At 38.1% G+C, this 72,089-nt stretch overlaps 2 protein-coding genes and 2 pseudogenes across 3 annotated transcripts; 2 read left to right on the top strand and 2 right to left on the bottom strand.

Moving 5' to 3' along the window:
• The first annotated feature begins 458 nt into the window (after positions 1–458).
• On the top strand, positions 459–3,002 carry LOC149842320 (transmembrane 9 superfamily member 11 pseudogene; annotated as a pseudogene). The gene has a single exon (XR_016431060.1). The product of XR_016431060.1 is annotated as a transmembrane 9 superfamily member 11 pseudogene (transcript).
• Positions 3,003–4,200: 1,198 nt separating this feature from the next.
• Positions 4,201–5,308, top strand: LOC149842321 (uncharacterized). The gene is made up of 3 exons (XM_090000634.1): positions 4,201–4,506; positions 4,625–4,767; positions 4,834–5,308. The coding sequence occupies exons 1-3, from the start codon at positions 4,201–4,203 to the stop codon at positions 5,306–5,308; spliced, it is 924 nt and encodes a 307-aa protein (XP_089856760.1).
• Positions 5,309–31,132: 25,824 nt separating this feature from the next.
• On the bottom strand, positions 31,133–31,944 carry LOC149842322 (protein DMP2 pseudogene; annotated as a pseudogene).
• Positions 31,945–66,720: 34,776 nt separating this feature from the next.
• Positions 66,721–69,109, bottom strand: RKF3 (receptor-like kinase in in flowers 3). The gene has a single exon (XM_090001384.1). It carries the CDS (start codon positions 68,956–68,958, stop codon positions 67,054–67,056), a length of 1,905 nt encoding a protein of 634 aa, XP_089857510.1. The 5' UTR covers positions 68,959–69,109; the 3' UTR covers positions 66,721–67,053.
• Between the last annotated feature and the right edge of the window lie 2,980 nt (positions 69,110–72,089).

The following is a 72,089-nucleotide window of genomic DNA, read 5'->3' on the forward strand; positions in this document are numbered from 1 at the left end:
TTGTACGGTACAAATATTTTTTTGTTAATTTAATATCTTTTAAAAGAGTTAAAATTTATTTTTTAATAACACGTGTTATATGATAAAAGTCAATTCAAGATCTATTCCATTAGATTTTTTATTTTTATTAAAAAACCAATTCACTTAATGAACCTATTTATTTTTCTGATATTTACATGACGATTGAAGAAAACGTCCCTAAGATCAGGGGACCTAATAGCGCTTGCTCAGCCCAACGGTCGCTGTCCTGACTGTAAAGGCCCTTAACTTTGCTTTATCCAAACGGTGAAACGGGCCCGTCACTACTTACTAGAGCTGCTTAGTTCCTTCTTACCATGTCGGTGTGAGAGAGAAAAAAGTCAACTCGATAAATTTTGGTTCTTGGGAGCCTTAGCTATTTCCACACTTGGTAAGAAAAAGGAAATATTGGGGAAGTTGAAAATTCCTTCCTTCGAACAAGGGCCATCCCTCCCACCCTCACCCCTCGTTCCTTTCTCGTGGCTTTCTTTTTCCTTTGCGAATTCCTCTCTCATGCTTTTGTTTCATGGAGATGTGCTGCCCTTCAGATCTGTAGGGCACTGTTTCCTCTTCACCTGGTCTAGTTGATTCTTGTAGAGAGAGAGAGAGAGAGAGAGAGAGAGAGAGAGAGAGAGAGAGAGAGAGATGGTTGCAGTATATCCCAAGTTTGGGATATGGGTTTTGTGTCTCAGCTTGATATCTTGGTCTGGGAAGAGTTTCTACCTTCCTGGGAGTTATCCTCAAAAGTACTTGATCGGAGATCTGCTATGGGTGAAGGTGAATTCGCTCACCTCTGTGGAGACGGAGATGCCCTTCGGCCACTACAGCCTCCCTTTCTGCAAGCCCGTTGATGGGGTGAAGGACAGCCGAGAGAATCTTGGGGAGCTGCTGATGGGCGACAGGATCGAGAATTCCCCTTACAGGTTTAGGATGAACCGCAACGAGACGGCGATCTTTCTCTGCAGCACGGGGCCGCTCAAGGTGGAGCAGGTGAAGATCTTGAAGCGCAGAATCAACGAGCTCTACCAGGTAAATCTCATCCTCGAAAACCTTCCTGCTATTAGGTACGCCAAGAAGGGTGGTGCCACCACCTTCAGATGGACCGGTTACCCAGTGGGATACAAACTCAAGGGCAACTATTACGTCTTCAATCATCTCAAGTTCAAGGTTTTGATTCACAAGTATGAAGACCCGAGCGTGGCTCGCGTTATGGGCACCGGGGATGCAACCGAGATGCTGCCCACTACTACCAATTCAGAAAGGGATGCTAAAAATTCTGTGTCTTTTGGGTACATGGTTGTTGGGTTTGAGGTAGTCCCCTGTAGCTACCAGCATAACGCAAAAGCAGCCAAGAAAGCGAAAGCTTATTACGACAAGCTCCCTTACTCTGTAAAGTGCGATCCCTCCGTACTCGCCATGACTCTGAAGAAAGGCCAGCCCATCTTGTTCTCTTATGAGGTTGCTTTCGTTGAGAGTGATATCAAGTGGCCGTCCAGATGGGATGCCTATCTCAAGATGGAAGGAGCCAGAGTCCATTGGTTCTCCATCCTCAATTCCTTGATGGTGGTCACCTTCCTCGCTGGGATCGTGTTCGTGATCTTCCTGAGGACGGTTCGCCGCGATCTGACGAGATACGAGGAGCTCGACAAGGAAGAACAGGCGCAGATGAACGAGGAGCTCTCCGGTTGGAAGCTCGTAGTCGGGGATGTCTTCCGGGCGCCATCGCACCCGCAGCTCTTGTGCGTCTTGGTGGGAGATGGTGTGCAGATACTCGGAATGGGCGTCGTAACCATCTTTTTCGCCGCGTTCGGATTCATGTCGCCTGCTTCTCGCGGGACTTTGATCACAGGCATGCTGTTCTTCTACCTTGTTCTTGGAGCTGCTGGTGGTTATGTAGCAGTGATGCTGTGGCGAACCATCAATGTGGGGAACCACAAAGGCTGGATGTCTATTTCCTGGCGTGTTGCTTGCTTCTTTCCTGGCATTTCTTTTCTGATCTTCACTGTGTTGAATTTCCTCCTGTGGGGAAGCCAGAGCACTGGAGCCATTCCTTTCTCATTGTTTGTGATTCTGCTGCTAATGTGGTTCTGCATTTCTGTTCCACTGACATTTGTTGGTGGGTATTTTGGAGCAAAGGCATCTCCAATTGAGTACCCAGTTAGGACCAATCAGATCCCCCGGGAGATCCCTCCTCAAAAGTACCCCTCTTGGCTCCTGGTCTTGGGAGCTGGGACTCTTCCTTTTGGAACTCTCTTCATTGAGCTCTTCTTCATCATGTCCAGTCTATGGCTCGGGCGAGTCTACTACGTTTTCGGATTCCTTCTCATTGTATTGGTGCTTCTTGTAGTGGTGTGTGCGGAGGTCTCCCTGGTTCTGACTTACATGCAACTTTGTGTAGAGGATTGGAAATGGTGGTGGAAATCCTTCTTTGCATCCGGTTGTGTTGCAGTCTATATATTCCTCTACTCCGTCAACTACCTTGTGTTTGAGCTCCGCAGTTTGAGCGGCCCGGTTTCCGCAGTTCTTTACCTGGGCTACTCGCTTTTCATGGTTCTAGCTATCATGCTTGCTACAGGAACTGTTGGCTTCCTTTCATCGTTTTGGTTCGTCCATTTCCTTTTCTCCTCCGTCAAACTCGACTGAGCTCAAATTTGGTCCAAACACCAACCTACCTGCTATTGTTATGCTTGAAAAGAGATTAAGAATTCCTCTCAGCTTTTGTTTGTTGTGTTTTGTTGCATTTAGAGTTCTGTTGTTCGTTGGCAAATTAGCAAGTCATATGTTTCTGCTTCTGGTAGGTTATAGAACAAGAATGGTCATTGGAGATTCCCTTTTTATATAGTTGTAATCATGATTCTTCTGTTTTCTTTTTTCCTCTCCCTCTGTGTATGGTGTAGGGGTGGTTTTGCTGAATGGCATACTTTTGAATCAATTTGTTGTTGGAGAGAATCATAGACCATTCAGTAACTTAAATCAATTTTTCAGTATAACATTGTTCCTTTCATGGTTCCTATGAATTAGAAGCCAATTGCAAATTTTTTTCTTGTCCTTTTCTTTTTTAGTTATTTGTTGATATGCTTTTTAATTTGTGAAAAGCATGAGGTTTTGGACTGTGGAAAAGATTACCTGTATTCAAGTGTAGTTCTGAAGGATGGAGAAGATAATTACCCTTTTCTGATCGATAAGTCAATTCTTCCGACAGCATCTATTCTGTTATATTTGCGTGGATTTCATAATCAGTTGTGTGGATTATGTTACACAAAATTTTAGAAAATTTGCAGTTGGCATAATTTTAGAGCAGCACATTTTATTGTATTGATCCAACCAGAAAAGTCGGTGTAAAAGTCAGAGATGCAATTTGAAAGTGAAAGCTCTAGAAAATTACAGTTTCCGTGCTGATTTATTCCGTTCGACTTTTAACCATTAAGCCCAATAGTTTCTCTGTCTTGACAAGGGAGCAGGGAAACTTACGGGGTTTACAAATTTTCAATTACAAAAGTATGGTATAAGAGGATTCTGCCCCGGGGCCAGACGGTTTTCCTAACTCCTTCCGAACTCATTGGCCCATTGTTGGGAGAGAGGTTTCTAAAGCCCTCAAAAAAAATTTCGAGAAAGGAAGGCTGGTTACGGGCATTAATAAAACTTTCCTTATTTTGATCCCTAAGATTGAAAGAGCAGAGCATATCACTCAATTCAAGCCGATCGCACTATGCAACAGCTTAGTTAAGTTTATATGTAGGATTATGGTGGGACGCATGCAACCCATCCTCAAGAGAGTCATCTCTGATTGTCAGGGGCCCTTTCTTCATGGTAGAAATATCCAGCATTGTATCCTCCTTGCTCATGAACTTGTTCACTCCCTCAAGTCTCACATGAGTCCCTCGTGTTGTGTGAAGATTGATATCCAGAAAGCTTATGATTCAATTAATTGGGATTTTCTGGCCGGTAGCTTGAATGTTCTTGGATTCAGTGGGGAATGGATCAAAAGAATAATGGCAGTGGTTGGTGACCTCTGTATCTTACTCTGTGCTATTAGATGGAAAGTCGGGTCATTTCTTTGAAAGCAAAAGGGGTCTCAGACAGGGGGACCCTCTCTCCCCCTACCTCTTCCTTGTCAATATGGAAATTTTCACAAGAAGATTACAATTTGGAGTAGACTCTGGAGAATTTTACCTTCCGTTAATGGGAGCTAACCGTATGCTTCAGCCAGCTCTCCTATATGCGGACGATGTCCTTCTCTTTGTCAAAGGTATGACCAAATCCTTGAAAGGTCTCACTGGTATCCTTGATGAGTGGGCTAGCTATTTTGAGCTCAGAATTTCTAAGAAGAAATCCAAGGCAATCGGCTTCAACATCAAAGACAGGGAGAGGAACAGAATTAAATCAGAGTTGGGATGGGACCTTGGTGTCCTTCCCATGAGGTATTTAGGGTTGCCGCTCACTCATGAGAAGATCACTCCTCTTGACTGTGCAGAACTCTTGATCAAGGTAGAAAGCAAACTTGTCAGTCAGCTGAAAAGGCAGAATGCTCTCATATGGAGGAAAAATATGCTTAATCAAACATGTGTTGATGGCCCTTCCCCAATATTGGATGTTAGTGTTCCAGCTTCCAAAATCAGTGATTAAGAAGATTGAGGCACCGGCGGCTGGTTTCCTATGGGGAGATAGAGACAACTCTAAAAAGCTTCTTCTGATGGCATGGGATAGGCTTTGTTTGCCCATTGATGAGGGAGGCATAGGCATAAGACGGTTGGCAGATGCTAATATAGCTTACCTTGCCTACTGAGGGTGTATTGCATTGGTTTCTACCAATAGCTGGTCTAACTATGTTAAAGAGAAATACCTTCGATTAAGCAGTCTTTGGATCAGAAGGGAGAAGAAAAAAGATTCTCCTGTTTGGCGTACCATAGTCAAGGCCTGGTCGAAGATTAAAAACTGTGTCAAGTGGTGGATTAGAGATGGTTCCCAGACCAAGTTTTGGACCGACAACTGGAGTGAAGGGCTTCTTATTGCCAGAATCAATGGGGAGACTTATGCCCAAATAGAGATGGACTTGCACATTTCAGTGGATATGGCGATTGCTAAATACTCTAGTCCCGATTGGGCTGGGTTCTTTCCTCAATTTATCCAACAGATTATTCAGAATGGATGCTCTCAGGGGGAAGATGTGCTGGGCTGGCTGAACAAGCCATACGGTTACCCAATCACCAAGAAGGAAATTTGGGAGGGGAGATTAGGCAGAGGTCTGCTAAGGAGTATTGGAGAAATCACATATGGCAGAAAGACGTAGGGGCACGCTCGAGTTGGTTCATTTTCCTGGGTTGTGCTAATCGTCTTCTCTCACGGAAAAAAGATTGCAAAGACTGAGAATCCAAATGGCCACGCAATGTGCCTTATGCAAAAAGGATTTGGATTCAGCTGATCACCTTTTTTCAGATGCAAATTTGCTGTCAATGTTTGGAATTCGGTTCAAAGGCATTTTGATTCGAAGATTCGCCTCCATGGAAATTTTAAAGACAATTTTTTACGTTGGAGACAAAAGAAATTTAAAAACAGTCAAATCGGCAAATGGTAAAATTTAATTTTCCACACTGTTATTCATGTTTGGAAAGCTAGGAACTTTGCCTTGCACGAGGGGACTGTGTGGACCATCAAAAGTTTCCACAACGAAGGAACACAAATGGAAAAGAATACAAATTAGAAAATGCTAATGAAGATATTTCCATTGAAGCCCATTCAGAAAATTGTAGGCCAAATTAATTGCCCTGAACTTCTAAAGATGGCCGGCATGCACTAGCAGTCTAGCACCATTAGTGGCGTGATCTAGAATCAACTCAGTTACCTAATTTAAGATTTGGCCACACAAAGTCACAAACTTAGTAAGGTTCTGTCTGGGCGCACCGTTTCCATGTGTTCCCAAAATATGGTTTTATCAAAATGTGGTGTTGAGAATGGAGTTGCAAACAATATCCTCGTGAATGTTGTTGAAATGTCCATTTTGCAGAGAGCATGGAGCAATGAGGGAAACCACAACACCCCTCTGAATGAGGGCTCCCCAAAAGAGCCTGAGGGCTCTGTTTGGAAACTAAGAGCTGGAATGGAGTTAATGCATTTTGGTAAAAACTTGGTCAAACTATACTTCTAGCATTAATATTAAAACAGCAATAATGTGCATGTGTGAAAGTCTTGGATTAACCAAATGGAGATTGAGGTGGAGAAAAAAAAAATGTCTAAACCTTTATAGGTGGCACCACAAAGGGTGTCAAGTTTTCTTCAGTATGACTTGTGGTCGGAGAATCACCCCCACACTTCCTCTCTCTCAAAAACAGCGTCTCCTGCTCAAATCAATCCTAAATCAACATCAATTGAAATTGCAAAGACTACGCTAGAAGCTGTGCTCTCATTATGAAGTTGACAACTTGTTGAGGAGGGTATTGAAAAAACCAAGTGTTACGGATCAAGTGTGTAGGTTGAAGTGGCGATGTCAACACTTGCCATGACTTGCTTCAAGGTTTAAGCACAACAGCTAAGCATGTTGATGTTTGTTACATCTCTGATTGACAAGCTTTGCAGAACTGGAGTGGAACATGAAGATGCTTGTTGGTAATGATTTCGTAATTTTCTCTAAAATTTCACAAAAAGATAAATATGCCTTTGAATTCAAGTCAGAGTTGTTGATATGAGATCTCTTTACCCGTCTTGTCTTGTAAGAAACAAAGTGGGAAATGCTTTGGGATTTGATATTAGAGGAGAGGCTCGTATGACAATAACAATATCCAGTGAGCAGATCTGAAAACCCCCTTTTGGCTGCAATGCGTTGCCACTTGGGATTCACAATTAGGAGGTTGGCTGCCAGATGGCTCTTGTTTTACATCCATCCGAGGGCTTTAGAAATTTTAACACATAACCAATATAAATGCATTTAATTGTTTTGGGATTTGACTTGGATCTACTTTTAAACAAAGCAGGTTATATGTTCCCCCCCGGATGATTCACTGAATCCCACGTCTGTGTTCGGGGCTTTGAATGAGCACCACGTATACAAGCACATGGGGCTCGTATTCCCGTGTATGTTGACATAACTTTGCATCGGACTCTGGTGTTGTTGCAAAGACTTAAGTACCCTTTATTGCTATTCTTCTCATAAAGTGATGGTTTGAGAAAATGACAAAAATGCCTTTCATTCAAAAAAGAAAAAATAAATAGTTCAAAAAAAGGACAAACATGTCCTCCATCCAGAAAGTCGAGGATGCTGTTGACTCTTCAAAGTCTTCTTCTTTTTCTGTTCAAAAAAAGGACAAACATGTTTTCTTCTTCTTTCTCCGTAAAACACTATAAAACCCTTTCTCTCTCTAGAGAAGAAATCAAGGGAAACAAAGAGTTCTTCCTGAAGAAGGCCATGAACATCAACCCTCTCACTCTCTCTCCCTTCTCTCTCTACTTCTGTGCACATCCAACAGACGATCCTACATTGCTGCATCGTCATCTTCTTCTTCTTCCTTCTTCGTAAAACACTGTAAAACCCTCTTTCTCTGTAGAGAAGAAATCAAGAGAGGTAAAGGGTTCATCCTGGAGAAGGCCATGAACACCAACCCTCTCACTCTCTCTCCCTTCTCTCTCTACTTGTGTGCCTGATTTAGAGTTTTTGCCCTTACAGGAGGGGGGTCCGGGGGCTCCCCCCCGGCGCGGATCCCGCTGCGCGGTCAGCGGGCGGGGGTCCAGGGGAGCCGCCCCTGGCGGGGGGCTCGGGGGGCAGCGCCCTCCGGACCAAATTTTTTTTGGGCCTTCCAACAATGATTTGTAGTATTATCGGGCTTTCCTACAGCAATTTGTAGCATTTGTAGTGTCTTCCGTAAATCGCGAAACGCTATAGCGATTTGTAGTGTCTTCCGCAAATCGCTATAGCGATTTGTAGTGTCTTCCGCAAATCGCTATAGCGATTCACAAATCGCTATAGCGATTCACAAATCGCTATAGCGATTTGTAGTGTCTTCCACAAATCGCTATAGCGATTCACAAATCGCTATAGCGATTTGTAGTGTCTTCCGTAAATCGCTATAGCGATTTGTAGTGTCTTCCGCAAATTAGGACCAACTTGTCAGAGTCATATCTCCCTAACCGGAGGTCATATTCCAAATCCGCGATTTGTAGTGTCTTCCGCAAATCGCTATAGAGATTTGTAGTGTCTTCCGCAAATCGCTATAGCGATTTGTAGTGTCTTCCGCAAATTAGGATCAACTTGTCAGAGTCATATCTCCCTAACCGGAGGTCATATTCCAAATCCGTAAAAAGTGGTGTCTTCGTTATTGAGTCTAGTTTATTTCTGTAAATTTTCAGCAATTTCTATTGTCATTTCATTCCCCATTTTAACTTCAACGATACATTACAACCACAATCATAAAAAAAAATATTGCCCAAGCTAAGAGTCACCGTTCTCGCCCTCCTCCTCGACAGCAACCCAGTCGGTGCAGTCGCGCTGAGGATGGCCAGCAGAAGCTCCACCACGTCGTCTTCTTCTCCCTAGCGAGGAGGTCTCAGCGGAGCCGTCGTTCCGGTGACGGGTGTTCATCTCGTTCCCTGGAGTTGAAGAGTTGTGGAGTCTGATTTAGAGTTTTTACCCTTACAGAAAGGGGGGTCTGAGAGCTCCTCCCAGTGTGGGTAGCATCATTTAACTTGAAGAGTTATGGAGTCTGATTCAGAGCTTTTACCCTTACAAGTAGGGGGGTCTGAGGGCTCCTCCCAACGTGTTCATGGCCTTTTGCCCTTACAGAAGGGGGGATTTACATTTCGTAGAACACCCGTCACCGGAACGAGATGAACATGTTTCTTCTCTAGAGAGAGAAAGGGTTTTACAGTGTTTTACGGAGAAAGAAGAAGAAAACATATTTGTCCTTTTTTTGAACAGAAAAAGAAGAAGACTTTGAAGAGTCAACATCATCCTCGACTTTCTGGATGGAGGACATGTTTGTCCTTTTTTTGAACTATTTGTTTTTTCTTTTTTGAATGAAAGGCATTTTTGTCATTTTCTCAAACCATCACTTTATGAGAAGAATAGCAATAAAGGGTACTTAAGTCTTTGCAACAACACCAGAGTCCGATGCAAAGTTATGTCAACATACACGGGAATACGAGCCCCATGTGCTTGTATACATGGTGCTCATTCAAAGCCCCGAACACAGACGTGGGATTCAGTGAATCATCGGGGGCGAACATACACAACCCTCTCACTTTTAAAAGATAAGAAGCATACACGACGCATTTAATTGTCTTGGTCTAACTTAAATCCATATTTTGGTTGGACAAAAGACTTGACCATACATGTTCTAATTCCAACCACACAACCAGGGTTTGAGTTGCCTGCGTTCGAAGAAATGGTCCAGATCGGCTTTGAACTCCGAACCATTTGCACCATGAGTTGGGCAGGACAAGGCAAAAGCAAGAGGGGTTTTATTTACGGAAATTGATCGTAGTCTTTAAAAAAATAACACGTTTTTCAAAATACCCACAATTTTATAAAATTCGCCCAATGTCCACAATCACAAATGCTTGACTTTTTACTACTTTTTTACCCTTCGCATGAACAAACTTCTTGATATTCATGCAATATATCGATAAGCTGTCTGGATCTCGTAACTGCTCACTAAAATGTAGATTCACATGATGATGTCACGAATTCACAAATTTCACATAACTAAATTTGTGAACTTCCTTTAATTGAAACCAGCATAACTTCGCAAATACCATACAAAATTCACATATATAGTATGACATTCATGAGATAATGTGTGAATCTTCTTTTAAGTAACTAATCCTCGACGAGGTCTGAAAATAGGTGACGACATTCACATATTAATGTTGTGAATGTCCTCGACCTTCGCACTCTAGGAGAGCTCCACATATAAAGTATTACTGCCACATATATAGTATGACATTTGCGATCCTCAAGGATGTTCGCAAATGTGTGGCGACATTCACATATTAGTGTTTGTGAATGTCCTCGACCTATACACTCTGGTCAGTATTCACAAACAAGGTACTAAGTACCTTCACATATATAGTACGACATTTGCGAGTTACCATGCAAATCTCCTTTAAGTAAATGATTCTGAAGGAGGTCCACAATTGTGTGAAGACATTCACATATTATTGTCACAAATATCCTTGACCTTTGCACTGGTTGTTTTCTTCGCAAATAAGGTACTACCTTCGCAAATTTGAGGAATGACTTGTGAAGATCATTTTCTTCACATGTTAACTTTCTAGGACTATTTTTGCATAAACTAAGGTTTTTTGTGATCTCCAATGTTCTTCGCTCGACAATTTTTTTGGCGACTATTGGCAAATATTTTTTGGCTATTCATCGATGATGTTATCAGCAACGACACTTCATCAACAACTTTTAGAATCATCAATAATGAGTTTTTCTGATAAGCACATCTTTAAAGGTTGAATTAGTTTTTTTTTGAAACAATGACATGAATAAATTATTTTGTAGAAGAATTACATGGTTTTCAAGTTGTCTTGGCATGTTCAATAGTGTATTCCATTTTTCTTTATTTAAATAATTTGTCAATGAGTATTTATTTGTCGCTTTGTTTCCTTAACAATAGACATGCCACTATGCTTAAATTTAGTTGTTTATCTGTTAAGTATCATGTATTATAAACATGAATAGGGAACACTTGACAAAAAAAGTCAAAGAAGAAAAATTATACACTCGGTGATACTTCTTACTATGTAGTTCAGAGTAAACTTGACAAGTGGGTAGAGAGGGACCGTTCTTTGCGGAGTTCCGCATCCTCGCACCATCCTTGTTGTGAAATACTTAGGTTAAAATTACATATCTTGTATTGAAATCATATATGAAAAAAAACTTATTGTGTGTTGCGAATGTCTCAAATTTCTTTTACATCGTATATATTCGTTATTGTTTGCAATAATTTGTTAAAAAGTTTCACATGATCAGAATAATTTGTTGCAGAGTTCTGCATGATCTCAAAGTCACAAATCCAACATTTTCTATTATCACTACAAGGATGAGGGTTAATAGTGGCGACTCTTTTTCAACAAGAAAAAATCTTGTTGCTATTGATAAAGCAATAACAACGAGATTTTTGTCTCCTCTATTAGCTTCATCAATAATGGCAAACCATGAATCTCTCTGCTATTACTCTACTATGACCATGAATCTCACTGCTATTAGCTTCATCAATAATGGCGAGCTGGATATCCCCTGTAATGTCTTGCCTCTGCACATATCTTGTTGTTAAAAACTTATGTATAACAACCAGATTCTCTGACGATTAGATATTGCTGTTAAAATACTTTAATGACTATATTTAATGGCCAGAAGATTCTGCTGTTAATGACGAGATTTGGCTCTTGCATTATAGGGTTTTACTCTATAACGACGACAGTTATGTCAACAACAAAATGATCATAATAGAGAGTCATCAATGAGGTCCAATTAGTGATCCAATGTGAGGAAAAAAGGGTATACGAGTTAAAAAAAACCCTCCTTTTTTTATAAGAAACCCTCTTCCTCTCTCGCTCATCCTCTTGTAAATATGCACCTGTTGCGACTCCCCATCCCTTAGATCCATGGAGTTTTCTGACATCGTTGATGGCTTCTTCGATCACTCGACGTAATGACACAATGACTATACTCTCTATCCATTATCAAAACGATTCATCTTCTGCGTAACTCATCTCTTTCTCTTCCTTTGTGAGATCTAGGGTTTTTCTCTAGAGGGCTGCTCTGCCATGGCGTTAAAGCGGATCCTGAAGTAGCTCAAAGACATGCAGAAGGACCCTCCCACCTCTTGCAACGCAAGTAATCTCCCTTGCTCAAGGTCCCTAGATCTCTTGAGATGCGTCACTCCGATGATAGCTCTGTCGATGTTTCTACGATTTGAACATCATATTAATGCCTTTCGAACCCTTATTAATGTTTGTAGGAGAAATCAAGTTTGATTTAGTTGATTTTTCTGTTGATTAGGGTTCTGAGAGAGCATGCGCATCGATTATTTTTGATCTTTTGGCATATATTATTTGTTGATTTTAAAGGTGAAACAATTTTACGCAGATCCCTCCTCCTCCTCTTCTTCTTTTTTTTCTTCTTTTGTGATAAAGAGGGAAGAGAGTGAGAGATGAGAGAGGAAGGAGCTAGAATGAAACCCTAGATTGAAAGGAGGAGATATAATTTTCTCTTTTCATCTCCATCTTTACTCTGTCCTCTGTCCCAGTGAATCAATAGATCATACGATCCATTGTGGTGCTCCTATGCAGATTGTTTGTCGACAATTGCTAGAGTTTAAGGTTGTCGAACTCTATCAGATGGAAGAACTCTCGTTGGACTATCTAGTTTTTCGACCAGACATAGTTGTGCATCTTTTTGTGTGATGTTCAACTTCATCATTAGTTTGATCATCATCATCTTCATCGTCCCCTTTATGAGGTTATTTTGAAGGTCTACTTTTGCCAAAAAAGTTTGAAATCACACTCTATTTCATCTCATGATCTTCACTTCTTTTCTATCGGAATGCAACTTCAATTTTGAGTGACTTTTTTTGGGTTTTGGTTCATTTTTCTTTTTCTTTTTTGGATTAGCTTATAAGAAGTGAAAAGTAGGGAGAGATCTGAGTCAGAGTCAAAGCTAACCTATTGGCAAATTTTTCAGCCAAGAGTTGTCTACAAAATGGGAGTTTCTTCTGGATTTTTTTCCTGTGGGTTAGTAGAGTATGCTTCCTCATTAAAGTTGGATACATCATGATTTCCTATTTTGAGTGTTTTTAAACATTTTGGAACTTTAAGTTTTTTCATATTCTTGAGGTCATTTCTAATGATATTTTCTTCTGTGTTTTGGTCTATATGTCTTCCCTTTCTTTGTTTTTAATTTCTTCTATCATGCTATGAAAGAATTAATACTTAAGTTATTTTGCATTTTGTGCCTTAGTGTGGTGTCTTAGTAAAAATAGCCTTGGTTTCTGTTCAAGATGGGCTTCCTTCTTTGGAGTACTCAAATCAACTTTGAGAAAATTTGGTTGCTTTCTTGCCATGTCTTAATGCAAGAATGCACTTGCTGTTACATTTTTTGTTTCTTTAGTCCTTCTCTTTCCTTCTAATCTTCAAGTAGCTGTGGTGCATTAGATGCTTCACATATATAAGTTTTGTGATTGAGATTGTTGCTGAAAATATTTTTATTTGTTTACCAAATACTATAATATTTCATACTTGTTTATAAGTAATGCAATATAAGACTAACAATAAATGAATGTTCGTTATGTAGGTAAAGTAGTGCCCCTATGAAGATGCAGAGCAACATGAGGAGAATTCAGATGTAGGTCAAATGAATTTTCATCATGTAAGTCATGTAATATAAGACTAACCATAAATGAATGTTCATTATGTATGTAAAATAGTATCCCACGAAGATGCAGAGCAACATGAGGAGAATTTGGATGTGGTTATATAAGCAAAGGCCATAGCGAGGATAGACATTTGGTTGCACAACATGAATGAAGTTGAGTGCCAAATGGTTAGCTGAGTGGTTCGACAATTTAGACAGCCAAGTGGCCGCCCTGGCGCAATTAGCAAAATCGTCTCGCTGATAAAGTATAGGACAAAGGATTACCCCATCCTATTCTTCTATGAACTTGAAGACTAGTGCAACAACAACGAAGACATCTGGTTGTCCTCCATAGTACTTACAATGATGATGAGTGTAGCTGCTCAATCCCAACATTTTATAGGAAATTTCTCTGAAAAGAGGGCCATTGAAGAGGAGGAGGAACGTGGGTCGATGAGTCAAAAGCAAAGGACTGCAAGCTGAGTAGATGCAGGGCGGGTCCTTGCATAGGATGAAATTTGTGTGCTAAAGGATGTATTTGTTGCAAATGAGTTCATTATATGACATCAAGCTGAGCTTATCGATAACTATGCTAATGTTATCAAGAAGCAATAAGTGAGTCTATCACTAACTTATTGCAAATGAATGAATGCATATATAAGTAGATTTATTTTTCAATGAATATATGTATAAGCATATTCATTTGATGGTGAATGAAAGAATGAATGTCAGAGTTGGTTCATATTGAATGCAAAAAATGAATGTATGTAAAAGTAGATTCATTTTAGAATAAATGAAATGACTGAGTATGTTCATTTCAAATGCATGTATGAACTAGTTCATTTTTAAACGAATAAATAAATAATATACATATGAGTATATTCAATTTAAAATTAATGTTTGAATGTATGTATGAGCGAGTTTATTTTTTAATAAACAAATGAATGTATGTATGAGCAGGTTCATTTTTGAATGAATATATGTATAAGTATGTTATTTGGTGATGAATGAATGAATAAATAAATGAATGTCAGCGTTGATTCATATTGAATGCAAAAAATGAACGTATGAAAGAGCAAGTTCATTTTAGAATGAATGTCAAAATAAATGAACATGTTTACTTTGAATGAATGAAATAAATGAATGTATGAATTGGTTCATTTTTAAACGAATGAATGAATAAATGTACGTATGAACATGTTCATTTTTAAATTAATAATTGAATATATGTATGAGCATGTTTATTTTTATAACAGGTAAATTATACACTCTAAAGATGCAGGTCGATAGCAACAATATATCTTGTCGCTATTGCCTTATTTTTCACCGCTATAGGACTATAATAGTGAAAATTCTCACTGACAAGTCACCAAAAAAATTGGTCTTTGTTGAGTAATAATGGTAACATTTATAGCTCGTTGTTAAAGGGTGAACCAACACCAGTGACGAATCTCATAAAAAATGAGAACACCAATAGCGGCGTGACAATCTTTAACGGTGAAATCCCTGGCTCAACACTATAACGGTGAGATCTCTATCTTGCCTTTATAGGCTATAACAGGGAAAATTGTCTGACCATTATAGGTTATAACAACAAGACATGGATCTCGCTTATAATGGCGAGACATGGATCTCATTGTTATAGAGTATAAATTTGCAAAAAAAACAAACAAAAAATTAACTAATGTTGCTCTATTTTTTCTAGGCCTATTTGCGTATTTCTTGTCTCGAATGTAATAAAAATACTACTCGAGATCTCTACTTTGAAGACAAGATTTCCCTGCACCATTTGTAAAAATACATCAATTAAAAAGAAGCACACAATTATAGCTACAACCTATCAACAACAAAATCAGAGAGTTATCAATGACAAACATAAGATGTAGGAAAAAAAAACATTATGGATGGAGCTTTTAATCTAGATAGGAATAAGATTTAAACCACAGACCCTTTATTAAGATTTTCATTACTCAACCATCTGACCATAACAGTTCATGACTACAAATAACTCGAGCTCATAAGAGCCTATTTGAAAACAAACATAGGAGAGCCAATTAAAAAGCAAGAAGAAACAAATTCAAGCTTATTTATGCATGATGGATGTACTATATTATACAACACAATATGCAAAGTGAGTATCTATGGGAGTGTGCATGTATATCTAATAGGCACGTGTGTACCCCACCCCACACACGCAGACATAGGAAAACACAATATCAAGAGGAAAAAATCACACAATGTGAAAAGTACTAAACTGGTATGCTGAAGATACAACAATCCACCTTCACTTCTATGTTTCTTTATTCCTTCTAAAGTAAAGAGAACCTTCCCTCGTACTAAGGTAACCCAATCCAAAGAAGAAAAACTAGAATTGAAAATAAACAAAATAGGCATTAAAAATGCTGACATAATGAACACATCAAACTAATATATCATGTCCCCTTAAGGATTGAATACTGGGCCATCATGTCCACTTAAAGGCCATTTATTGGTCTCTTGTGTTGTATCCGGTTAATGACCATATTTTACACCAGCCTATTTATAGGATAAGCCTAAGCAAAAAAATCAAGGACATGCAACCTAGATTTGAAAGTGTCTTTGCAATGTCTAACTTATCTAAACAAAGGGAAGGTATACCAGGTGTCTAAGCACATTAAACTGCAACCATTTTTTATCTTGAAATTTTTGTCTTTGAAACTTCATATAGACAACAACACTAGATTCATCCTTGATCTCATAGAAGTCTGAAATGAACCCAAAATCAAGCCAAATTCAACGTCCAAAATCAGAAAATAGCTACCAGATCCATCAAACTTAAGGGGACAACAATATGAATATTGAGTTATAAGAAAGAAAATCTAAAAGAAGCAATCTAATAAAAAAGAATAAGTAAACCAAATTCAATTCGATGTACAGGAGGAAACCAAAGAATTTAAAAGGTAGGACACCAAAATAAAAGGTAAGTAAAGCAATACATACTCCATTGAAAAGCCAAATGAGTTCAAGCAAGCAAACCTAGGTATGCATAACTCACCCTAATAACTACAAGTGGCATTATCTAAATCAAGTGCAAATAAAAAAAGGGGATATCCCCAATTCGGTAATCAAATTAAAAATCTCAAATTTGTTTTCACATGTTGAAGTATGAAATGTCTAGAAAGACTACTTACCAAGCATATTAGTTTTTTCTGGTTTTCTCTCGCTGCATATTAGCTTTTCCTGATGCTTATTAGTGATAACAGAAGTCATGAACAACCCAGTGTTTTCATATGAAATCCAGGAAGATGATTCCATATTACAACCATGAGCACACCACTGGGTATGATTGCAACTAAAATAGCTTTTGTGTGTGTGCATGCATACATGCATGAACTACTCAAATGATGTTCGTACAAACATATAAGAGACATAGACAAATTGAATTCAAAACCTAAACTCTCATGAATCTTAAAACATGCAACAACTACTTAGTCTCTAAAAGAATTAACTTCTTCTGGTCATTATGTGAGCATGCAAAGCACTAAAGTACAACAATATCATTAATACAATTTCACTGAACCTGCACTTGGTAAGATCCATGTGTTCGTCATGGCTTACCTTATTGCTAGAATTAACTAACTCATACAAGTACCAGCCTTCCCTCTAATACATGGTAGTTTCTCCTTTACTTTCCTCACCTTGCTAGGGTCAAAGTGACTTTTCAACCATGATAACTTTAACCATTCTCTTAGAAATATATCATCCTTAGTTCTTAAATAAATATCACACATGTACTTCAAATCTCCTCATCGATGTTCACTCATTAACTCCCCATGACACTTAAATTCGATGATTCGTGCTACGTCCTCCAACGTGATGGTCATCTCAATATTTCCGAATTGGAATATGTTGGTTGCCACATTTCAGAATTGCACAATGACCTCTATGATGGGGTGACTGATGTTTCATGATGTGATCTCCAAGAATTTTTAAAATTGAATACGATCAAGCATGTCCTTCGCATTATCCGATAGATATAAGAACCACTGCCACACTTGGAACCAGTAGAACCGATGCATGTGGCATGCAAGATCACTCTCCTTGCCTTGCGGCTCATACAATATACATATATATATATATATATATATGACAATTTAATACATGATGGAATTTAAAATAGAAAATTTTTGCAAACAACTTAGAAATATTTACATACAAAATAACAAATGACCAAAGTACCTGTCCAAGAGCACCAAACATTTCCCTGCTTCGATCTCTTTCTCGAAGCTTGCACTTTCTTCTCTGCATCCTCCTCTTGCTGAGGTGCCTCTTCCCATTTTCTTTGTTGAGGCCTCTTCTGCCTCTCTATCATCAACGTTCTCCATGACCATGTCTTCAACTTCATCTATTCGATCATTGATATTAACAACCTTGAGTGAGTGCATGGGTCAAACTTCTTATTTGCTTAGTCTCCCTCCACTTCTCTCTCCTTAGATACTTTTGGGATGGGAGACATGATTGTAGCAACAAACTCTTCATCTTTTTTTTTGCACATTCTCCTTCAATTTTGTGCTTAACTGTAATTTGGCCAATATTTCAGGTGTTTTGTGCCTTTACTTTGAGAGTGACTCATAATTGGGTTTGCATTTTTTTTTGGTAAATAACAGACAAGTAATTTGGCCACACAGTAGGCTTTTTCTCTATTCATGTGTCAAGTTGATTACATACATCATAGTACATAGGATGACCCAATACATAATTTTTATTTTTTGGCATTTTTTTTGTTGTGCTTCAACAATAACAAATGATATGAGTGTGCACCCCTCAGACATAGACTTCTCAGCTGCCATATTGTGTCGAACTCTACAAACTCAACACTAAGAAGCATAAAATTTAACCTTTTAGATTAAAGTGTACACAATACTAAGAAACATAAAATTTATTCATCAATGAGAATAAATTATTAGTTGTAACTACCATTACTACACCAGTAGCAACACCACTGCATACAAACCAACTTAAAGAAAATTAAGCAGTGAACTAAACTCAAAACATGATCCTCAAACCTCTAGGATTTAGAAGATAAAAGTGATCATAGCCATCAAACAATGTTTGTATGTAGTTCAAAAAAGCTAAACTAAAAAATATGCTTAAAAAAACATAAAATAATGTTTAATTGTATCAAATAAGAAAAAAATGCAATACATCTAAGCATTAGAAGATGAAAGTGCTCATAGCCATCACCAAAGTGTGGTTAACTCGTTATCGCACTGTAGAAGCAAGTGCCTCAAGCCATTAAATCAAGTAGTTGAACCACTATTAGTTGTGTCAATAAAACCCAACATTTAGGAAGGTAAATTAATGCTACTATGGTTTCTTATATTTTTCATTGCATTGATTGTATGAATATTTTCTGTATAAAAGACATTGAGAGGAACACGAGAGAAAATGCAACAGCTTAAGAAAAAGGGTTACCAAAAAACTCATTAGAAATATTGTGCTCAATAGAAAAACTCATTGTTAAGAATGTGCTTACTGAAAAACTCATCGTCGATGAATATGAAAAATTCAACGATGAAGTGCCATCGATGAATCATTAGAACAATGGTCGAAAATAGTTGATGAAAAAGTTGACATTTTTTTTGCAAAAGATCAAGAAAGTGACCACAAAGAAACTCTAGAATATGCAAAAATAGCTTTAGAGTGTGGACAATTACTTTTTATACCCTCAAAGAGTCATATTTATTCTATGTCAGTTCACAGAGTTTTCAATGATATAGGTACTCGATACATGCAATTTTACAAAGTTACTATCATAAGGAGGTTCATAAAACTTATTTTTGTGTGCTTCGTGAAGACTAAAAAAAAAAATGTGCGAACATACATTTAAGTGAGGGTTAAAGAAAAGAGGTTCTTATAATTTTCTATGACTTTGGTCATCGGGCAAATTTTAACAAATTATAGGTTTTTTAAGAAAATACACCATTTTTATCGTATAGTACAATCATTTTTTCATAAATATTCGGTGTAAGTTAACAAGACGTTGGCAAGCCTAATATGCCTCAATGAGAGGAAGCCACAAATTATGAATGACATTAAGATTATGTTTGGAAGCCTTGAATCAGAGGAGTGCCCTGGTCTCTGCTAGTGCTCTTATGCTCTGTTGTTTGTGGACATTGGTGTCGTAAAAAATGCTCCGTTCAGAATAGAGCAGGCAACTCCTGTAATACCCAAAAATTTCCAATGTTAAATAAATTCTGAAAACCAAGCCTTTACAAATCCTGAACTAGTCTGGACATGATTCAAAGTCTTAAAATCCTGATTTGAATAATTATTGGATCCAAACACTGATCTAAACATGTATGCAAACTTTTGATAGATCTGGATATTATCCAAACAAATATTTTCAATAGATCTAGATAATTATCTGGATCGACATTCGAGGAACATATTAGTAAATAATTAAATTATCAGAGGCAAAATACTGATTTTCCACCCAATGATATATTCAGCTAAATTCCCTGACCATAAAGGGGTAAAACGGTATTTTTTATGTTACAAGTATTTTTAGGAAATTAAAAAAATTGTCAAGAGTAAAATAGCAATTTGCCATCCCAATGGCATGTTCAGGTAAATTCCTGAACTATAAAAGGGGGAAAAACTAATTTTCACAACACAAGTAACAATCTAGTTATGTGAAACCGGACCGAGGCTAGCTTAGTAAAAATAAATAGGATTAAAAAGATTTAATAAATAAAATAAAAACAAATAATATTAAAATAATCTAAAACCATCAAATTCAATGGTTTTGGCCAATGATTTTAAAACTGGGCCCATTAAAACCATCAAATTTAATGGTTTTTTGCCCATAGTTTTTGGAGGAAAGAGATAAGTTTCACTCTCCCTTTCTATTTAGTTGACATCGAGGGTGTGTGTGGGCCCCACTGTAAAACCTCTAAATTTTTAAGAGAAAATAAATAAAAAAATCACTTTAATTTGAGTTAAAAATATATTTTTTATCTTTTATTGTAAATTTGAAGTGTTTTATATGCTTAATTTTATCTTTCCGATAAAGAAGGGTAAAATGGTCATTTCAATAATTTATGTAAATAATATATTATTAAAATATTTAATTTAATCATTTTAATAAATCACCAACTCACTTAAGCGTGTTTGAGGTGTTTTGAACTTAACAAGACACATTGTAATGATTTTTGGAATAATTTTATAAAAAGGGTATTTTATTCATAAAACTAACTACGGGAAATGTTTTAATTAAATATTTTTTTGTTTAGAACCAAACTTCCTTCTAAAATAAGATTGTTATTCGCTAAATAGACTTAATTTTAGTTTATCTTTTTTTTTGAATTTTATTTTTGCTTTAATTTTTATATAGATTCTTTTTGCTTTATTATTACTATATTTTTTTTAAAGTTCTTTTTTGTTCCTTGGGTCGGGCCAAAATGGACCCAAACCAGATCCGATCTGGACCCGATATCCCCCCCTCACCCGTAAAACCCTAACCAATTTTTTTACCCCCTTCTCATTTTCCTCCTTTCATTGCTCGCAACTGCCCTTCCCGAGCCTTCTGCTGCTCCTCCTCCTCCTTCCTTCTCCACGTGCCAATCGGTTGGAGCTGCGCCGCCACCGTGACCACCGCTGCCTTTTCCTCTATTTCCTTTCCTCTTTTATTCTCCTCCCCTTCTCCTCTTTCCTTCCCCGTTCGGAGACCACCAGAGTTGCACCATCGTCGTGAACCCCATCTCCTCTGCGTGATCAACCTCGAGGCTGAGAGGTCCTCTCTTGTCTGCAGACCTTCAATGTAGGGTTGTTGCCGACCCACGCTGACCGACGGCCCCTTCCTCACCTTCTTTTTCTTCTTCCCCTTCTTTCTTCTTCTCTCCTCTCTGGTCTGTCGCTGCATTCCCCTTTTCGTCCGAGCACTGACCGGAAATGGTGCCATGTCTCATCGTCGGCACCTGGGTCTGCCATCGCCACCTTCATTCCTCCCTTGTTCAGGCATCTATTGTCGGAGGACAACGACAAATTGCCGTCATCTGCTAACCCAGCTAAGCCCCACCCTTCGCCGTAAATTTTTTTTCGGTGAGTCACTAAACCTCATCCAATTTTTTTTTGCTCTCTATTCAGCCATGCACTCTGTAATCATGTTTTTTTTTTATTTGGTGTTCAATTTCCTCCATCTACGGAGAATTCGAGCCACAGTAGGCTGCCAGATTCACGTTTGTGTCGAAAAATGATCTCCAACAAAGGGGGGGGGCGGGACTTCACTGGTTAGTAAAATGCTATTTAGGTTCTTGCTGTTTCTTGTCGCCTAACTCTAATCAGGGTTTTCTAGAATTTCTGCATGTTTCCTCGCTTAGAAACTGAGCCCCTAACCGATAGGGATTAGCTTTCTTGTCACCCTTTTTACTGCTTTATGCCTAAATTCGTGAATGCATGATTCGTTTGCTGAGTTTTCTTTTTGTGATTAGCCGATTACCTTCTTGCTTCACTGTGTAGTCTGCGCACCATGATTCCCAATTGGGAATCATGCAGAGCTGTTGTGCTAGATAGCAGGGGTATCCCTTACCTTGTCGGTTCCCATTTTGTTCTCTTGGTTTGGTTTTGATTCTAATGAGTATATATATATATATATATATATATATATATATATATATATATATATATATATATATATATATATATATATTTTGTTGGAATCTGGTACCTCGATGTGTGTGCCATCATTGGGTTGATGCGCGAGCAGTGTGCAACCTCAGGGTGCTCTCCAACTTACTTTGGGACTTATTAGGGTATCGCTTTGAGGTTTTCACAAATTGGGATTACTGAAGTTCATTTTTATTTTATCGCTCATATGGGAGATCGTGTTTAGATAAGTTGGTCATTATGTGTGTGCAGCTATAGCATTCTCTCCTTATGAGAGGAACGAGTAGATCATGTTGTGTAGCACTTGCACTGGACTTTCGGACACTCAAGTTTCATTTTACCTTTCGTTGCATCGAAAAGGTAGGATTCCTAAACTAAAGTTTTGGAATGCTATTCATGTTGTATGATAGAAATCTAAATGTTAGAATTATATTTTTTGCCTATATAAATGTGCATTGCAGGTGCGTAGCTGAGCTAATTGTGCAATGCTTAGTGCTAAATATCATATGCAACTAAAAATGCCATGCAAAAAGAAATAAAAAAGATACAAATGCAAAAGCATGCAAATCAGGTAAATACCCGTGGTGAGTCAGTGATGCAAGTGCATTATATGTTGTTTACTTTCTTGGATGCAATACTTTCCTGCTCACACACTCACTTAGTTGTGGATATCTAAGACTGTTTTACTAGAGTTTGGAGGTCAGCTGAGCATGATTTGAATGTATGAGAATAGAAGTGATCTTATTTTTGTAGTTCAGAGACCTTGCTAGTCATGGTTGTAGTTAGTGAGATATTGAAGTGTGTTTGTTGTAGATACATGTTTGATATTGTTGTGATATGAATGATCGAATGTATTGCCATGTTTGACATGACTATCCATGCTTTCATGAAGTTATTTTCGATGTGATTATGCCTTCCTTGTGAAATTGTATCATGAAAATATGCTTAAAATGAATGTATCTTGTTTGTGAATATGATTTCATCTTTTTAAATATCCTTGTAATGGGCGTAAATATGATGTGATGGTTTTACAGATGAAAATATTGAGTTATCAATGTATGTATAATAGTTTTTGTGATTCCATTTTATGTTAAACATGGTTGAGATAAAACCATGTATGCAATCATATTAAAAATTGAATACATGACATGATAGGGTCATGCATGAAAATGAATACAAATTTGTTATGAACATTCATGAAAGCATGTAAATTTGAATTATGCAAGTGACATAGATTTTGATATCATGCATGGGATCATATGAATTTGAATTATGCAAGTAACATACATTTTTTATATCATGCATGAGTATATAAATTTGAATTATACAAGTGGCATAGACTTTGATATCATGCATGAGAGCATGCAAGTTTAAGTTATGCAAGTGACATGGACTTTTGAATTCATGCATGAGGGCATGAGAGGGTTATCTTGTGAGAATATAATGCTTGGCTCTAACCTATGACTTAATAGTAAAGATAACCCTGGACCATGGATCAATTTGAGGCACTGGCAAGGCTGAGCTCTCTCAGATGGTTGGATTCATTCCGATCTCGTGCCCTCCCAAAAGAGGGAAGGGCGGTACAAGTCTCGTGGGGCATGTGTTTTGAGGGTTGAAGGTGCCTCTTATCATCATCCCACGGAAGTTAGGGGACAAGTCTACCAGTGAGTCCTAAGTCGTAGTACCACCGCTCTGCAGAATTAGGGATGCATGCCCGATTTTTTGTCGATGATTTTGCTTTAGTGTAGGTAAATATCTGGGACCATGGGTCCGTTCTTTGAACCGCTGCACTGCAGGATTGAATCGCTTAGGAAAGACCCAGTTAAGCCATAGGAGGGTGATAAAAAATACATAGATAATAGATACTCCTATGATTGTTTCTTAATGTCTATACCCTCTTTTATATCAGACGAGTTTGAATAACAAGAGAAACAATTAATTAGATTTTTACGATAACTGTTTTCATATGCATAATCATATATTGTGAATATGTAAAGATTTTTAAGTTTGCATGATTATTGCATATGAATTTTTTTACATGTGAATAAAAAAGATATGTTTATGCTTGGTCATATGATTTGACCTGTTGTGACAAGCCAAGAACTTGGTTGATGCACGTGAGGTGCTTGTGTATGCGAGGTACACAAGTAGGGCCAAAATAAGACCTATTCCATTATGATATTTGAATTGCAAAGTAAATAAATATTTTGATAAATGACATGTGAAAATGTATTTGAAATAATGCATGCCTTAGTTATAAGTTGGACATAAGCACATTTCTTTTGAGCATAAAGAAAGTGAATAATGGTATTGCATAATAAATTGCACTTTTACTTTACTTTGAAATATGCTATAAACTGTTAGTTTCATTCATTTATGCAAATGATTATCATGTATATGAATTGTTATAAAATTGAATACCATGAATTAAAATGAGAATGATTTTGAGTTTTCATGCATACAAGTGATGTAAGTATGAATACCATGAAATGAATGATAGTTTATGTAACTGAATATCATGTTCTTTTTATGTTGTGGATTCCCTTGACTCTCATTTCTAAAATGATGAGAATTACACTTGCTTGCATCATTTCAACTTGAATTGCATTCTTCAAGTTAAATTATGGTTTCCTACGAGTATATGGTTGATTCCCTACAATATTTACAGATAACATCGTGGAAGATTGAAGCGAAGCACGAGTTGCTACGTGCTTGAAGGCTCCACTCTTACCTAGTTCGAGTCTTGGAGGGATCACGCAAAATTTTGAGAGAGTTAAAAATATGTCTAAAATTTATTTTTTATCCGAATCCTTACATTTAAAGAAGTGTAATATTTTTGGAATGAGAATATTTTTAAATTCTGTCATTTTATTCTAATTAAGTCTTGCATATGGTTTAGAACTTTAAATTTTGATGTAACTCCTCAATTGTCTTAAATCTTGATACATTTTGTCTTTCGTGTATTTTTTTTTACATGTGAGAAGCTCTTAGAGTAATAGTCCCAATCAAGTTGTTTCTATGCTGATACTGGGGGGCTAATATACACTCATGCTTGCGCTCATGTGGGTCGTCTAGTATTTGAAACGCTTGAAATGTGGCCATAGATAAACTTGTAGGCATATTACTTTTGGGAACCATGTGAATTGTTTATATAAATAAAAACTTTTAAATTTTTCTCAAAATTTAGGGTTCGGAAAAGTTTTAAAAGATTGGATTTTTTAGGGACGTTACACCCATGCAAAGGGTTGGGGGGAGGGGGAGAGGGTGCCACCTCCTCTGAGGACTATAAATAGCGCCCACCTGCTTCTCTCTCTAACCTAACCCATCTCTCCTTTCTCTCTCTAGCTCCTCTCTCGCTTCTCTCTCTTATTCTTTCTTTCTCTCTCTAACCCCAACCTCTTCTTTCTAGATTTCTAACCCAAACCCTCATCGATTTTATGATTCGTTTTGATAAAAATTTTCGCACCCCTTGTCTCTATCTAACTACGGTCTTCGATTTCTCGAAGAAGTGCTGGCGGTTCAAAATCAACTTTTTGAGTTCGGTTAGCAGAGGTTCTACTCAATTCGGTAGAAATTCTGAAACGCTATCTTAGAAGTTTTGCCCAAATTTCTATAAATAAGAAAGTGCTCATATTTCTCATCTAGACCTTAGTATGCGCTCGTAGGACTTTCTATCTCCTTCCTACACACTTAGAATTTCTCTTATGGACTAAAATGCGATGATTTTGTCAAAATCTCATTACATTTATGCTGTCGTATAGGGGAGGTTCTTGCAAAATTTCGAAAAGTATTCCTGAGATTTTCATACTAAAATGGCAAAAGTTTTATCAAAATTTTTAAAAGAATCCTCAAATTTTTTATTTTAAAATAGGATAAATTCTGTCAAAACTTCTGAAATATTTTTTGGGTTTTTACAAAAGAAATAGAGTAAGTGCTGCTTAAAATTTCAGAAAAACCTATAGACATTATTTTGTAAAAATAGAACGGATGTTGTTTAAACCTTTAAAAAATTTCGAAGTATTGTAGTAGTGGTTATGTCAAAAATTTTATAAATATCTTAGAAAATTTGAATTTTTATAAAGGGGATTTTGTCAAAAGTTTTTGAAACCATTTTCAGACATTCGAGCAAATTTTCATAAAAACATTTATTAAAATTTTTATGATGAAAAGTCATACCAAAATTTTTATAACTTGAAATCGAATCCAGGACCCTTTTCGAATATTTGAGTCATTATAGAGAAAACTCTGTAAATTTGTTTTATAACAATACAGTTATTTTAAAACAAGTGTTAGATTTTTTATATAAATATAATAGATTATCTTAACATGTTTTTTTTTTAAATTTATATAGGGCAAGTGCTGCCTTGAAATATATAGGCAAACATAATCTAATATAATAAAAATTTTACCAGAATAAATTGAAGTACTACCAATAGTGATCGTTTTGCCCTACCTCAATATACCAGTTACTACATAAAAATCAAAGTAAATTATTATACCAAAAACTTATAATTTCAAATGTAAGATATATTCTAGATACTTGCATCAGAATTGTAGATGAGGATTTATAGTTGCATAACCTAATCCATGTTTACATACTTTAAACCACGTTTACATGCTTCTTCATCACCTTTAATTTTGTCACTATTTTAAGGAAAAGTTGTCCATTGTTTTTCATTTATATCCAAAAGATAGTGCATCCATGACCAAAGACATAATTGATTCGTGGACAGTGTTGAACAAGGACACCATGTACTGTTTAGTCTTATCTTGACCCTATATGTGGCAGTTACATGGGGTTCTTGTCTAGCATTTCCATTGACCACGTTAGAACACAATTGTCCATGTGTTATCCATTTGATTCATCATCTCCAACTCAGACACAAATGTTTCATTGATTTTTGTTTGCATGTATCGATTCAAATTATTATGCTTGAATGTTTGTTATAAAGATTGTTGTTCAATAATGAGATTAGGGTTTAATCAAACCCCACAGTCTTTGAATTAAAATGCTTAAAATTATTGTTTATAAAATGAATTATTATGGCTAGGCTATGGCCATGGTTCGAGCAACCTTTGTTGCTATGAAGCATGTTGATGAATATATAACATGTGATTATTATTGAAAAATATCATTGTACTGAATTTTTTATATATATCAGTTATTAAATGAATCATGCTTACACATAAACTTAAAATATTTTTCCGCCTTCATAGGTGAAGTACTTGTATATACATAGCAATATTGAATGAGTTGCGTATGTATGACTATAATTGTTACCTCATGAAAACACATGAAATGATTAATTTTATTAAAATGACAACCCTTATACCCATTTATAGTTGGCCTACCTTGGAGAAGGTCGGTGATATATACAAGCCTCAAGTGACATATGAATATTTTTGGGGGCAAGGCATCCCATAGGTCTCCATCACGCGCTGGTTTTGGAGACCGGCGTGAGAGATCACCAAAACTTCTACAATAAGTTTAGGATGCATCCGAATTAGTGGTTAGTTGTTTTGAAGAATTTCTCTCGGTTACAAACTGCTCTTTTTGGGATCTGTACAACTAATAATTTGGGGTAATTAAAATATACATGGCATAATAAACTCCCAAATGGTCTCGATTGTACGATGACTAGTGGCCTGCGAGTACCTACAAGAAAAATAAATATTGAAAAAAAAACTCTTATATTTGAATAAATACTTGCAAAAAGGTGGACAATGTCATTGTTATTAAATGCATGAATTGTTATTTTGTATTAAATGTATGAGTAGTTAACTACATTATATAAAATGCTTGAGTGAATATATTCAAAGATACATCTCTCTCTCGTGTGTGTATAGAAAAAGTGGTAGCTGCACAGTTATGAGTGAAACATTGCTGTCAAGTGATGGATGCTCAATGTCTTTTCCCCCACATAAATGTTGTTCAATATCAAAATTTTAAAAAAATGAGGCATTTAGCAGTGTTTTGGATCGCCACTAAATGTCTGTTTTTTTGTTACTGAGATATTTAGCGGCCGTTGAAATCGCTGGTAAAGCCCTCAAGGAATAAACGCATCATTTTTAAAAAGACCGTTTAGTGGTGGTTTCGACCGCGGTAAAGGCCTTTTATTCGTTGATTTTGACGCTGGACAACATTTTTGCGGGAGAAAGACTATGCGCATCTATCACTTGCGCTTAGCAGCGTTCCAATGCTGATTGTGCTCCTACGCATCACTATATATATATATATATATATATATATATATATATATATATATATATATATATATATATATAAGCGATGTTATATGGCTTTTTTCATACTTTTCCTTTGCAATTATGACCCCATAGACGTGTACGATATATTTTACTGGGAATTGACAGTTGGATCATGTTTTTTTAATTAAAAAATGATATTTAAAGCAAAAGATTTATGAAGATTTTGTGTCATCAATTTTCTCAAACCTTGTGAAAACCTACCCATGTGTCACAATTGAGTTCTCCGAAAGCTGATCCAAACAAGTAGATCACATTTATATGGTTAAAATAAAAAAAATAAAAAAAAGTTGAGAAAACCCATTTAATCACACACACACATATATATATATATATATATATATATATATATATATATATATATATATATATATATAGAGAGAGAGAGAGAGAGAGAGAGAGAGAGAGAGAGAGAAATGTGTAGCTTTCAGATCATTTATCTCCCGGAGCGTCCCATACCCCTTTATAAAACTGCACGTAGTTTTTGCTTAATCTAAGTTTATGAACGTGATCTCTATACTTATTTAGTAAAAAAACATGTCCTACTTTAAACATTTTTCATGTTTAGATCATTTTTAGTTCAACAGAAAAAATCAACCATTCATATTGTACCAAAAACTTGATAGACTAAAAGTCAAGATTTTTTGTTAAATTGATTGATCCAAATCATGATTTTTAGTGAATAAGCAATGATAAACTGTAGGTTTAGATTAAGCAAAAAACACAAGTACATTTTTTTAAGGGTACGAGATGTTTTGGAAGTTACACATTACTTTATCTTTCTCTCTCTATATACATATATATAGTGATAGAGCATGGAAAATGAGTCAAAATTTGGGTTTGTGACATTTGTTTCACAATTCTAACCCTGTAAATGTGGGATGGTCAATTTGCTGAGAAGCAAAACTTGAATCATGCTTTTTTGATGAAAAGAAATGATTTTTTGAGGGTTAAAATTTTATGTGATTTTGGGTTATTGACTTTGTGCTACAAATCTAGCTACATACTGATGATCCATAAGCTGATTCCTATGAAATCAAGCAAATCGTCTCATCTGTATAGTTAGAATAAACAAAGGGTAACCTAGAAAAATCCGTTTTGCATGTTTTTATTTTGCAGGTTCCCCATTGTCTTCACCTAATTTTTTTTTATGCAAATACGTTTTTAGCCATAAATATGTGATCTTTGTGGTGGGAAACCTAGGAAACAACTCTTGGGTCACGGTTTTTAATGGATAAATAAGATCTTATTAGGATCTAAAAGTCAACGGTCATTTTTTTTGAAAATTTCTACGTTATAAAATTTAAACAACACAAAAAAAAAATCAAGTGTTTGCAAGTTTTTGACAATGAAAATCACATCCATACAGTCAGGTGATGACAGATGTTTAGATTGATCAAAGAATTTTCAGCTCGCCACTAAGGTCTGGTTTTGAAGAAAAAAATATGTAAAAAAGGGACCCGAGGTGGGAAAACCGTATTTTTTTTTTTGACATTTCCAACCTAGCCAAAATGTTTCGCTGCAAAACATTTTGTAAATTGTACAACTTTTGATAGGAAAGACTCATCCATGGGAAGGGAGGTGAGGGTAGAGGAGTCTTTCTCATCATAGTGTTTCCTAACTGGAGAGACCCCCCCTCTGGTCCCACCCACCCAAACTGGCCGGATATGTCCTCATCGCCAGCAACACCATCATCGCGGACGACACCCCCATCGCCTGCAAATCAAGCACACAATCAGTGGCTTCTTTTTCACCATCTTGGTTGGCTGCCCTGAACGGCGAGATCGAAGAGGAAGCAGACATTTGGCTCATTGTTTTGGTGGTTCTCTGCAAATGGGTGGTCGAAATTTGGGTTCTGGAAGTGAAAAGGGAGAGATCAGGATGGATAGGAAGACAGACGGGGAGAGGGAGAGAATTTTGGCCAAGAAGAAGATAGGGAGGAAGTTGTTTGACTCATATGCAGTCTAAGAAAGAAGGCAAAAGGTGCCTAGGTTGGTCACTTTACCAAAGGCAGTAGGTAAATCGTCTGTAACCAGAAGGTTGTGACAAAATGCTGGATCAAGCACAATCATGGTAAAAAACCCAGCTGAGCTAGCACTGTGACCAATGTCAATGGATCAGGCATTCGACCTGACTCGAGCTCCAAATTTTCAGTTACAAGCATAAAAAAGTATCAACCTCAATAATATTCAGTTCAACCTGAAATGGATTGATTCATGGATTTCCAGTTTTTTCCAGAATTTTAATTCTGCCTTGGAGAGGGAATACTATTAGAGGAATCACTAAATGCAAACGAATTCACCATGAGATCGTCATAGCATATAGCTTTAGCATAATTGACAAAAGGTTTCCGAATTTAAAAGCTACCTACTCTCAGTTATTACATTCAACTGCCGTGTTTATCTACAAATTGGGAATCAGATCGGATATAATTGGATATCCAATCTAAATCTAATACTTTCCGGATTTAATCCTCATAATGAGATCTGGATGTGGATTTCAATTTGCTAAATCAGATTGTTGATTAAATCAATGGTCTTCTGGTTCTGTCTTAATCTAGAAAGCTGATCCATTTGTCTAATCATTGGTTAACTAGTCATTAATTGATAAATGATAACTACGAGTTGGACTTGAGAGAATTTGACCAACCTTTCTTATTTTGGCTTTTTGGTCGTACGGCCACTTCTTTGAGAACAGGTCCCCATACCAGTGGATGATCAAGACGATCGATCGTGATCAGACCCATGCATGTAACAATAAATTTATGAATAAATGAATGATAGCCAAACGCATTTATATGCTTTACATTTATCGCCATGCAAGACTGCAAGTGGATTATATATTTTTAATTATTCATCAATGCCTTGATGAATGAGCAGAATCAGAGTAACCGATCCCCCTACGAGACGTGGGGAAGATGAGAAACACAAGGCTGGATAGAAAGCCAGTTCCCAATGGCAAGTTCACCAGAAGGGCATGGTTTTTGGGACCTGCGTCTGGGAAGAAGCAATCCTGGACATTGGAATTGCTGATGGCGACGGTCATGAATACGAGGACGGAGAAGAAGGCATGAACATAATCTAATCAGTTGATCCTGAGACGCGCCAGGTCCCTGAGCCTCCAATTCCTCGCCTCCTCGTCGTCTTCCTTTTCGTCGCAGTTGAAGACCAGGAATCCCTTGGTGGTGGCGATCCCGTAGTAGATCTTGCCGTCTCGTCCCTTGAAGCTGTCGGTAAAGGAGAAGAAGATGCAGGAGATGGTGCAGGCGGCCACGAGGGCGGCGGTGAGGTATCTGTTGGTATGGAGGCAGGTGCCATTGTTGGTGAAGGATGAAGACAGAGCTTGGAACGCCAGTAGGGTGCCGCTCGGGAGCAGCTTCATCAGGTTGGCCGCGCTCGACAGTGTCTTGTCCATCACAACCCCGTGGGTGAGGCTGCCTGGCAAGTGGCCGCCGGGGGGAGCAGCCGGTGCCGGAGATGACGACAATGCTGTCTTCAAGGGATGCCTTGCAGCTGTTTCGGTGCCGCCGGCCTCTGTCTCAAGAGGGGGAAGGATATGGATCTTGGTTTCTCTCATGGAAACTGTTTGTATACTTGGTTATGATGGTAGTGTGTGTTGAGGTAGAGCAAAGCTTTTACAGTGTGCGGAGAGCCAATAGCCAGCTACTGTTAAACGGTGGATATGTGTTCAGGGGAAGGGGTGCAACGAATATTAATAGAGCTAATTGAGAGCGGTGTTTTCCTTTCAATTGAGTATTCAAATAACACTATATTTTATACGTTTTTTTTTTTTGGAGATAACGGCTGTTTGCGTATTCGAGAATCATACTCTAAACAGGAAAGACCAGAATGTGTCAAATCTGATGTCTATATAGTGCTAAGTGACAAATGTGTAACACGTTGATTAAATATTTTTTTTAATTTTGTTATGCTTCTTAGGGTGGGGAGAGGGCAAAGCAGAGTTGGAAGCACAATCTTGTCACTGGTTGTTTCTATGAAAGTGGTGATGAGTACGTCTCTGGCCCCACATTTATGACTATTGACCAAAAGGTCTCTGAGGGGGCGTTTGATACATCGTCCTTGCCCGTCTACTGGACACCCAGAATGCTGGCCCAGGCACGTTTGCACGGACGCATCTCTGGACGCATCCCATGGACAGGAAAACAGCATCTTCCGTTGTTCCGTGCTCCTCCACAGAACAGCGGAGGACGGACACCACTGGATGCACGTGAAAAAGAAAACACTTTTATTTTTCTAGGGCGTTGAATGGGACAGCGTGTGCTGTCTTGTTTTGCAGATAGTAAATGACAGGACATGCTGTCCTGTCCTTGCATGTCCACGATTTAAACAAGCCCCTGTGGAAAGAGGGGAAAAAGTTTTTTCTATAGAATTGGTGTCTTACATGAGTGTTTCCAATAAATCCTTCTCTATATATTTTTTTTTCATGACAAAAGTTCTTCATCGAAATGGGAAATCTCCAGGTGGGTCTGTGACACCAAGTCCGTAAGGATCTGTTTGATTGCTTGTCCAAGCTTGCAAATAACAGATGAACATAATAGGCAGAACACATGTAGTATCCCAAAACATGAACAGACTATACTTGTCTAATGTTTGTTTCGACCAAACAAATATGTGTTTCTTGTGTTCTACGTTTGATTGCTTGTTGTGCGGATAGCTTGAACACATGGATAATGGGTAGGATAACCATGTTTCCGATTGTATGACACAATCCGCCCTACCATATGAGTGTTGAAACATGTTTATTATGGATTTTAGTTCAGGATATGGCTCTTGAATTGAATTTAAATACCAAAAAAGTATAAATTTTATGTAATTTGAAGAAAAAAAATCATATATTGTGATATACAAATGCTTTAATGGGAATCATATTGGATCCCATTATGAAAATATGGGTTGCTACTAGATCTAAATAAAAAAATACTTAAAATTAGGTATTTTTTACATAAAAAAATTCAAAAAATCTGTATTCAAAATCATATTCTACTATAGAACACATAAAACAATTTCTCGTGAGATTTTAAATTTTTTATTTTTCTTAAATTCTTTTCAGCAAAATTTTGAAAAATTTAAAAATAAATAATTTATCAACAAAATCTTGAATTTTTTTAAACATAAAAGCCCTAATCAAAACAAACCCTAATTCAAAAGCACTAATCGATCATCCCTTAATTTGAAAGCCCTAATCAATCAAACGCTAACTAACCAGAAATTATGAGAGGGGTGTCAGATCCTCAACGGACATTCCCTTTTATTTTTTTAGTACCGTTCCCACCATCTTCATTCTAACTGTAATGGGGGGAGGAGAGTCGGGTGGGGCGGGGCGTGTGTGTGTGTGTGTTAGAATGATAAATCACCGTTCCCGGATGCACGTGTTCAGCTGCATCTTGCATTTGGCTGCAATCTTGTCCCGGGCGTTCGCGGGCAAACAGAACAGGTCACTTAATGGACTTGCCTCCATGCGAATTAACCCTTGTAGTCCACCGAGCTCCACGCCTCAAGGGGGCTAACCGAAAAAAGTGGTGGGCCCAAGGTGGGGTACCTCCTAAAACAATGAGGTTTGATCCTGCGTCCTTCATCTTCAGCGGCTGCGTACACTCATTGCTAGCAGGACTTGCCGCCTTTTGCATTTTCTTGAGAAATGCAAAGTCCTGCCTCTCCTGCTTTTTACAAAAACACCTTTGCCTTATTACTCGAACTTAGAACCGTGCTTGTTTTATTGTGATTTTCAAAACTATTTATGACTTTTTTTAAAGGCAAGATGGGTTTGGCACCTGATCACCCTCCATCTTGGGTAAGGCGCATGATATCTTCTCTGTCAGCTCCCCATCATTCTTCGGTGCTACATATCTCTCTCTCATACACGCCCATACATAAACCTTCCTCCCAAAAAGCACTCCCACCAGGGAGGATAGATCGATTTCCTTTCCTAAGAAAGTGTAATTGAGAATTTGGAGATGTTTGTTTTTGGGTTTTAAGTTTCTTCTTTGGTTTTCTGTGGAAATAGTTGCATTGGGTCATGGAGTTTCAATTTTAGATGGATAGATTGTGACTTTTGAGTGAAATTTGGATCTTGGTGACTTGGTTGTAGGGATGGCAATGGACTGGGGCGCCGGTGGGGGCCAGGGTCTCCACCCCCGCCCCGTCTCAAGATTAGAACCTCCATCCCTGCACGGGAATGGATTTTAACCTCCACCCCCGCCTTCATCCCTGCTTCATGCCCTCCATCCCTGGTTCAAACGGGGATGAGGCAGGGCGGGGCTCCGTTTCCCCATAGTCTATTGCCATCCTTTAGAAGGACTGGAGATGGGGGCGGGGGCGGGGTGGGGGAAAGTGTAAGTCCATCCCCGAACGGGGATGGATTTTAACCTTCGTCCCTGCCTCCATCCCCGTTTCATACCCTTCATCCCCGGTCCAAACGGGGTGAGGCGGGGCGGGGCCCCGCTTTCCCCTGGTCCACTGCCATCCCTACTTTGGTTGTCTGTGGTTGCTCTTACCTTTTTTGAATTGGGTGGTCGTTTTGGTGAATACAAATTGGTGTTCGAAGGTTGGGATCATAACGTATCACTTTTTGGGAATTTTAGAGAGGTCTGCTTGGTGGGTTTCGGATTATGAGTAGAATGGCGAATTCATGAAGCAACTGGTGGTTTTTTGGTTGGTTTTTGTGAAGCAATTTTGTGTGCCATAAAAGTTCCATTAGTTTTTTTTTTTTTTGACAGAGAAAGCTGGGGTTAGGCAGATCCCTACCAGTTATACAACCATACCATTTGGGATTCGAACTTGCAACGTCCTAACACAAGGTGAGGTGCACTAACTGCTGCTGCCAGACAAGCGAAGCCTCTGTTGGTAAAAGTCCCATTAGTTTCAAAAGAGGGTGGTGAATTGATTTCCAAGAAATCAAGGGGCTAAGCTTTAATAACTGGTGTCCTGATGGCTTTCTTTCTAGCAGCCATTTGAACCTTTACTTTCCTTGTTTCTTTTGAAGAAAGCAGCCTTTTGAAGCTAGTCATTACTTGTACAATCACCACAAGTTTTAGGCAGAATGAGAAGGTGGGGTCTTTAATTGCTTAACTAGGACGCCCAAATTAATTAATTGACTGGAGACAGTGCTCATTTAGTATAAATTGACTTAAGATGGTGCTCATTTACTTCAAACCTGGCTATGACTTGCCTAGCCATTGCCTATTCCACGCTTTCATAGAAGGTCCGGTATTATGCCTAGGGCAAACGGATCTGATATGGTCGAATATCCCATCCATGTCCTGAAATTACTTTAAGTAACAATCAGGATGTCCATTCAGATCGGATTCCTATCTGTTCAATCGGATTACTTTCGGATTCAGGTTGGGTTTGGATTAACATTTTATGTTGGACTGGAGTTGATCCCAATCAAAATCTGGCCTAATTGCAATGTTTTGTTAAGTGTAAATAGCTTATTTTTGTTATATTTTTTCCTGATCCAGTATTATCACATGTATTTTGGATTATTCAACCTCCCCTCCTAGGTTCGGATTTGGATCTACTGTTTACATTTCATATTTGAATTCAGATCTGGCACCGGTTTGCACCAGCAGTTGTGCCCACGGGCAACCTTGACATATTTAATTGTATATGCAAACGAATTGACAGTGCAATGGGCTTAAAATTTAAAAGGTAAAACAATTGATTTTTATCAGCTTAAAATGGAGAAAACAGTTGATGAGGACCTATGTAACAAATATGGCGATATTTTTAAAACATCGATGCTTTTATCACAATATTTCAGAAATTGATGTTACTGAAAAAATGCGATTATTTTGTATACACGACATAATATCACAAAAAATAATGTGATGAAAATGTTTTTAAATATTATTGATGGCGTTATCACTTTTCTTTGTATTTCTATAGTTATTGGTATTTCCATGAGAAACCCAATATTTTTCAATAAAAAACCATGACTTTGAGAAATATTAAAAAAAAAGAGAGGAAAAAATAGGTTGAAAATAATCTGGACCATAGGTAAGAGAAAACAAAATGGATATAAGAAGCGGGATGCATGAAGCAGAATCGTGGGAGTGAGTGTTAAAAAAAAGTAGGAAGCAGAAAGCGAGGAAGTGATTGTTAAAACATGGTATAAAAGCAGGGAGTAGGATATAGTTGTGAAGCTAATATCCAAGTGCATGGAAAATGAAAAGGAATTCGATAGAAAGCAATATAAAGTATGGGTGGACGCAAATAAGAAATAACATAAATGTGAGTATAAATGATATAAAACTAACATGCAAGCTTGTTATATAAAAAATTTATTATTTTTAATAAAAACAGAAGCATGAAGGAAAACGTTAAGAAAACATATAGCAATAAGTTTGGCACAACCTATTTATTTAACATATATTAGAAAATGTTTTTGACATGATAATAAATGCCTATTGATGGCACCTACATAGAGTCATTATCGTCAGATTCGAAACAATTAATTTAATTTTAATTGCTAACTTCCACCCCATCACTACAAGAAATCTGTGGATTAGCGACAACCTCAATCCGTCGCTAAGCAGTTTAGCGATGAATAACTTTTATCGCAAAATTTTGGTCACTAATTAGCGACAAAAACTATCTATCACAAGTTTCATCGCTAATTTGCGATGAATTAGTGAATGCCATGATTCGTTGCAAGGCTGTCGTTAATATGCAGAGATTTGGTTTGGCGACAGATTGAAATCCGTCGCTAATTTCATTGCTAATGTAGCGATGGAATTAGCGACGAATTAAAATCCGTTGAAAAACATTGGCCAATTTACTTTTGTGATGAATAATCCCTAATCTGTCTCTAAATTGGAAGCTGATAGTAAATAGCAACAGATAATACCCGTCGCTAATCCGTCACAAACAATAATTTTTTTAAAAAAAAAAAATTTAAAACATAAATATCGAGAAAAAATTCTCGTGATACAATTTATATTTCCTGTGTATAAAAAATAAAGTACACATAAAAAATATATATAAAAAGCAACTAAAACAATTTATAACTAAAACAATTTATCGATCCACTATAATCCTCGCCAAGTTCTAATTATTTACAAGTGAACATTTACAAAGATTTTCTTTTGAAACAATAAGAGGGTACAATAAATTCAACACATAAATCTAATCATCGCTAAGATTCTGTGCATCATTTTCTTCATTGTCTCGATCAGCCCCTTCAACTCCTCTACGCTGATTATCTCCAGCATCCTACAAGAGAAAAAAAAGGTTAGTATTGATAAACAAAATATAATAAAATAAATTATATGCAATGCACCTAAGTTAAGGCAATCAAAGAAACATGAGTGAATTACACATAATCTAGCTAGCAATAAAGTGAAAGATATTAACAGAATTCAGATATGTTCTAAGGCTGATATAAAAAATTTATAATAATTCAATCATGCAAATATGTGTTCTAATCATGCATATACTAGCTTGAAATCAAACGACATGAAACAAATCACATAAAACTTCATACCAGAGAGGCACCTGCAGACGAAGTTCCTCTGTCCAAAAAAAAGCTGCACAACTCATTACAGACAAAGACGAAAATTGCTTTATGTAAATAGTCACACATTGTGTCCTTAACAAGCTGGCGGACACCATCCCAAGAATCAGGCGGGTCAGTCAGATGCTTGGAGCTAATGTTGGCGGGAAAACTCTGTGAGCTATGACCGGAAGAGGCAATAACTGGTGAGGTGTTCATATTACTCCCAAAACACACGACCCTTTTTGGGTTCACCTGTTATAGTCAGCCATGCTGCAGGATCAAAAGGTGGATGCTGAGTGGAGTCATCGCTATATCACTATACCATATGTTGCTCATATGACTCCTACAAAGTAATGATTAAAATATGAATGAATAATTAAAAATTATAATATTTATGATAAATTATATATTATAATATTTATTAATACAATAAATACATACCATTGTCATTCTCGCCTTCTCTGATACGAACTCTCCCATGGTCTTACGTTTATGTGTTTCAACAAACGCATCCTTGTATGGCACAATGCCTCCTTTTTCTGCTTCCTGCGAAGTTAAATGATAAAAAAATTATTTAACAGGTATACAATAATACTTACAAAATTGACAATATATATTGATGAGTTACCATTTTCTTTAGATAGCTCCCAAAAGTCCTAGATCCACCTGTGTGTAGATGGGTATCAGGCATCTTCGTTGAGCGGTTTTGAAATTCATGCCCCACCCACTTATCGCACATTACATCCCAAACATCTGACCTGATAGTAGAAGATCCATGGCCCTTCAACTACAGTGGATCATCTATCCCGCCAGATGCTTTTCTTGCTGTAGTCTTCATATTGTGTAGCATGTCTGCAAATCGACTAGCAGCAACCTTCTGCCACAACTTCCTCACGTTCTGCTCCTCCATCGTAGTCGCGAAGTGATTCGAAACTTATAAATACTTTCAGAAAGTTACTAGACATGACTATAACAAAAAATTAAATATGAAACACATTAACTATGAGAAATGATTGTATACCATGAATGAGGATCACAATCTGTCCAACACCTCCTTCATGTACTCTTTTCATTGAGCAACCGATCTTGGTAGATGTTGAACTAGTGAATGCCTAATCTTTCATATTACTTCTTGTAGCTCGAACCTCGCGCTGCACATGAATTGGTACAGATTAACTATCAATATATAATATTTATAAGATAAGTTAGGATAAGTGAAAATGAAATACTTACGGTCCATTATCGATATACACTATTTGAATGAGTCTTCTTGTGCCAGACTGAGAAGACCCTGCATCCAACATTGTCTCGTGACTTGTATGAACAACTGGTGTAGGTGGGTCATGTATAGGCAAAACATCATCTGTAGAAAAATAAGTTAAAAATTCACACAGTGCACATTTAAACTAATCAAGTATATAATTAGTTAAATGATATACCTTTCGAAGTAGCCTGTGAAAATGAAGGTTGAGATTGATTACCATTAGGTGATCAACCACTGTAAACCTCCATGAACCATATTCTAACAAATAAAAAATGTCATGCAATACATTCAAACATTGCAATACCTTCAAATCATTCCAATCATTGCGATACATTTTAATACATTTAAATAATTCAAATCATTCACATCAAATATTACAACACATTCAAATTATTCAAACGCATTACAATACATTCAAATCATAACTCTATACGTATCGAAGATGCATAATCAAAGAATAAAAAATGTCATGCAATACATTCAAACATTACAATACCTTCAAATCATTCAAACCATTGCAATACCTTTCAATACATTCAAATAATTCAAATCATTCACATCAAATATTGCAATATATTCAAATCATTCAAACACGTTACAATACATTCAAATCATAACTCTATACGTAATCAAAAAATAAAAAATATCATGCAATACATTGAATTCATTGCAATATATTCAAATCATTTAAATCATTCACATCAAATAGATGTATGTATTACAAGATTTATTTCACTAGCTCGAGAATTCTTCCTCATCACTTGTTTGACTTTCATATTCTTTTTCTTCCTCCTCCTCCTCCCCTTCTTCATTGGCTGCCTATCCACTTGGTATATCATTTGGATTACATTCTTCCATGAATGTTTCATCAATCAATGGAGATATGACATGCATACCATGCACGACATTGTGACCATAAGAGAAGTCAAACATATCATCTGATTGATAGTAATCACTCTCTTCAGTTAACTTGTCTTCCTGCAACTGATCATACTTGGGGTATAGTTATGACTTCACCTTGCAAACTGCCCACCATTCATTTCTATCTAACTTCTTTGTACTCGAATATAAAGTATAATAAACTTGTTGAGCTTGTGAGGCTAATATTAATGGTTCATATGTTTTAAACCTTGATTTATGATTCACCTCCACAATGCCTGAGGCTTTGTCGACTCTTGTTGCAGTGGGATCAAACCAATGACACTTGAATAAAGTTACCCTATTACTTATGCCTAAGTAAGTCAACTCCATTATTTCTTCTATAACACCATAGTAGTCATGTTTATTTTCACCGTAGCAGCTACCCTTGACACATATGCCACTATTCATCATTGACTTGTTTACACCATAGTCTTTTGTATGAAATCGATAACCATTTATGATGTACCTGTTGTAACATTGCACAACTTTGGTCCGACTACTTTGTAAATCACATATTCCTCGATCTTTAACATCACCATGGCGGACCTACAAGCATAAACAATAACTATGATCAAGACCAATTAAGTAACTTATTATTGTTTACACGGAGACAATATATTTCATCGTCCTTACCAACTCTGTCAACCATGCCACAAACTTATTTTCACGTTCTTTTTATACTTCTGCATCAGTGAGATGTGAAAGTTCTCTTCGCAACTCCAGATCAAATCGTCTGCACTTAACAAATACTTATATTATTGAACCATGTATGCACGTATAGAACATAAAAGGATATAGATGTGTGTTGCGTCTACATATACTTACTCGATGTATGGGTCGATCGCTGAGCAATTAAAAAGAATATAGAGCTATGTTGCGTCTTGTTCTCGATCTTTCAAGAGTCTTGACTGGTAACTGCCAAAGGCATGCCCAAGTGGTTGAAATGTCGACAGTTTGTCAGCTATAGTAAAATGTTCTCCATCATCGTTACGAGGTGGGCATGTGTAACGTGTTGAAATATGAGGTTCAAAGTATATAGATGAGAAATTTAAAATCTCTTCTAAAGTGTACACCTCACATATAGAGTCCTCTACTCTTTATTTCAAACCTTTTTTTTAGGTCAAACATGCATCTGTCAACAATATACATCTCTGATTATAATAAATTTCTCAATAGCATTAAAGAGAAAAATATAAGAAAACATATACCTTTCAAATGGGTACATCCACCGATATTGCACAGGACCACCAACCCTTAGTTGATATGGTAAGTGTATAATCAAATGTTCCATAACATCAAAAAATGCTGGCAGAAATATCTTCTCTAGTTGACAAATAGTAGTGACAATACAATCCTTGAGATTCTTTACCTCAGATAGTACGACTTCCGGTGCACACAATATTCCAAAAAATCTACTCAACTCGGATAATACCCCCATATAGGTTTGTCTAATATATCATGGAATGCTAGGGGTATCAACCGTTGCATAAAGACATGACAATCATGACTCTTCAACCCATATAATTCTCCCTCGTCTATCTTCACAGCCTGAGCAATGTTAGAGACGTATCCATCTAGAAATCTTAACTGTCTCAACCATTGACACACCTGCTTTACTTGATCTGGTCCAAGCACGTACCTTGCTTTTGGTTTCAGAACTTTGCCATTATGCTCTTTGAGTTCTAAATCTGGTCTTTTATATATTACTTTTAAATTCATATGGGCCTTCAGATTATCCTTCATTTTTTCTTTCACATTCATTACTGTATTGAACACATTATCAAACACATTTTTCTCCACATGCATTATATCCAAATTATACCATATCAATAAGGTCGGCCAATATGATAGTTCCCAAAATATAGATTTCTTTGTCTAATTGTGATCCTTCCCAAATCCAAGGAAGGGCGTCAGGCTACAGACATCGGTTAGTTCATATGAAAAGTATCACAATCTTCTTAAAATCTTTATGCCAGACAATCTTATGGGTGAACCTTTCATTTCAGTTGTGCTTACTCGAAACACATTTCTTTGTCGTCGGAACAGATGGTCGTTTGGTAAAAATTAACGGTAACAATCAAACTAATACGACTTCCTTTTATGCGTCAATCTAAAAGATTTTGTATCCTCCATGCAGTATGGACATGCCAACATCTCATGTGTGCTTCAATCAGATAACATACCATATGTAGGGAAGTAACTGATTGCTCATAGAACAACCTTCATATTGAAATTTTATTTTTTGTGAGCATCGCACGTGAGAACACCGTTATCCCACAATACTTTCAGTTCATCAATTAATAGCCTTAAATATACATCAAGATTTTAGCCCAGCGAGGTCAGATCAGGAATCAATAGAGACAACAAAAGATTTTGACGCTTCATACACAAGCTTGGAGGAAGGTTGTATGGGGTTACAAATACTGGCCAACACTGGTATGGAGTTGATCTACCCCCAAATGGATTAAATTCATCTGTACATAAACTGAGCCTAACATTTCTCACTTCCATTGCGAAGGTCTGATGAGTACGATCAAAGTGCTTCCAAGCTTCTGCGTCAACAAGATGCGTGATCTTGTCTTCATCATGTCCAACTTTATTTGCATGTCATCTCATGTGTTTAGCTATCCTCAAAGATATATACAATCGTTGCAATCTAGGGATGAGAGAAAAGTAGCGGAGCAACTTGTATGACATTTCTTTTGACCTCGTGCTACTATTGCCTCTTGTGTTTGGCTTGAACCGAGGATGCCCACATGATAGGCATGATCTAATATTTTTCTGATCTTTGGAATACAACACACAGTGATTTGGATAAGCATCTATCTTTTGATACCCCATACCTAGAGCGTTGACCATAACCTTCACATGATAGAAATTTTGTGGCAATTTCTCATGTTTGGGCAGCATACTTTTCACAATAGAGCACAAAAGGTCAAAATATGATTGAGTCAAATTAAACTCGGACTTCAAATTTAGTAGTTAAAGAACTGCAAACAAGATAGTGCGACCCTCACAACCATGCCAAAGTGGCTCATCAGCATCTCTAAGTTAATTATAAAATCTACTAGTCGCATCGTTTGATGCTTCTTCCTCTACCCCAGTTGTTACATCACTAGGACCCATAGCAGAACCCAGTTCTGGTCCTGCGGTATCAAATATCAAATTCATATATGAATTATCGTGCACCACATCCACTTGTGCGTCAAAATTGTTCCTAAATTCTTCACCATGAAACATCCAATTTTGATAATCACTCACAAAACTCATTCTGTATAGGTGATGTCTAATGCCATGAGGTTATACAAATCGATTGTTCTTATAAATCTTGCAGAGACACCTAATCTGACCTGTGGGATCCACTGTACTAACACTTGCCGTTGCAAATTCAATAAAACTGTCAACACCATCCATATATTCAAGCAATACCTCATTGTCAACTATCCTATGATATATTTATTCACAGTTTGCAGTCATTTTGTCATATGATGTTACAGATATTATCCTAACCAGTTAAAAGAGAATCATCAGAATGCTATGATGAAGAAAAATATCAAATTTATCATGCAAGTAGATATAATGATTTGATATATATCATACACACACACACACACATATATATAATCTTCTCAATCAAACCTTATGAATGTACTCAACATAGTTTATTTGATATAAATCATGCTTTGTGGTTGCTATTTTGGAATGCTCTTTTTAAAAACAATTATTTTCAATAAAACTTTGGAAAATCGTCAACCAAAAATATAAAAACCGACTTTCCACAAAGTGGTAAGTACGGGTCGATCCTCAGGGAACAGGAATTAATCACTACAATTCTAGAAAATTTAATTTATTAATATCAAATGGCAATCTACAATTATAAAGTGAATACAACTACAATTAAGCACTAAAAGAACAATAAACAAGCATTCAGTCTTCTGCTCCACACCAAGGGTATTTCTGTCTTTTCGCCACTTAGAGAATCTTCTCACTTGTATAATAACCCTGAAAACTAAATATGCTTTTCAACCTAAAAATGCAGAAAAATACAAAGTTAGTTTTCTATTTTAATGATGCAAACAACAACTAAAACTATGTCTAATTCTACGAAAATAATAAACAAATGTTATTTATCAAACAAAAATTAAATAAAATACTAAATTAATTCTAAAATTAACCAAATTACTTCTACTAATGCTGTATGATGATTATGCAACTTCTAAAATACAGAAACTACTGAAAACAAGTCTAAAATGCCGAAACTAAGAAAATTACGAAACTGCCCCTAACTAGTGTAAACTAGCAATCTGACTGGTTATCAGAAAACCACTGTTTGACAGGGAAAACGAGGTCCGATTTTCCCGAAATTTGTTCTGTTCTGCAACTGACAGATTAAACAAACTGACAGTTTTTACAGATTTGAAAAACAGTATCTGTAACTCCAGATATAAGCGTTTCAAATCTGGGAAAAATCAGGATATCGCCAGTCCTGTAATTTAAAATCCAGAAAAAGCAGTTTTCACAAAACGCTTAAAAATCAGACCAAATCAACTCCGAATGATCTGAAATTTGGTCTGCAGTTAAATAACATGTCAATAAAGTGAATAGAAGAAAAAAATTTGGAAAACGCAGAATTTTTGCTCAGAAAATAATTCTGTTACGACAGGGCAAAAATCTGGTTTTTATTTGAGTGCACTATTCACTTTATGAACCTATGTAAACACTATCAAATGCAATCTAAATGACACTGTATAACAGTGTATATGCAGATGATAATTAGGAAAATACTAAATGCACGACGCACAAAACACTACAAGCAATTTATGACTAGAACTAAGTTAACTAACAATGGAAATGCAACTATGCTAAATAATAAAATGCAATCTAACCACTAAGTTAACTAATATCTAACTATCATTCAAAACATAACAAAACACATTTCATACATACTAAATAAATACGTTATACGTACACACACTTCTACACTAAAACTAAATTAGATAAATAAACTAATTAATATAGAAATCAAAAGAAATAATAAGAAATGACTTACTTCACTAAAGAACGAAGGCTAAGGTTAGGATTCACTTGGTTGACTCGACTAGGATCGGTTTCAGCTTGAGTAGGTTCAGTTTGGGTTTGGATGCACTCGGATGGGATTAGGTAGGCTAGGTTTGACTAGGTTGAAAGAGATAGGCTCGAGCTAAGGTTGACTCGACTCGGATTGATCTTGACTTACCTTAGGGTAAGCTTGGTTAGGGTTTGACTCGAGTTAGGACTAGGGCTAGGTATTGGACTCGGTTTAGGGTAGACTTAGTCAACTAGGTTTGGGTTGACTTAGACTCAACTAAGTTGGACTCAACTTAGGTTTGACTAGGCTCGAATGGGCTAAGGTAAGCTGGGTTGACTCACTAGGTTTAGACTAAGTTTTGACCCGAGTTAGGTCTTTGACTAGGTTTGACTAGGGTTGGGTCTTGGATTTAGGTTTAGCAAGACTAGGGTGAACTCGGTTTAGGTAGGCTTGAACTAAGTTTGAATCAACTAGGTTTGACTTAGATAGGTTAGGTAGACTAGGTTGACCTAACTTAGACTCGACCTAGGTGCGGTTTGACTAGGTTAGGTCTAGACTAAAGTAGTAACCTCCTAATTAAGCTACAGTTAATCCAAAGTTCATGATTTTAATGGAGGAGGTTGGAAAAAGGAATGTAATAATTACCAATGTTCACACTTTGAAATGCCTTGGATTCTAAAAAATCGCCCCATTTAAAGAGGGGGTTACACTCCTTAATTGCCTTTAATGCTCTTTTTGAAAAAAAATGAAAAGGCCAATCTAGAAATTCACGATTTTTGCTTTTCAAGATGAAATTAAAATGCTTTTAATGCTCTATGGAAATCGTGCAACCTAGATTGGAATTTTTGTTTAATTGCAAAAACACTTTCCAAAGTTAAGGAGTAACTCCTTCTTTAATGCCCTTTCAAAATTCAAATCTTCCTTAAATGCCTCACACGATTTTTGAAGAATCTCCTTTTTCCAAAAGCTTTCCAATTTTCAATTACTTTAATTACCTCCCTTCTCAAAAATCGCCAACTTCAATGGATGCTACTTTCTAAACTAATAGAATTAAATCTACCTAGGGAATAAAAGGACTTAAATGGAAAATCGATTTCCAAGGAGTTAATGCTAACCTAATTCCTAAAGCTTGACTTAAATAACCCCTAAAAACGGCTAAGACACTAAACCCTAATATATTGAACCTAGACAACCTATATACACCTACCTAACTCCATTAAAACTTACTAAAAAAGTCGACCAAGAGCTCAAGGAGAGCTCTAATGGCTGCCGCCCCACCTTGGGGAAGAAGAAGAACTAGACGAAAATAAAAAAAATAAAATTATAAACTACGAAAAGCAATAGAACTAAGTAACTACTATTTTGATAAAACTAAATTAGAAAATACTAAAAATGACTCCTAATTACACAAAAACTAACAAGAGCAGCATTATACTGGAATTAAAAACATGAAAAACAAAAGAAACCTTGATTTTTATAATTTTCAACAATAACTCAAAACATAAAAACGAAAAAAAATGAGTAAAACAAGTATTAAGACAAATCCTAAAACAATGAAAAGACTAACACAAATTTATGCTACTGTTAACATAAAAAAAAAATACAGCAACCACACCATTTACCACATCAACACATACATTTAACAAAAATACAAAGCTCGGCTAGAATAATCCTAGCCGATTTCTTTTGTTCTCTTTTTTTTTTTTCAAAAATAAAATCAACACAATACACAAGCACAAACCAACTAGAATGAAATTTCCGAATGAGATTTTCAGCAACACAATACAAGACACATGCTGGACAAAACAAAAATAGCAAAACAGAAAAATATTTTTGTAGAAATCAAGAATCGGCTAGAAAAAGTCTAGCCGATTTTTCTTCTTTTCAAGCAAAAACGACACCCAAACAAACCTAACGACTAAGATGAATCAAAATGAAATTTGTTTCTAAGATTTTCTAAAAAGAAAACACCTATAACACGCTGGAAACAAAAACCTAAATCGACTAGAAGAGCCTCTTGCCGATTTGCACGTTTTAGATAAAAACGATAGAAAAACCCGAATCAAACAAAAACGTAATGAAATAGAACCTAATCTCTCGTGCTGGTCTGAGCACAAACTCTATACTAGGGCTGAAATAAGAAGAAAACTAAGAAACATACAGAAAATAACAAAACAAAAATCCACACACACAAACCGGTTTTATCTAGAAGAGAAGGAAGAAGAAGACCTACCTTTTAGAAGATCCGACGACCGGGGGGATGAAGAAGAGCGGACCGTGGCTGAAGATGGACGTCCTCTACAGTTCAAGGATGCTGTACTTCACCAAAAACGGCACCTATTGCAGCTGCTACACGTTGGAGATCCACCGATGATGGAATGTGAGCCGATTCTCGATCGGAGGGTGTAGAAAGCCAGATGGAGGTAGGGCCGGCTCACCTTGGTGGTGTGTTGCGCACTCCCGCCAAGGTTAATGGTCTCCACCTCTGCTACACCTGCAAAAATACAGAAAAATGGTGAAAAGACAGCAAGGAATAAGAAAGAAATGAAAAGAAACCAAAGAAAGCTTGAAGATATGCTTGAAAATCAAGCATAGGTCGATCTTCAATGGCCAACACGTGGGGAAGATGGAGAGGAAGGAGCTGCTGATGTAGAGTCACTGTAGGGGGCGTCCAAACAAGCCAAAGACGCCTAGGGTTTGCTGGAAACTATAGTTTATACTTTTGATAGTTTTCAGAAACAAGGTTATAAAAAAATATTTTACTAGGCGCCACTTTCTGAGGGGTTTTCTGCAAAACTTTTTGAAATGGATCTGGATAGGCGTGTGGATTGGGTTTTGGACTTTTAAAGAGTTGATCCAAGGTCCAATTAACCTAATTGGGTCGGATATGGATCCGATCCACCTCGAAATCCGTGCCCAAACACTGAAATAGCCATAACTCTCTCATTTTAACTCCGATTTTTCTGAAATTCGAACCATAGCCCCTTACTATCAAAACACATCTAAACATGGGTTTAAAACCTTAAACTTGATACAAAATGCATGAAAAACTTGTTTACATGATGTGCATTTCATGCATCATCACTTTGGATAATGTTTTTTGGACATAAAAATAAATTTTTTTAAGTCATGAAATTTTGATACATTGTGAGCCATTAATTTTTAAAAGTCTTAATAAACATCCATGCGTGCTATAATCACATGATCCAAAACTTGCTTTCTAGTAAATAATGCTTATAGATCATATCTATAGGGTCAGATCAACAAAAATAATTCAAGAAATTTGAAAATGTAAAGCTTCTATTAAGTGGGAGTAGGTACTCCGGGAGCACCCTATCATTATCATTATCATTATCAATATATATATATATATATATATATATATATATATATATAGAGAGAGAGAGAGAGAGAGAGAGTAATGCGTTAATTAGGCCACTTTTTTTGTTAGGTCTCTTCAAAAATCATAGTTTTAAGTATTTTTTCTTATGTCTAACACTTTAGATGTGATCCATAGGTTTTGTTTAGTGGGAACCAACTTTTGAATTGCCGGAATCTAACTTGTATGCAGGTTTTTTCGGTGATCTAAAATCAATGGCTATGAAGGTACCAATTTTTTTCGGCTCAGAAATATATGTTTCTTCGTCAAAAAAGTATAATCCAAGATTCGATTCCCACTAAATTGAGCATGCTAAACACATCTAATGGTTCAGATCTATCATAAAACACCTAAAATCTATGGAGAAGAACGAGAAATGAGGCCTAATACGTTCAGTTCTCATATATATATATACATATATATATACAAGGAGGGCCATCCAACCAAAGTAAGGTAAAAACATTTACAACCAATGACGATCAATAACATTTCTTTTTTAATGCTCGAGTTTTTCATCGATCATACTTTATATATTGGATTTTTATCATTTATTTAGTAAGCGACATGTTTCAGATTATGATTTTTTTATATTTAAATGTGTTTTTGAAAGCACTAAAAATCAATGGTCCACAATACTTTGCATTGTAAAGTTTCAAATGCATACCAGCCATCAAATCTTTAAATTTTGAAAAATATGTCTAGAGATCAAAGTCCTATGTAAAGCATAGTTCTTACTAAATAAATTATAAAGAATAGATATATAATGTCTGATCGATGAAACACTCAAACATTGGAAAAGAAAAGTTGTCTGATTATCATTGATTATCAATTTTAAACCTTTCTTCGGTTGGACAGTCCTCCTTCCACACACACATGTTAACATTTAGTGCTATTGAAGGTAGCAAATTATATAGAACTATTGAGCTTTATCGACTCAATGTATCCACATAGATGTGTTGAGCAAGGTTTGTTTGCTAATGATCAAATCTTGGATAGTGTTTTTTTATCTAAATATATATTTTTTTGAGTCATGAGATTTTAATGCATTATCACTACAAGAAAAATGCTACTTAGTGACAGATTTTTTTTATCACAAATTTGCGACGAATTAGTTAGAGAAAACTATCCATTCAAATTATTTACGGAATTAGCGACAAAAAAAATTCTATTGCTAATTTGTTACTAATTTGCGATGGATTAGCGACAGAGTGCTAATCCATCGCAAATTAGCGACGGATTAGCAACAGAAAAATTATGTCTCAAACTTCATCGCAACTTAGCGACGTAAAGTTTTCCATCTTAGCGACAACATTTTTTCATCGTAAATTCGTCGCTAATTAGCGACGAAATTTTTATGTTGCTACTTTTCGATTTAAACCAGCCCATCTAGGGCACAAAATTCTCCCTCACTCACTCTCTCTCTGATTACCTCCAAATATTTGGCTTCTTGACGAGGAAAAGGGCATGATTGATATGGCTGCTGCGAAGCCACCCCAGCCGGATCCTGTGGCGCTGGAGAAGGCGGCGGACGCGGAGGAAGACAATGTGAGTGGTGGTGGCGGATTAAAGGAGTATGTTGCGGTGGGGAAATCAGAAATGGGTGGATCTATTGGTGGTGGTGGGAAGAAGTTGGTGTTCTTTCCCGACGCACGGAGGGGCTTCGATCTGGAGGACTTGCTCAGAGCTTCGGCGGAGGTTATGGGGAAGGGGATGTTTGGCACGACTTATAAGGCGCTCCTCAAAGGCGGGAGCATGGTCGCAATGAAGAGGCTGAAGGACCTGAGCATGGTCCAGAGGGAATTCATGGCGCAAATCGAGAAGATTGGGTCTATCATGCACGAAAATCTCGTCCCTTTGTGGGCTTATTACTACTCCAAGGAGGAGAAGCTTTTGGTCTATGATTACATGCCCATGGAAAGCCTATCTGCATTGCTTCATGGTAAGTGTTTTGGTGGATCCGTCTTGTTGGTGGAGTTGATCTTGCTTTCTTGTTTTGTTTTTTGTTGTTTCTATGTAGCTTGTGTTGTCCTTTTCTCTCGTTCTTTTCGGTTTCTGTCTTCTCTTTTTATTCAAGCTGTATTTGATTGCTTCTTTCTTTTAGTTTTGATATAATTTGGTTGGTTGGTTCATTTTGCGTACAAGTTTTCTTTTCGTCGTACTTAAGTTGGTCGTGCATAGATATTTTACTTTTTCTTTTTTGTTCTTAAGTAATTAGTTGAATAGTGCTTGCTATCTTTTCTAATGGTTTGATTGGGGGAGCTGGTCCTTGTGTTGCTTTGAGATCAATAATTTAGTGGATCTGTGGTTTTCTTTGTCTTCATTGTTTCTTTAGTGCCTTTTTTTTCTCTTCCTTTTCTTGTTCTTCTCCCCTCTTCAAATGATTAGATGGTGTTGAATTCTGATTTTATTTGGTGGATCTTGGTCTTGGTAATTGCTTTTTCTTGATGTTTTCGGTTAATCTTATGCTTGCTAATGCAGTCTTCTTCTTTCCTCATTGAATTTATTAGGTTTGGTTGGTAGGGCTTGTTTTTCTGTTGAGTTGTTTGCTTGGTTTCCTGTTAGTATCAATAACTTGATTGATTCGTGGTGTTTTTTCATGTTCTCTTGGTGTACCATTTGTAATTTTGTTGTCCTTTCATTCATCTATCTCTTCTTTTAGCTGATTTGGTAGCTTCATTCTCTACTTCGTCTATTAAGTTGATTGAGTTGTTCTTGGCAATTACTGACAAGCAAAATCGGTTGGTCATTTCTGTCTTGGCATTTTGTGATTAATGTTAATAACATTTAGATCTTTTATTCTCTGTATGTTTTTTATTCATCACACTGAATTGTGATAGATTTTCTTGATGACATTAATCTAGGTAGTCTCTTAGTGTTATGTATCATTTATTTTCTCTTCTTTCTTCTGATAGAACGTTTGTGAATAGGAAGCAGAGGAGCAGGCATAACACCACTAAATTGGGAGACATGGTCGCGAATAGCCCTGGAAGCGGCAAGGAGAATTGAATATCTTCATTCGAGCAGTTTGTCACCCACAACAGTTATGCACTGTTTAGGCATATAGAATTTGATATGAAGTATTTATATTTAAATTTTTTTTTTTAATTTTTTGATGGATTAGCGATGGATAATATCCATCGCTAAACTAAATCTGTTGGTTATTTAGCGACATATAATATCCATCGCTATTTAGCGACAAATGAGTTTGGACGCTAATTAGCGACCAAAAATCTGCGACGAACAACGTCCGTCACTAATTTACATTTTTCTTGTAGTGTACGGACCATTAATTTTCTTAAAAATCTGCTTATGTATCACAATCATATGATTCAAAACTCATTTTCCACTAAACAAGCAATGTGGATCACACCCTTAAGATTTAATTTAAAAAAATATAAAACCTATGATTTTTAGCTCAATAGTTTCATATAATTTGGTGCCTTCAATGACACCAAATATTAACCCTATATGGTTGTACATACTTGATTTACATAGATCTTAAGCTTAAAAAACAAAATCTTACCTTTGAATCATATTTAGCATATTATATTTGTTACTTTTTATGTATTCAAGTTGGCTCAAATATGGTGTTTTATACCATTTTTAAACCACCCTTATTTATATGAATTGTGAGCTGTTGATTTTCACCATCTCAAAAATGAAATCTTATGTCCTATTAAACATGATAAAACCTTATCACATAGTAAATAAATCATGCTAAACACATCTGCAGTTAATTAGATGTAATATTTGGTGCTTAGATCTATGCAAATAAGAGTGTTATGGTATTATAGTTCAGACCCATCACATAATTTTCATATATAATATATATGATGTCACAGGACTCTGACACTAAGCTTTGTGCATTATCTTTCTCAAAAAAGAAATATTTCCGTTTTGTCCTTTATCGTCTTTACTTAATTAAACAAAATCCAAAGGACGATTTTTCCACAAATGCTCTTGTTGTTCTTATCAAACTTGGTTGCCATTCAACCAGTGCACGTAGCTGCATAGTTTGAAAGTCAATTTGCTTTATTTGTTTATCAACTACGTCAACTTGGATGCCGTACATCAAAGGTTAATATCAGCGATTTTGAAAACCTTTAGTCCAAGTAGGGGTGCAAATGAGTCGGACTTGGGCCGGAATTTGCCAGATCTTAATCTCAATCCAAAATATAAGTAGTAGATACAAATTAGGAACTGGATCAGAATCAGATCCTAGGAGGTAAGATTGAATCCAAATTGAAAATTCATGTATGGTAATACTGGATCCATAAAAAATAAAATAAAAACAAGCTATTTACGTGTAAAAAGTTGCAATAGATTTTGATTTCGAAACAACTTCAGATCTGAGTTAAAATGTTGATTCAAAATTGACTCAAATCTGAAAGTAATCCTACTACAAATAACAATTTTTCATCACTAAAATTAATTTTTTACCCTTACTTTACAGTTCAAAGCAAGTTTGACCTTGGATGCATGTATAGTGGCGAATACAAGACGTTTCCACCTCATGCAGGAATACATTGGAGTCGAGTTGCAGTTTCCCCTTGGACAAACATGACTTTACTAAGCAAGAACTTTCCTTGTTGCGAGTGTGCATGTCTGAAGGGTCATCACGACAAGAGACAGAAGTTATCTAAATGAATAAAGCTATGTTTGGGAGCCTTGAATAGGCCATTGTGTTGTGGTTTCCGTCATCCTTTCATACTCTTGCTGTTTGGGAGCAGTGGCATTGCGGAAGGTCCAACACCATGTTTCAACACCTTTCTTGAGAGGATGTCTTTGGCAACTCCATCTCTCAACATCACACGTTGGCAAACCAATATTTTGGCAACACACTGAAACCATAATAAAACGTGAAAAATAAATTCCATGCTAAAAGTGTCCATATAATCACGAAATAACAAAGAACAATTTACAAAAGCACACCTAACTTTTGGCATATTTACACATCTATGTTCAACATTTCAAAAATTACATCTAACCTCTTGAGTTAAGAAAGTTATCTCACATGGTCGCTCAAGTTGTAGTCCCAGCTTCTGTAGTTGCAGTAGTGTATATCGCAGAGAGAGAGAGAGAGAGAGAGAGAGAGACAGAGAGAGAGAGAGAGAGGCTTGTAAAGTACTTTTCACCACACATTGGTAAAAGTGTTGGGCTTTATAGTTTCTCCCTCTGGTGTTGCCCCATGCCCAACGTGATAAACTCTCCTAACCGTGCACATCTCTTGTGAGGCTTATCCCCTAAATATGTGATTAGCTTTAAAGATGTTTTTGATAAAGGTAAAACCAAGAGGAAAAAATATAATTTGGATAGAGATAACTCAATGGTTATCTCATCCATTCAGTTGAGGTGAGAGAAGGCACCACAACCTAGATCCACTAAGGAAGTTATCTCACATGGTATATTCAGTTTTTTCTTTTAGTGAATATAGTTGTTAGAAATTTCCATCAGGTGTATTTCTAGCTGTTGGAGCCTTTTTCTTAAGCATTCTATCTCAATAATATTATTATTTTTATATGTTTTTTTTGTTCTTTTGTGTATGCTGTTTGGCGTTTCTTATGATCTCATGTATTTGCCATTGGTTGGCTACTGAATTGTCCCTTTGTGAAATTGTGTTTGTACACATTTAGGATCTTTGTAGCCATTGTATGTACTTAGGTGCTTTTGTATTGCCTTTGGCATTTGTGTTGTCTCTTGTAGGATTTGTTCTTCTGTTTATGCATATTATGGTTTGCTTTCTGCATGATTTTATTACAATGTGTTTCCATATTGTAAAACTTATTTTCTTTTAGCAACATTTTTATAGCTGAACATTTTCTTAGGGATCTTCCTTCTAGCTGATTATTTTACTTAAGGATGCTTCTTGAAGTCAAAATAGAGTTTTACTCACCTCAACGACCATTTGTTGTTAAGCAATTAATTTCTGTTAGTCGATAGTAAAACATGAGGACTATCACTTTTAGGATTCACCGATAATACATGGTAAGGTAAATGGTTTTTGATAGTTCTATTCCTTCTGTCATGTCATGTTTGTGTTTCTTCTCAATTTTGGTTATGAATCTTTCTAGATGTTACATAATCAACATATGTGATGTATTCATATTAGATTTAAATGAATTTACATACAAACCTCACAAACATGTAAACTTAACCTGAGGAACTCTTCATTATACAAATAAACAAGCAAACCTAACATGAGTAACTCTTCAATATACAAATAAACATGCAAACCGAACACTTATATCACTGCTCAACATAGTATATATGAAAAAATCATGCTCGGGTGGCTCTTTTCCTTGCTGCTTATCTGGCTAGTTCTCATGAACCTATTTTCATGGCAAATTACAATTGAACGTAAACATGTATATGTAGTATCATTAATTGCACACACACTATTTATTTCATTATACATCTTATCGCAATTGGATCTGTGCTTGCAGGTGGGGCTTTGGATTCTGGCTTTCTGTTGTCACATTTCTTTTTAGGTGTTTTATCCATATTGTTAAAGACCTAATACATACATAAAAAACATAATGATATAGTCATCATCATCCAATTTTTTGTTGTTCGGATGCACAAACTAAATCAAAAGTCATCGTATTTATCTCTTTATTTGCTTTCATGCATGCATCATTCATGTATTTCAAACTTTTTCGATTATCCATAAAAATAACACCTTCATCAATACACCTACATCTTGCATACATTACAAAGTCTAACAACTTGTACAAAGTTATGTCATCTGCCCTGCAAGGTTGGTTGTTATCCAAATATCAAAATTAATGCGGTGAAAATCAATAGCACTAGTTTACTAACATAGCTCCATATTCTCTGCAAACATCTTCTGATCATATACAACATTGATTGTTGGTGCAAGTTCTTCATTGCCTACGAATATGACATCTTATATCTCTAATTGGTCTGGGCCACTGCATGCCCTCCACACACATGTTAAGAACATAAAAACCGTCAACACATTGGGACAATCGGATGCTCGCCTTAAAATCGAGCTCAGTAGATAGTGCCTGAGATAAATGCACATTCTTCACAGGATTTCTATAATTCTCATCATCACTTCTTGTACATCACTTCCAATTGCTTCTTGTTTATCTTTACAAGCAACTAAGTAAACATTACTATGACATAACATTGAGTTTACATTATTATTATCCAAAACATTTATCCATAATTGTTAGCTATATATGTTTGAAGAATAATTATACTAAAGGCTCAATAACTCTTTCGCATATGTGGTTTTATGAGACATCAAGGTCACAAATTCCTTAAAGCTATTATTTTTGGAAACCATTATAAATATCTAATTAAGGTAATCAACAAGATGATCATGCACTTTAACCATTTCTAAAGCCATCATTAATTACCTAAACCAACCACATAATATATCATTCAACTATACTCTTCATGTGAGAAGATAATGTGAGAAAATGTCATCCATATACTCTTCATACATTAAATTAATATAACTACCTACAATAACCCTATTACCTCTATTGAATGCTTGTACATAGTCAATCCCAACACCATTACACATAATTAAGACCTTGTACACAATTAAACATAAATATAAAAATAAGCAACATAAAATCACCAAATATTAAATAAAAGACAAGCAAACAAACATAAATCATCTACAACACCATAAATATATATATTTATGAAAAAACCTAACCATAGTCAACCATAAACAAAAAATCTAGTGTCAAATATTAAATAAAACACATAAAAATATGCATAAATTATCTTTGACAATAATCAAACACAAATACTACAAGGGTATTAAATATATATCTAAAAAAACTTAAGAATGCAACAAATATATATATAGTAGAGCATAGGTGCTTGTGATACATGCTTGATGGGTTTTTTAGGTTTCTTTTTATTTTATTTTTAAATTTTAACCATACATATGTGATCTATGTACTTGATTTTATAGGGATCAACTCTTGAAGTGTTCGATTTTGACACATGGGTGAGTTTTTATAAGGTTCAAAAAATCAACGGTCTAAAATCTTTGTAAATTTTTTAGGCTTCAAATATCTTTTTTTCATCGAAAACATATTATCCAAGTGTGGATTTCTCATAAATCAACCATGCCTAACACATTTATGGGGTCAGCACAACAAAAAAAACATCAAAAGAGCAGAAAAATTCATCAAACATGTATCACAAACACCTAATGTTCAAGCACCTATGCTCTCTCTCTCTCTCTCTCTCTCTCTCTCTCTCTCTATATATATATATATATATATATATATATATATATATATATATATATATACAAACTCACCTTTCAACCTAACTAGAAGATGGAGAAGTTGATCGATGTCACAACCTTGCTAAAATATTGCAAGATAAACTTTATAGGAATTACCATAAATAGGAGAGAGAAAAGGATTAGGGTTCTAACTAGAAACAAACAAAAAAACACAAAAAAGAACCATAGTGACTTTATATATGAATCAAAAGCATGCAAAGGTAAGAACATTCACAAAATGACATTAAAAATGATTTGTGAAGGTCGTACTATATTTACGGACATACTTCATAAAATATAGTCAAAGAAGGTTCACATATTTTGGGGACATTCATAAACATTATTTGTGAAGGTCGTATTGTATTTGCGGATGTATGCCAGGAGTGTTTAGTTAAAAAAGGTTCACACATTTTTGGGGTCATTCACACAAATTATTTGTGAAGGTTATACTGTATTTTGAGGATGTACTAGTTGAAGGAGCTTGGCATATTTTTGGTACATTTGCACAAATTATTTGTGAAGGTCATACCATATTTGCAAACATACATTGAGACAATGTTTAGTTAAAGGAGCATTCCATATTTTAGGTGACATTTGCAAATGATTTGTGAAGAACCTACTATATTTATCAAAGAGTAAAAATGTCAAAAAAAATAAGAATGGAGAGATTCTGGCAAATTGGTAGGTATTTTGAATAACATGCCATTTTACAAGAACAATATGGTAATTTCTAACAAAAAAAGTTAAGGTTTTTTCTCTTGAAAGCTTATCTTGGTTGACCAAGATAAGCAGTAGACCGTTTCGTGTTCCATGGAGAAATCAAGTATTTCTTTGAAGGATTTGTATAAAAGGCTTATAACCGAGTTGATTGAAAATTTGAGGAATTGTCCTTGAAGAAGTTGGATTCTTAAGGCATATGGATTAAAATGATTATGATGTGTTTTAGTACTGCCTTGTTTTCCATGGTTGGGTTCACCCTTGTGTTTGGTATCAAATAAAAGGTCCATGCCATGGTAGAAATGACAGTGGGAATGGGATGGGCTAGGCAACAATTTAAACTTTAAAGCGAGAGTTGATTGCACACTGAGAGAAAATTAGTTCATCGCTTAGTAGTATTCTTGAGACACACCAAGTTGATTGTGTATGGACCTACGCAGAAAGATCCTATACCCAAGTCAATGACTTGCATCAAGAAAATGATCACAAAGTGAACCGTTATAGTATGTCATAATAGGTGCGGACAACATGGGGTTGTACCATCTTGATGGTAGGGTCGTCAAATATACCACCACAATCTGATCTTGTCATGGTATTTTGATGCATTGGTGGAATGTGGAATGAACAACCTTAAGGTTATGAATCCAGGGCCTCCCTAATAATAGGTTGTATAAGGATGGCACATCCATCACATGAAACAATGTCTTTTGGACAATGGGACCTACTGCTATATCTAATATCACAGTCTTTATTGTGGTTGTAGTATTGCTATCATATCTGTTGATCTGGATAACATGCTTCCCTAACTTTGATTTTAAAATATTCAACCTTTTGTTAATAATGATTGGGCATATGTCCATTGCTCTACTACTGTCCACTAGAGAATTGGTGACTAATATGCTCTTGATTTGCATAGTAATGTACAAGGCCTTAATGTGTGGTGTCATGAGCTTTGGTACATCATCTGAAAAAGTAACTGAAATTTGAGTCATGACTTAAGAAATTAAGGTTGTCAATCCTTCAGGCCCATTGGAAGAACTTTGACATTACTCAAAAAATCTTCTACTACCTCTCAATGTTCATTAAAAACCCTGATTACTTCTAATATTGAGATATTGACACATGTCTTTACTAGATGAGTCTCAATATTATACCTTCTTTTTTCTACCTCTTTGGATTTTTCGTGGGGTTTTTTACCGAACTTGGATTGAGATCTGATGAGGCATTAAATGTGAGCCTTTTCTTAGAACTTGTGATTTGTAAATCTTTCTTGAATGTATGATTTAATTCATATCACTTTTTGGTCAGTTCTTCTTAAGAGAAAGTACATGGATGTTATCTTTTTTGTAATTGTGTCTTTGTCATAGGATGTTGGGGGAGAAACCTTGGTGTAATTATTATCCAGTGGATCTAGGCAAATCATACTTATATGAGAGATTTCTCATAAGATATCTTTGCTTTCCTATGAAATCTATCTTCCTTGTATACTCCTTCCTCCTTGGTAATACATTTATGAAGACACATGGCATTGTTGATGATTAACAATGCATGAGAGGGATCCGGGAGCACAAATCACCATGTTGGTAAGTGGTCCTCGCTCAATGGCCTTTTTTGGAAGCTAATTTCCCTTCAATTTGCATGCTTGAACTTCTTCTTCTATGTTATACTCTGAGAATGTCTTTTTGAAGATGCCCATGTTATCATTGCCCTGACTCTGTTGCTCTTCATTGATAAACAATTCATCACTTTTGATGTTATCTTGTATGATATGCTTGAAAACAATACATTCTTTGGTATCATGACCCACTGCCCTATGATATGAACAATATTTGGGTGAGTCTACCCTTTATGTGTGGTGGGTCTGACACCTCAGACAACTTCACCAGGTCGTCTTGTTCTATTTTGGGTTTCTGCCAAAACCATTTCCATTTGAGTTTGATTTGTTGGGAACACTTCTCTAGTTGTCTGCCTTCTGACCCTGATTGCCCTACTTCTAGTAGCTTTGTCTTGAGGCACAAACAGCATTGACCCAACCTTTGGATGAGTCTAACTTCTTATAGACATTGTTGTCTTTGTTATGCTTCATATCTTTTTATGTCAATGTCAAAGGCGGTAGTCTTATTGATGAGCTCAACATATGTTTCAACTTGAACCATGTTGATTAAGTTCCTCGAAGGTTGAGAGAAGTTGTCAATAATAATCATCAAAGCATAGAAGTTTGAGATTGACTCATTCATTCTATTAGCCATGGACCGCCATCTATTAATGAACTCATGAGTACTCTCATTTTTCTTTTGCTTTAAGTCATATAGCTAACTTATAGTGGGAGGGATTTAAGATTAAAGCAAAACTGATCCATAAAAAAGTTAATGCTTTTTTTAAACTCTCTGACCCGTTGGATGTTTAGTGAATCATTTTAATGCCTCTTCCTCCAAATTCATGGAAAACCAATTGATAAGCTTCCTATCATTGTTGTGGTGTTCAACTACACTTCCCATGAATAGAGCCATGTGAGTTCTTGAGTTCCTCTTTCCATTGAACTTAAGAAATTTAGGAAGAGTATCTTCCTCGTTATCATCATCACATCTTTTAGGTAGAAAGTCCTCTAGGGAGTACTCCCTCCAATCCATATTCATATATCTCATTGTGGCACTGAGATTTCATATCATATCTTCTAGAGACTTTTTCTATCTAATTATGATAATATAGTTTGGATCGAACTAGTCAATTGAGGACTATAAACTTTTCTTTTTGAGTCACACCTAGGATTCACCCCATTGGTTACAACCTTTCTCATATTCCTATTCTTAAGCTCATTTGGACTTATTTTCTATCTCTGCCGCCTGAGCCTGCTCATACTCTTCTCTCCTCTGGATTTCTCTTATCATGTTATCTGCTTCTTTCACATGCTGCCTCATTTCTGCCTATAAGTTTCTTTTTTGGACGAAGCTTTGACATGTGAGGTCTCAGGGGCTCATCTCCTTGCAGACTCATCTATACTTAAATTGTTTGTCTCATATTCTGTGGGAGAATCATTGTAAGAATGATAGGAATATTGTTGCGAGCTGGATTTTTTGATCGTCAAAGCTTTTCCTTTTCTTCAATCATCCTTAGTCTCATTAGGGACATCAACATGAATCCTTTCTTCATGATCCTCTTCAAAGATGATGTTTTGCATCACGTGGGGTGGTATCCCGTAGGTAGGGTTTTTCATAAGTCGCTCCTTAAGAATTGGTAGGGACTCAACTTTCTAGCATTGATATTGGGTATTCATGATACCCCAAACAATAGTTTAAATAGAGACCCAAACAAGTAACATAAGATTTTCAAAAACTAATAGGTACCCTAGTTCAACTCGAAAAATTACTTAATGGATCGCTCATGTCTATTTAGATTTTACATCTTAGGTTTCCCTCTCGGGTCCACCATCTGATCCTAGAAGAAGGAGAGGTAAAAATATGAGGACACAATGAATCAAACCCCAACTTGCTATAGGTTATATTTTCTAAGTGACATGGATATTCTTCAACAAGTGTTTCTATGCATGCGACAAAAGCCAACCTAATATTTATGCATGCACCTAATGTAAAAACCTTATATTCGGATTAAAAACCTAAAATAGAACAAAATTAAATCTATTAGAGATTCAAATTATGCAACCACTAGATGACAAACCTTGCAGACAACAAAGCTGACAGACGATAAAATTTGCGGACGGCAAAGCCTGCATAGAACAAGCTTTAAAGACGATAAACTCTGCAGACAATAATGATCAAACGACAAAGAGTAGTGAATGACAATGTTACCAAATGACAAAGATTATAGATGGTGGACAACTTGGTTTGTGGATGACAAACCCTACAGACTAGGGGACTACAAACGACAATAATTACGAATGGCAAACCCTATGGACAACCAGGCCTACCAGACCTGATCTGAGTCAATTCAGATCTAATTCCAATGGATCCCAGGTCGAATTCCCTCTGGTCTGAATCCAGTCTGGATCTAGACCCATTTATTACCGGGTGTTAGGTTGGACCCCACGATCCAGACCTGATTTGGATCTAGATCCAGTCCAAATAGAACCTGGTTCAGATAACCCAATCCATATCTAGACCCTGTCCAAATAGGATATCGGTCGAATCCAAGTCCAGACTTGAACCCACTCCATTATGGTTTTGATTTGGATATGGATCCTGGGTCCAGTCTCGATGGGGTTAGACCCAGACTCGGAACCCCAAATGGGTCTGGGTCTAGTCTCGTCCCATGGATCAGGTCACTCGATCCACCCGATCCATAATTGATTTGGTTCGCGGATAGGGCCCACCCCGAAATGTGATAGAGACCCGATCCACCAAAAATGGGTTTGGATTGAGCCCTACAATTGGATCAGAATACTCAATCCAACCCAAATCAAGGCACCCAATAAGGCCGGATGGCCTTTAGTTTCTAATAAACTGAACGCATTCGGTTTGTCAAAAACTGAACATCACAGCCTGTGTTCACCATAAAACTCCGTCGCCCCCGTTTTAGCATACTGCCACTGGCAACAAACACTGGCAAAGGTAAGGGGAAAAGGGTGTTTTTTTTATATGCATGTGTTGTCGGGGTTGTTGTCCCCATTGGCGGTCAGCGACGATGGGGCGACCAATCACCGTTTTCCACCATCGACCGCCTTTAACCGTCACCATCATGTTGGGTTAACCCACCACGTTGGTGGTGGTTAGCCACGATGTGGGTAACGTTTCTCCACATAAAGTGCTCCTTCCGTTAAACCCATCACCGAATAAAAGGGGGAACGGTTGTTCAACCGTTCTCATTCGGTGATTATAAGAAGGAGGTTTCACGAGCAACCTCATTCAGGAGAAAAGGTGTGGAAATCAAAATTGTGTATACAATGAAAAACACAGTGAAAGAGGGAATAGGGTGGACTCACCGGTGGCATTCGGAGGCCTGCGCTTGTTATGGCTGCAGATCGGCTGAGTTGAAGAAAACCCCTCTCCGGCAACATCCTCTGCCCTCCAGCAATGGCCGCCTCAGGTATGTATTCTGTATGTTTTGTTTTTGCAGAGGCACCGACCGGCTGGTGGCTGAGGCGCGGGCGACTCCGGACTGACGGTGACCTCCCCCCAACAATGATCATCGGCGATTGGAGATCGGCCACAGCAGCCGACAGTGACTGCCCCCTGTGAGGGCGACCATCCTCTGTCGGTCAACCCTGTCCACCGATGATACCAATGACGGTGGAAAACCGTCAGAAACAAATTTTTTGTTTTCAGAGGGTTAATTCCCTCTTCCCAGCATCCGCCTGTTGGTGTCATGAGCTGCCTACGACGGCCAGTTTCGAATATCGTCGGCAATGGTGTCCCAACACCAACGACGACTGTCAGCTGCCAGCGATAGCTTACCCTCAGCAGCTGCTATCGAAAGCTAGCTTTTACCGTTATCAGTGAAAGTGGCCGTCGATGGCTTACTTCCTACGGGAACAACTCTTTGCTAGTTGTAACATCCAGCAGAGAGGCTTGCAGGCACTGATGGAGGGACTACACGAGGGGGGGTGATGAGGCAGAAAAGATCGGTAGAAAAAACCTGGATTCTGGCGAGTGTCACAGGAATGTTAGCGCACCCACACACGCAGTCGAAGCGTGTTTGTGGGTCCATAACCCAATGTTGGCTTAAACTAAAATGTAAAAACCAAAAGCACATACCAGTAGCCGCCATGGACAAAAGTGAGCGAAGGGAGCATTGATGTGGGTGTGGGTGAAAAACATGTGTTGTTCTTGTGTAACACTTGTCATACTATCATAGGTCTATAAACTTTCGAGAGAATCCTATAGCGAGAGGTTGCAATAACTGCCCTGTAACTCAGATGAACCATGTTATCCTATGATGTACTTATGTCAAACCGAGTCACATCAGGTTCTAACACCCAAGATGGGGTTGATCACTCGTTTCCCTCGATGGTGTGGTGGGCTTCTCTCTTGTATTTTACTTTTTATTGGACTAAACCTTTAAGACGAAGCATGGAGGCAGACGTATGTGTCTAATGTTTTGGATCAAATTACTTTAATATAAAGTGGGCCTCTGCGAACAAAATGCCATCTACCACAGCTGTTGGGCTGAGAAGGTTTGGAACATCTACGACGTGTTAGATTCGGGTTTGAGCACCAAGACAACAACAAAGACCAACCATCACCATCGACCTATGACTGACTGACGAGCACTGCGTGCACGTTTGATGTATCCACTTGGTCCCGATAAAGGAACGATTTAGCTGCACATTTTTTTAGTGTGCTGCTCCACCTGATCTGCCCTCCATCTTCTGTTGGGCCTCACAGCTGAGAAAAAAAGATCAGGTGCAATGTGTTTGCACACTTTCAGTGTGGAGATAGGGCCTGTTAAGGCCTAGGAAATGACGGAGGCGGCACACTAAAACTGTGCAATCACAATGCGCCTGATACCTTAGAGATGGAGGGCAGTCAGGTGCAGCGGCACACTAAAAGTTTGCATTGTGATTGCACCGGATCCCCAGCTTGTGCACGTCACCTTCTGTTGGGACGTTGTAGGTTGAAAACCCAATGGTGTAGTTGTATAACTGGTAGGGACCAGCTTGCCTTTCAAAACAAAAAAAAAACTCCCAACTCCAACTCCAACTCCAACTCCAACTCCATGCGGTTTTCAACCCCCAATAAAACAAAACATAGGCACTTTTAACGGCTTGTCACTGAGAACCAACCCTTGCATGAGATGACACCCAGATCAATGCAAAATACAAGTGATTAAAAAAACCGCATCATTCTTAATCATTGTTCAACTGTGTCCCCGGGTTAAATACATCTGTTTGAGATGTCAAATGGAGTTTTTTACAAATTTCTATCATGATTTTGAAGGTATTTAAAAAGTCAACCCAAACTTGGCATGGTGATCCAATCGCCTTGTCTTGAGAAGGTCCAGTAACCCATTCACGATGAAAGAGGAAAATTGTGGAGGGCTTACGTCATTATCTCACGCATCATGAGAAAACTTTAACAACTGATGTGGGAAAAGCAAAACCTTTTCGAGGAATCAATACACTTTTTTAATGAAAGAATCTAGTGCAGCCATAGCGTTTCGACTAAACAATTTGAAGAATAAAAAGGAGATGGCTGCTAGACCACCAGCACATATATGAATCAGGTCCATAGCATGTTAAAGAGGTAAAAGATCACTCTTCATTTCCCTGAAATCCAAAAACAATCGTGTGATCCAAGTAAGCAGTCAACTGGAAATAAACTTCAGGAGAGTCTTGGAAATGCAGGACCAAAATCATCGCACGGCATAAGAAACTTTTTAGCAACTTTCTGTAATATATCACTCTCAAAATTTGATGTTCTAAAAAAGTAACCATACCATGTAAGCTATGAAATACATAAATTGAGTGAAAGTGAAAAGACACAATGGAAGAAGTTTCTCAAAGATAATTTGCAGTATCTTGTCAGTAAAAGAATTTCAAACTGGGCCATAGAGAAAACAAACGACTGATAAACACTGAATCACCAAATCACAATTTCAGACACTGGGCAGTCACTTTTAGCATTCAGGGCACACAGAGTATATACAGAGTTTCAAGGTTTACATACTCAGCTGTTGCAAGATAAATATGTTTATTCTTATACATCAAAGAAACACAGGCTGATTATTAAAATCTTCGTGGCCTCTTGCATTTAAAAAAAAATCAGGGAGCTTAATCAATCTTCTTAATGTTGCTTTAACAATTAGTGTAGATTTTCAGCCATAACAATAAAAAAACCCCAAAACAGTAAACTCTGATGTATGCTCCAATATAAATGGTTTTTAGACAAGTACAAAAAGTAGCAAGACTGGGCAAGCATATTGTGAGCAAAAAAACAGTATTCCTGAAAACTAGCTTTTGGGGAGAGATTATTAGCAAGCCGAATGAAAATTGTTGCTCGCTAGCAGTCAGGGAAGGCATTGAACGAAACACAAAAACCCTTACCATAACCTGTTTAGATAGAATCTTCTAAGTTGCCAGTTCTGTGACATTTCAGTTCGCTTGTAAGCAAACTCCATAAGTTTTAACCGATCGACTGAGCGTGAGACTTGGCCAACTGAATTTGACCAGGCAGTTTCGGTGTTGTGAGTCCTGCAGTTTGCCAAAGATTTAGCCATTAAAGGAAATATAGTTCAGCTTTTGTCAAAGAGAAAGTCCTTGAGTCATTTTCCTTGAGACCAGTGATCAACCCATTACTCAAACTGACCAACAAGTTTCTACGTCGAAAGTTGAATTTGAAATTCTAAGCTCTGGTAAGAGCAATTTGGGGTGATAGATAAGGCTAAGAATCTTGACTTGACACTGTGGTCAAAAACTGGAAATCAGAAATTTGTGTCTACCATGGGTGAAAAGCAGAGAAGATTCTGAATGACATAGGAACCTCAACGCTTTGGTGCAGAGAAAGAAAGATGGCCTTAACCAACTATTATAAGAAATGTTTCTCCCCAAAATGAACTGAAGAAGAAACTACAACATTGAAAACTAAGTTAGACCACGGTTCACCCCTTAGAAATGAACTGAAAAATATCAGTAAAGATATATGTACCAGTTATTGGCGCATAATCTCCAAATTGGATAGAAAAATGACTTGATCTTCAGAGAAATTGTAGGATCAGTATCCAAGGAATGAATTTGGTTACTAATGCCAAAAGAAAAAGGTTAAAAAACATCAGCATCATTATGAAAAATCAATACTAGCATTAAGGATAAAAACTTTGCAGGGTTGAAAAGATGACTGGACTGGTTAAGAGCTGCACTATATTCTTAGCCAAGGTATCTCAGGTCCGAGCACCATTGGGGACACCCCCCAACATAACTGAAGAAAAAAGTTATAAAAAAGGGTCCTCTCTGAAATGAACATAACCAGAAACCAACAGAAACATTAAAACATTCAGATGTTGGACTATACATTTCATCCACAGCAAATGAACTCTATCCATATTCTACCAACTATTGGAGCACAATCTCTAAATATTTAGATATGAAAATTATTCAATCTTCCCAGACACTGTAGGACCAATATCTAAGGAAAGAATCCGGCAACTAAAACGAATAAGAGAAGCATAATTATGACAAGCTCAGCGTCATCAGTTACATATGAACTATTGCTGAGCTGGGCAATGTTGATAAACCAAAATCCTTACAAGTTTATGGAAGACTGTACAACAACCGATAACAACTAACACATTAGGAAACGGAATAAGCGAAACTCTCCCAAAGTAATACAAGTATGAAATCTAGAAATTACTAGAATAGTTCATTTATTCAAACGAAAAATCACATGTACAACAAAAGCATCAAGCTTATCGAACAATGGCTTCTAATGGAGAGGAAAATCTCAATGGGCTCCACATGGTTTCATCCCTCAAGCCAAAAAAGAATCGATCAACGAATTATTTATATAGGTGTTCCAACCAATGAAAATAATGCATTAAGTGATCTGAATATTCAAATGATGTAGAAATTGTTGTAAAAGCAAGCTAAATGAAGCAGACCTGGTTTAACCTTCCCAAGTTTTCGTTTCAGCCAGAGTTTCAAAAGCATTGAATCCACAAATTATTTTCCACTGAACGTATCAGCAGCTCAGGATTTCTCCTTGCCATCGGAGCTTGAAAAAGCGCTCTCGAAATGGAAGGACTGGTAACCAGCTGGAGTACACAGGCTACCAGACCCACTGCTACTTGTAGACATCTCAATTTCTTCTACCCCTGCTAGGATTGAAACCGGCCGGTCTGGAATGGCCGGAACAGGGATGTCATTCTCCAAGATCTTCAACAGTTGATGCATTGTCGGCCTAGCGTGCATCTGCGGGTGCGATGCCAGTACCCCGGCCAACACAAATCGTTCCAATACATCGTCAGGCCCTCTATCAGCCATCTCTTCGTCAACAACATCCAGTATCTTCCCTCTCCTCACAAGCGACCAAGCCCAATCCGTAACGAGCGTATTCTGGGATCCGCCGGTCGAGATCACAGCCTTCTTCCCGCTCAAGAGCTCAAGGAGCACGACCCCAAAACTGTATACATCAGATTTCTCCGTCACTTGCCCATACAGAGCATACTCCGGCGAAACATAGCCCAGAGTCCCGGCAACCCTGGTGCTCAGGTGGCTCGACCCCTCCGGCGTGAACTTCGCCAATCCGAAATCGGCCACTTTGGGCTCGAACTCCTCGTCGAGAAGGATGTTGCTGGTCTTGATGTCTCTGTGAATTATAGCAGGCTGGGCGCCGTAGTGGAGGTAAGCCAGTCCGTGGGCGGTCCCGACGGCGATCTTCCTCCGGAGGGGCCAACTCAATCTCCTCTCCGGCGGCCCGAAAAGGTGGTCGTAGAGGCTGCCGTTGCGCACCAGTTCGCAGACGAGGATCCGCTGGTGGCCCTCCAGCGGCGCAGCGGAGATGCAGAATCCCCTGAGGGCCACCAGGTTGCGGTGGCGGACGCTCGCGATGACCTCGACCTCGTGGGCGAATCCAGCGTCCCCGGCCGCGGAGCAGTTCTTGAACCGCTTCAGCGCAACCTCGGAGCCGTCGGCGAGGACGCCGCTGTAGACGTTGCCGTAGCTGCCCCGCCCGATTATGTTGAGCCTCGAGAAATTGGCGGTGGCGGACCTGATCTCCTCGATGGTGAACCTGGTGAGGTTGGTGCTGACGCTCATGCTGTCCAACCTCGCCCCGGGGGTGGACTCGATCAGGAGCGTCGACTCGAGGTCCTTCCTCCTCCTCCTCCTCCTCCTGATAAGGAGGGCGGAGCCGAGGAGCAGGAACAAGAAGAGGAAAACGAATGCGGAGGCGAGGCCGTAAACCCAGGCGGCCTTGCGCTTGGGAGACGGGAAGGAAGAGGCAGAAAAGTCGAGGAGGAAGAAGCAGACGGCTGCTCGGGGATCGGTGGGGGGCAGGGGGTTGACGACGGCGGCAGCGTAGATGAAGGGGTAGACGGAGCACTCGGTGACGTTTCCGATGGAGGGGCCGGGGAAGTAGGCGGAGTGGAAGGAGGCGAGGGCGGTGGTGCAGGAGGAGCAGGGGGCGTTGTTCACGAGCGACGACTGTCCGCAGGGACCGGCCAGCCCGCGCAGGGCGTCGGGGGGCACTCGGGATTCGAACTGCGCCCGGGTGGTGATGTTCATGCACCCCTCCGCGATCCAGCCCGTCCGGAAGCCGCAGCTCGAGCGGAGGTCGAACCCGGGGTACAGCCGGTTGATGAGGCCGCCGTACGAGTCCCAGCAGGACTCGGACGCGCTGGGCGCAGGGAGGAACAGACCATGGGTGCGGAGGTACTCGGACAGAACGAGGTGCAGGCCCTGCAGGGAGAACTGGCACCTGCCCCTCACGTCGGATACTGATCGATCGCCCGCGTCCACGAACGGCTCAAGCACGGAGAAGTTGAGCGGGCAGTTCTGGGCTTGCAGCACTCTGGCCGACTGCTCCGTGAGGAGGCCTCGAGAAGATGATAGGGAGAGGAACAACAGGAACATCAGGAGGAGGAGATTGGGCATGGTAGTGGGTGTTGTCGATCGGACCGAATCATGATCTCGGGGAGGTGTGAGGTTTTAAGGAGGGGGTGGGGTGGGGTGGGAGACTTGGAACGGGGGTTCCCTTAGCTTCGGAGAAAGTGCCGATTGGAGTAGCTGCGGCGCGAGTGTGGCAAAAGATGAGAGTTTGAGACGGACGTCGTTAGGTGAATCTGCTCTCCGTGGAATGGTCCCAGAGCCAATTTTTTTCCTGAAAGCCTGCAAATGAGGACCCCACCCCACAGTGGGATCAACTCAGTATATATATATATATATATATATATATGCTGGTCAGTGTCAGTCGTCACCCAAATCAAATGCCAATTTGGCCATGGAAGTTACTTTCAAGTTCTTAGCACTTCTCGCGATGACCATCGTCTTTTATCTTGCCCTTTTTCTCTAATTGGAAAGGACACGGTTGTCATCATGCGAGCAAACTTGCAGAAAAGGCCAAATAGTGCCGAGCCTACTGCAACCACGGTGACAACCGACAAAATCCAAGGAGCTCAGTTCCACTCAGCTCCTATCTTCATATTCCTCTTAAACCTATCGATGCAAATTGTTTTTGTTCAAACCTGACTTTATAGATGGATTCAATATGGTTAACAGGATTTGCATTTTTTTTATTAAAAAAAGTATATAGTTTTTTTTTTAAATCATAAAATTTTGTATTTTGTCAACTGTTGACCAAAAAATCTTGTACAAAGTTGGATTTGAGCCAAATGAATGATGTTGATCACATCTATGGAGTCGGATTTAATCAAAAGCACTTGCATGATTGAGTTCTCAAAGAGAGATAGGTAGGGACGGCACACGAGATGAGTGGAACCCAGCAACGGAGATTGAGGTTGAGCAATGACAACCGTACCCACGGCAGCCAACAATGAGCATGGGAGGAGAATGTTATTCTAGGAATCAAGGATATCAAGTTAGTGGTAAGATTACCAACTGGTTCCGCTTGTCTGGTAGGTAGGGATGGCAATGGACTGGGGGCAGGGGACAAGGTCTCCACCCCCACCCCCACCCCCATCTCAAAACCCGAACCTCCATCCCCATGGATGGATTTTAACCTCCACCCCACCTCCATCCCCATTTCATGTCCTCCATCCCCGGTCCAAACGCGAGTGAGGCAGGGTGGGGCTCCATTTTCCCTCGATCTATTGTCATCCCTTAAAAGGATTGGGGATGGGATGGGGTGGGGCAAGGCGGGGATCATGAACGGAGACGGGGCGGTGCGGGGGAAAGTGTAAGTCCATCCCCGCCTCCATCTCCGCACAGGGATGGATTTTAACCTTCATCCCTGTTTCATGCCTTTTATCCCCAATCCAAACATGGCGAGGCAGGGCCCCGTTTTCCCTGGGTCCACTGTCATTTCTTCTGGTCAGGGCAGCAAATGCGTTAAAAACCCAATGGAATAGTTGTAGAATTGGTAGGGGTCTGTTTAACCCCAGTTTGCCTTAAAAAGAAAAGAAAAGGTTAGTGGTAAGATTAGTGTCTTTTTTTTTTCTTTTTAAAACTAACGAGTGTCTAACCATGGTCTACCAACGGATATTGAGCGGTTATATGTCATTATTTTGGCTTTCTTTCTTTTCTTTTCTTCATTCAGGGTGCTCCACATTCTATTACTTGTCGTGATTGAGCTTGTTTTAAAATTTATCTGTTAGGTGATTTTTCTTTTTGCTTTAGATAGTCTAATGTTCCAATTGGTTGTGGTTAAATTTCCCTTTATTAGGGGCATTTTGTTTCATTGCTAGTGTAATAGATTTGGTTTTGCTTATTTGCAGATTTTTTTTAGCTTTTAATTTGTATCATCTCATTTGGTGAATTACAGATATGCTTGATAGGCGTGCTGAAGTGGTATCACGGTTGAAATCCCGGGAAGAAGCTGCAGCACCACTTATATCATTTCTTCAGAATGCTACAATCACTACAAAAAAATAGTTGATTAGCGACGGAATTTAGCAACGGCATTATGCCGTCGCTACTTAGCGACGGATTAACGAGAGAAATGCATCCGTCGCTATAATTGAAGAATTTTACGAAACTAGCGACAGATTATATTTTCTCGCAAAAGCCGTCGCTAAGTAGCGACGGATTTTGCGAGAGAATATTTTGTCGCAATAAATACGGCAGTTCGCGACGGAATTGCAACGGATAAAATTTCGTCGCGAAATAGCGACGGCCTAGGCGACGGAATATATTCTGTCCCCTTTTTCGTTTTTTGAATTATGATGGCTTAGCGATGGAATTAATCCGTCGCGAAATGTCGCATTAACCCTAATCCCAGCCCTCTTTTTCCTTTCTTCTTTCGTTGCTCCCGCTCCCGCCCGCCGCCCTCTCCCTCCTGCCGCCCTCTTCCTTCGGCCGCCCTATCCATCCCGTCGACCTCTCTGCCGGCCCCCACCGTTCGCCGGAAGTCGATCTCTGTCAACCTTCCGCCGCCGCCGCCCGAAAGAAGCGCAGGTATTTTCGGGCCCCACTGTTAAATGGATTGGGGGTCGACCCCCTGCATTTTTCGGCAGGGGGTCGACTCCGCCAGGCGGTCGACCCCGGTAGGGGGTCGACCCCCGGCCGTGTCCGGCCGGGGGTCAACCCCGGCAAGGGGTCAACCCCTTGTCATGTCCGGCAGGGGGTCGAACCTGGTAGAGGGTCGACCCCGTCAGGGGGTCGACTCCTTGCCGTGTCTGGTACGGGGTCGACCCCGGCAGAGGGTCGACCCCGGCAGAGGGTCGACCCCGGCAAGGGGTCGACCCCCTGCAGTTTCGGCAGAGGGTCGACCCCCTGCGGTTCCGACAGAGGGTCGACCCCCTGTGGTTTCGGCAGAGGGTCGACCCCTTGCCGTGTCCAGTAGGGGGTCGACCCCGACAGAAGGTTGACCCCGTGTCGTGTCCTATAGGTGGTCGATCCGCTGCCGGAAACGGTTTCTGACAGCGGGTCGACCCCCTGCTATTCCGGCAGGGGGTTAACCCCCTGTACGGGGTTAACCCCCTATGTTTCGGCAGAGGGTCGACCCCCTGTGTTCCTACAGGGGGTCGACCCCCTGCGGTTTCGGTAGGTTATTAGGTACTAGGCTTCTCAAGCCCTATGCAAGATGTTTTATTTGCTTCAGTTTTTTT

The sequence above is a fragment of the Nuphar pumila genome, chromosome 3, assembly GCF_984573655.1.
Source record: "Nuphar pumila chromosome 3, dmNupPumi1.hap1.1, whole genome shotgun sequence".
In the NCBI taxonomy this organism is placed as follows: Eukaryota; Viridiplantae; Streptophyta; class Magnoliopsida; order Nymphaeales; family Nymphaeaceae; genus Nuphar; species Nuphar pumila.

Coding starts and splice junctions, on each gene's coding strand:
- LOC149842321 (XM_090000634.1), top strand. CDS start 4,201: ATGGGAGCTAACCGTATGCTTCAGCCAGCTCTCCTATATGCGGACGAT. Junction 4,507..4,624: donor GTGCAGAACTCTTGATCAAG/GTAGAAAGCAAA, acceptor TTAGTGTTCCAG/CTTCCAAAATCAGTGATTAA. Junction 4,768..4,833: donor GGAGGCATAGGCATAAGACG/GTTGGCAGATGC, acceptor TTCTACCAATAG/CTGGTCTAACTATGTTAAAG.
- RKF3 (XM_090001384.1), bottom strand. CDS start 68,958: ATGCCCAATCTCCTCCTCCTGATGTTCCTGTTGTTCCTCTCCCTATCA.